General features: G+C 37.8%; 2 long non-coding RNA genes across 3 annotated transcripts; both read right to left on the reverse strand.

Moving 5' to 3' along the window:
- Positions 1 to 9,805: 9,805 nt before the first annotated feature.
- On the reverse strand, positions 9,806 to 15,321 carry LOC119243493 (uncharacterized). Of its 2 annotated transcripts, none has more exons than XR_005124745.2 (3): positions 15,086 to 15,321; positions 10,288 to 10,384; positions 9,806 to 10,049 (listed from the first exon to the last, which is right to left on the reverse strand). It is a non-coding gene; the product is annotated as an uncharacterized LOC119243493 (long non-coding RNA). The 2 variants fall into 2 exon arrangements; XR_005124729.2 differs by having other exon boundaries at positions 10,284 to 10,384.
- A 7,070-nt stretch (positions 15,322 to 22,391) lies between these two features.
- Positions 22,392 to 40,428, reverse strand: LOC119243645 (uncharacterized). The gene is made up of 3 exons (XR_005124799.2): positions 40,278 to 40,428; positions 25,639 to 25,782; positions 22,392 to 22,671 (listed from the first exon to the last, which is right to left on the reverse strand). It is a non-coding gene; the product is annotated as an uncharacterized LOC119243645 (long non-coding RNA).
- Positions 40,429 to 72,089: the final 31,661 nt, after the last annotated feature.

Below are 72,089 nucleotides of genomic sequence, written 5' to 3' on the forward strand. Positions count from 1 at the left end.
AAATAAAAGAATAATCAGTAACTACTATGAAGAGTTGTATGGAAACAAGTTCAACAATCTAGAGGAGATGGACAAATTCCTACAACTCTACAATCACCCAAAGCTAGATAAAGAAGAAATAGAACACCTAAACAGACCAATTACAAGCAGCAAAATTGAAATGGTAATCAAAAACCTCCCCCAAAACAAAAGCCCAGGACCTGATGGATTTACAAACGAATTCTACCAAACATTCAGAGATGAATTGGTGCCTATCCTTCACAAACTCTTCCAAAAAATTGAGAAGGAAGAGACAATACCAAACACGTTCTATGAAGCCACTATTACACTAATACCAAAACCGAATAAGGAAACAAACAAAAGGAAAACTACAGGCAAACCTCCCTAATGAACACTGATTCAAAAATCCTCAATAAAATTTTAGCTATCAGAATCCAACAATGTATCCATAAGATAATTCACCACGACCAAGTAGGATTCATTCCAGGGGCACAAGTATGGTTTAATATCCGAAAATCAATCAACGTTATCCAACACATCAACAAAAAGAAATATAAAAACCATATGATAATATCAATAGATGCTGAGAAAGCTTTCGACAAAGTGCAACACCCATTCATGATAAAAGCCCTTGAAATTCTTGGGATACAAGGAACATACCTCAACATAATAAAGGCCATCTATGACAAGCCAACAGCCAGTATCATTCTCAATGGTGAAAAGCTGAAAGCATTTCCATTAAGATCTGGAAGAAGACAAGGATGTCCAATCTCACCACTGCTTTTCAATATAATACTGGAAGTCCTAGCCAGAGCAATAAGACAAGAGAAAGACATCCAAGGAATCCAAATAGGAAAAGAAGAAGTCAAACTATCACTATTTGCAGATGATATGATACTATATGCAGAGAACCCCAAAAACTCCACAGAAAAACTAATTCAACTCATCAATCAGTTCAGTAAAGTGGCAGGATACAAAATCAACACACAAAATTCAGTAGCCTTCCTATACACAAACAATAAATCAGAAGAAGAAGAAATAAAAAAAAAACCATCCCTTTTTTTATTGAAACAAAAAAAAAATCAAATATTTGGGAATAAATCTAACAAAAGAGGTAAAGGACCTATACAAAGAAAACTATAAAACACTGTTAAAAGAAATAGAAGAAGACACAAAGAAATGGAAAGACATCCCCTGCTCATGGATTAGAAAATAAACATTATTAAAATGGCCATCCTACCAAAAGCAATATACAGATTCAATGCTATTCCAATCAAAATTTCAATGTCATTCTTCAAAGAAATAGAACAATTATTGATGAAATTCATATGGAATCACAGAAAACCCCGAATTGCCAAAGTTCTCCTGAAAAAGAAAGAAGGGAATGGAGGCATCACACTCCCAGACTTCAAACTATACTACAAAGCCATAATCATCAAAACTGCATGGTATTGGAACAAGAACAGACATACAGACCAATGGAATCGAATAGAAAATCCAGAAATAAACCCACAGATTTATGGTCAACTAATCTTTGACAAAGTAGCAAAGACTATGAATTGGAGCAAAGAAAGTTTGTTCAATAAATGGTGCTGGGAAAACTGGGTTGCTACATGCAAAAGAATGAAGCTTGACCACTACCTCACACCATACACAAAAATCAACTCAAAATGGATTAAAGAACTAGACATAAGTCCTGAAACCATAAAATATATAGAAGGAAATATAGGCGAAACACTACGTGATTTGCACATCAAAGACATCTTTACAGATATATCACCCAAAGCAGTGATAGTGAAGGCAAAGATAAACAGCTGGGACGACATCAAATTAAAGAGCTTCTGCACAGCAAAAGAAACAATAACAAAAACAAAGAGAAACACCACTGACTGGGAGAACATTTTTGCACACAACACTAATGATAAAGGACTGATCACAAAAATCTGCAAAGAGCTGATGAGACTCAACAAAAACAAAGTAAATAACCCAGTCAAAAATTGGGCAGAAGAGCTAAAAAGAAACTTCTCTGAAGAGGAAATGCAAATGGCCAACAGGCATATGAAAAAATGTTCAACATCACTTGTAATCAGGGAAATGCAAATCAAAACTACCATGAGATACCATCTTATACCAGTGAGAATGGCACATATTAAAAAAACTAGCAACAAGAAATGTTGGCAAGGTTGTGGAGAAAAAGGAACTCTTCTGCACTGTTGGTGGGAGTGCAAACTGGTCCAACCACTATGGAGAGCTGTGTGGAGATTTCTTGACCTACTAAACATAGAGCTTCCATATGATCCAGCAATTCCACTCCTAGGTATTTACCCAAAGGACACAGAAACATCAATTCCAAAGAGCACCTGCATAACCTATGTTTATAGCAGCACTGTTTACAATAGCTAAGCTTTGGAAACAGCCCAAATGCCCAAAAATAAATGACTGGATCAAGAAGATGTGGTACATATATACCATGGAATATTACTCAGCATTCAAAAAAGATAAACACATGCAATTTGCAGCAACATGGATGGCGCTGGAAGGGATCATGCTCAGCGAAATAAGCCAAAAAGAAAAAGAAAAATACCAGATGGTCTCACTCATAGCAGGAATCTAGAAAACTTAAATAAGGGACCAGGAAAATGATTAACTATAAGAAAGTGAAAATCAAAATCAACAAAAAACTATGAACCAGAGACACTTTTGGGGGGTGGGGGGCGGGAGGGGAGGGATTGTGGTCAGAATGGGGGGGTTCCAATTGTACGTGGAATATAAAAATTTATTATAAAAAATAAAAAAAATAAAGACAATTATACTAAAAAAATAAATAATTTCAATTCTATTATGTGTTACTTCTGTTAATTCTAGTGAGGGTTCTTTTTTTTTAAGATTTATTTATTTATACATGCACTGGATACATCAGAAGTGCGGGAGGGTGAGAGAATTCACCAGAGCCAGAGCGGGGAGCAGAACAGGCAGAAGGACACGGAAGTACACTGCTGGGGGGAGCAGCGGGCGGCAGGAGAGGTCTGCGCGCCTTGTGGGACCCTTGCCGGGCCACTGGGGATCAAACCGGAGCTGTGGAGGCTTCAGGCAACTTCGCAGCACAGTACCCAACCGCTGTGCCACCAGGGGAGGCCCTAGTGAGGGTTCTATTGAGGTTAGTTTATGATGGTCTGTTTGTGTGACCCATTGTCTGATCTCTGACTGCTGTTATTCACATTGTCACTCTCTTCCTCCTACTCTGTGTTAAGTAATTTAAGTGTCTATTGCCTTGATAGTCATTGTTCTGTTGCGGTATTAAAACCCTCTAGAATTTCTTTCATATGTGGCTTGGTATTAAAAAATACTTTTAGTTTTTCCTACTCAGTGAAAATCCTTACTCTTCCTTTTATCTGGAGTGTTACACTGGTTGCATAAAGCATTATGGGCTGGAGGGAAGGAGGAGGGAGAGGGGTAACAACAGGGGAGGGAAGAGCACTAGGGACTATGGGGATAGTTCATAGGTGATTTGGTAGGGGAAGTTTTAAGGGGATTATACCTGAGGGGAGAAATCAAATATTGTGCAAAAATGAGCAATGTAAAATAAATAAAGCCACACACAAAAAAGCATTATGGGCTGGAATTATTTTTCTTAAAGTACTTAAAAATATCTCTTTCCAGTCCCTTTGTGCTTATGATGTTTCTACTGAAAAGTCTGCTGGCAGTCTAACTGGTGTTTCCTTATAGGTTACCCTATTTTCTTTTTTTAAGATTTATTTTATTTATTTATGCATACAAGAACTAGGGTGCAGGCCAGAGTGTGTGTGGTGGGGTGGGGGGAGAGGATTCACGGGAGACAGAGTGGGGAGCAGAACAGGTGGATCCACTGAAATACACTGCTGAGGGAAGAAGTAGGTGAGATAGAAAAGGTCTGCTGCGCCATATCTGGGTTAACCTCTGGCCAGGGATTCAACTCATGCCACAGTGGCTGCTGAAAGCTGTATAGTGCTGAGACTTAGCCCCTTGCACCACCAGGGAGGCCCCAGTTTACACTTTTTCTCTTGAAGTTTTTAACCTTCTGTCCTTGTTGTTGGTTTTCAATAGCTTTATTATAATGCGTCATGATGTCTGTCTGTTATTAATTGGTTTGGAACTCTTTGAGCTTCTTGGATCACAATGTCTGTTTATTTTTTTTCTCAGATTGAAATGATTTTCACTAATTATTTATTCAAATAAATTTTCTTTGCCATTCTCAATCTCTTTCTTGAATTCCCATGTTATGGGTGGCATTTTTATTTGAGTTGTTTCAAAATACTCTTGCATTATTTTCATATTTTTGTCCTTTTCTCTCTACATTTTCTTTCTCTCAAACATCATGCTTTGAGCTCATTAATTCTCTCCATTGCTTCTATTTATCTCCTCTTGAGGTATTCAATTGTATTTTTAAAATCTACTGTAGTGTTTCTTAGCTCTGTTATTTCTAGTTTTAGCTGCCTTGTATTTTCTTTATTTTTATTCTCTTGTTTTATACCCTCCATTGTTCTTTGTCTTCCATAGGCATTGTTATAACTGCTACCTTGAACTCCTCTTCAGTCACGGTCTTGCAGTTCTGCTAGTTTGGGGCTTCTCAGGATATTTTTTGTACTGGCATTTCCAATTGTTCCTCTGTCCTCTCATTTTTCATTTTTTATGGGTTGTAATAGGAATAGATTTTGAGATTGTTGTTTTTGCACCTGTTGAAATAACCTGAAGATTTGTCCCAGTGAGGCTTTGTAGGTATAAAAGCAGGGGTAGTAGGCATCAGAAGATCTTCTCCAGTAAAGTCATGAATTTGAACTTCCTATTGTGCTGTGGGTGCGAAAGCTGTGTGATGGGGATTCAGTGTGATCTCCTCCCCTATACCAGCTTCTCACACTTAGTGGCTCTTAGAGTCTCTTGTCCATTTCCACTCAAGGCTATTTTTAAGCGCTAGATGCAGTGTGCTGGGCATGATTGTAGTTGATAGGGGTCATATGCCAAGAGTTGTTCTCTTTTCTTTTCTAGCACAAAGCCTTATCCTGGGGTGTTTGCACCTGTTATTGGCAGGTGCTTGCATCTAGTGTGTTCAAGCATTTCTTTTTGTTTTAGTCCTGGTGGGAGAGGTGACAGGTGTTTTGAATATCTTAGCCTGGGCTTCCAGTAGCAGCCTCTTCTATGAGGAGACCCAGGTGCTTTGTTCTGCTTTTTCCTGCTGATTCTGGCACCAGGTGTTCTATGCTATACTCAGGTTCAAGTCACTAATCCTTGCTCTGTTCTCCCAATCCAGCAGCTCTCCAACAGTGCATCCTCCATCCTTACTGCCAATTTATGCACATCCTTATCCAGTTCAGGGTGGGTCTCATCGGTCCCTAATATTGGGGTGTGCCCAAGTCAACAACCATAGGCAGAGCACACACTCCTCCATTGTGGGGTCTACTGTCCCATTATAACTATAAATAAAGTTATCTTAAAAATGTTCCTATCCCTTTCTGGCCCATAAGCTGCTTCTAGTGTGTGTTGTGGTCATCCAGTTCCCCCCTCAGGGTTTTATTGGCTTTGTTTTACTGTAACCTAATTGTGAGTATCTGGATGAGGTGAACCCAGTGTCTTTATTTTGTTACCATCTGCCTGACTCCCTGTATTATATTTTCATTTTAATGATAGGGTTTTTTTTTTTTTTTCCACATAGAAGATTTTTAGTTTGGTGTAATTCCATTTGTTTATTTTTGCTAATGTTTCCTTTGTCATCAACATGTAATCCCCAAAAACATGTCTGAAGTCAATGTTATTGAGGGTTTTGCCTATGTTTTCTTCAATTTATTTTATATACTTTCAGGTCTTATATCCAAGTCTATAATCCATTTTGAGTTAAATTTTGTGTTGAATAATGGTCTAGTTTTACTCTTTTATATGTGGTTGTCTAGTTTCCTCAGCACCATTTATTGAAGAGATCTTCCTTCCTCCATTGTGTACTTTTGATTCCTCTTTAGAGTGATTGTCCAAATATGTATGTGTTACTATTCCTTTGTATTGTAATTTGAAGTCTGGAAAGATCAACTCTCCTAGAAATTTTGAAGTTCACAGTGTGGTATTGTCTATGATCACTATGCTGTGCAGCAGCTCTCCAGAACTTATCTACTCATTGCAAAAATGTAGCCTTAATAAATATCTTCCAATGGCCCCGTCTTGGGTAATTGCCATTCTACTCTCTGTTTTTGTTAGCTTGACTTTTTTGGATTCCAAATATCATTGATGACATATAGTATTTCTTTTTTTTGGCTGACATATTTCACTTAGTATAAGGCCCTTTAGATCACTTTATATTGTCACAAATGGCAGGATAACTTCTCATTTCTAAATAAGCTTCCACTGGCTATACACACTATTTTTTTCTATTTGTCCATTAGCAGGCAATTAGGTTGTTTCTGTATCTTGTTTATTGTGAATAATGCTGCAATGAACAGAGCATTGCAGATATCTCTTTGGTATCCTGTTTTCATTTCCTTTGGATAAATACCCAGACGTGGAATTGCTGGATCATATAGTAGTTCTACTTTTTAATTTTTTTAAAAAGATTTATTTATTTATTTATATAAGCACTGGGTACAGTCAGAAGCGTGGGAGGGTGAGAGAATTCACCAGAGCCAGAGCAGGGAATAGAACAGGCAGACTGACAAAGTACACTGCTGAGGGGAACAGCAGGCACGGCAGGAGAGGTCTGCACACCATGTGGGACCCTCACCAGCTGCTGGGGATCGAACCGGCACTGCAGAGGTTGCAGGCAGCTTCACAGCCCAGTGCTCAACTGCTGCGCCACCGGGGGAGGCCCCTCTACTTTTAATGTTTTGAGAAACCTCCCTAACTTTTCCCAAGTTGATTGATCCAATTTACATCTGCAGCAACAGTGTACAAGTATTTCTTTATTTCTACATCCCACTTACATATGCTACCTCTTTTTTATTACTTAAATTTTATTTTTATATCCCCCATACAATTACAACCCCCTTATTTTGACCCCAACCCTCCTTTCCCTGCCACCCACCCCCTATAGAGTGTCTCTGGTTCATAGTTATTTGTCGATTTTGATATTTTCTTTCTTATAGTTATTCTTTTTCCTGGTTTCTTATTTAAGTTTTCTAGATTCCTGCTATGAGTGAGACCATTCGGTATTTTTTTTTTTTATGCTACCTCTTTTTGACAATAGTCTAACCAGTGTGAAATAGTCAACATATGTTTTAATAATACTTTTAATATTCATTTTTCTGACCTATAATCAATCATAGCATGAACTAGCTAAACAAGCATAGAGTTCAACTTTACATCTTATATGAGGCAAAACACTGACAAAAACACTGAGACCTATACCCACATATATAGTATTGTTTGTTCAATCGGGAACATTAGTATGCATCTCTTTACAAGAATTTTTATCTTTATTCCTAAACAAGTCAACATTTGTCATTATTTTACTTAAGTTTCCGTTTCTTTCTTATCTGTTTGATTTATTTAGAAACATGAAGACTTCCTGTTGATTCGTCAGCTCTTGGAGGGCATGCATCACATCCTTTATCTCACCATCCCCCCATGTCCACACCAGCTTTCACAGTTAGAGCTGCTCAATAAATTTTCTAAATACATAAATATGATTGTGTCTGTTTGTTTAGGATAGAGAGTTTAGACTTGATGATCTTAGAATTCTACTCAGGTTCTAATATTCCTAACAGAAAACATTTTAAACCTGTTATTTTATTCATCCATTAAATATTTAACAAACTTATAAAAAGGTTCTTTTAATTTAAGAAATAATATCAGGGCCTCCCTGGTGGCACAGTAGGTTGAGCACAGTGCTGTGAAGCTTTCTGCAGCCTTTGCAGCGCGGGTTCAATTCCCGGCCGGCTAGGGAGATACCCACATGGTGCAGCAGACCTCTCCTGTCTCACCTGCTCCTCCCCTCAGCAGTGCTTTCTATCTGTCTGCCTGTTCTGCTCTCTTCTCTGTCTATGGTGAATCCTCTCACCCTCCCACGCCTCTGGCCTGTACCCCAGCTCTTGAATAAATAAAAAAATCTTTTAAAAAAAAGAAATAATATCAAACATCATGGTCAGGGAGGACTGATTTTGAGAGCACTGGCTGTAGGGTCTGTGCTAACAATAAATCTTGACTCCATTATTACTGCTGATGACAAGGAGAAGTTTGAAATATGCCTACTTTATAGTGTTGCTGCATAGCATAAACAACAACAGCAATAATAGCAAAAAACATGGGTAATGCATTTTGAGTTCTTGCTATAGGCAGGGAACCTACTATACACTATATTATTCATTATATGTGTTGTAAGCCACACACAGTCACCCAATGACCAGAGCCATTATCCCACTTTGCAAGTGAAGCCAGAGAGGCACAGAATCTGTGCAACACCCCAGGTTTGAACAAATGGAGAGTGGAGAATAGAGGAGCAGATCTATGTAGAGAAAAATGAGGCCCTGCACATAGTAAGTGCAAATTAGGCTACAGGTGTGCAGGGAAGTTTTTGAATGCATTTAACAGGAACACATGTGATTGGTGAACATCAGCTCGGAGGAGCAGCTGTCACAGCAGTGGCAGGCAGGTGGCAGCTATAAGGGGCTGGGCAGGATACAAGTCCCAGTGAGCCAGGCAGAGTATCTTCCCTTGAAGGTCTTGCAGACTAATAGGAAAGAAAAACTTCTAGACCTAAATGATGGAATGTAGAAAAAAATCAAAGTGCTATCAGTGCACAAAAGAGTAATCTGTACTAGGGAGGAGGGTTGTTGGCACTGTTATAGGATGTGGCCTTCAGTGGTGCCTGGGAGGTTTTTGACAGATGACCAGGAAGGGCATCTCAGGCTAGGAGACTGTAAGGAAGTAGCAGAGAGTGTGGTGTGAGGATGGAATGATGATCACTTCAGTGGAGTGTGGCTTTTAGGAAATGAATGTGAGGGACCAACTTGCAAAGTTATGCAAGACTGCACTGTGGCAACCCCTGAATGTCATACTAAGGAGTTTGGACTTTATCCTGCAGGTAATGAGGATTTTAGTACCAGTGTGAATAGTATCTTGAGTACTTTCATGGAACGTCCTGCCCTGCCTTTGGCTAGATTGGAGCCACTGTAGCTATTGGCCTAGGATTTGAGCTAAACAAATGGGTGTAGTGTAGAAACTGGCTGCCAGGACGCACAGGCAGACACAGGGCAGGGGAACAGGGAGCATCTGCTCCTCCACGCAATGCTCTCTCCGGCTTCCCCCCAACGCCACAGTTTTAATACCAGAATCATTTGGTAGTGTTTGCCACCTGCTGAAAAATCTCAAAGTCAGGTTGCTGTTCTCTCCTCAATCTCCCCTCCCCTATCACTACTCCACAGGCTACTTGGCTTTGTAGAATCATTTTCAAAAATGTTTGTAATGCCTTACTACTGCCTGTTCCATCTGCTCCTCACTCATGGAGGCCTGGCTCTTTCACAAGGCCTGGAAGTCAGGCACACAGTGCCAGGAAAGGTTAAAAATGCAGCTTCCCTCTTTCTCTCTTGCGGTCTTCTCTATCTTTTCATCTATCCTTCTACAGACTACTAAATCCAGGCTTTCCTTTGAATGAAATCAAACTTATAACTAATTCTCCAGTGAGGAGAATAAAAATCAATGGGCCAGCACAACAGTGCTCATACATACATGCTTCGGAACATGTTACCTCTTGTGCGCGCGCACTCACATACACACACACACACACACACACACACACAAACACGGCCGTTCACGATAATGAAAATGACCATAGATGAAAATTTTGCTAAAATTCTGTGAGAACTTATATTTATAAACTTAATTTTTCTTAATAAATGCTCAGCTGAAATTCATGTAAAGACCATCCTTTCTTAAGAGATGGGGAAAGTCAGTACATTCACAACATGAAGAATCCAAGTCATCTGAGTGAATTGAGGTAGGTATGCAGGTAAGTTTCCAAACTGCGGGAACATTTGGCAGGAACACATTTGCTTGCAAGACTGGAACAACTAACAGCCAATAGTGATAGAATGTTTCTGAAATAGAAATGTTTTATTGAAATTAAAAAATCCTGTTTTGTACCATCCTGTTAAAATCCATTATTATTTTGAAGAGATTAGTCACATTATATCATCTTCAGATGCACATATTTTTTGCCTTGGTGGTAATATAAATTTCATAAAAATTGGCCAAGATTACCATTGCTTCTTTGATACAATAAATATTTTAATATTTCATATTTGCAAATATGAAAAATTTAAAGCAAATACCAACAGTTTCAATCAGCAAAAAGGAAGAACCGTCTTTTGTTTCACAGTTGTAGCAAGCACTCCTCCCAGTGGTCTTTCTCAGAATTTATTTACTGCAGTTTCTGAGGCAAGAGGAAAAAGTAAATCAGTAAATCATAATAGCTGATTCAGTTTATCAGTGGGGAATTAAAATTGCATTCTGCTTTTGTGGAATAAAGTGAAAGAATTTAAAAATTACATAAAACAAGTATTGGTAATAGAAAAATTAGATGCACTTTCTGGTTATTATCTACCGTATACCATGCTATTTATTTGAGAAACAAACAATTCTAATTATAGAATGATTCAGATACATAGATGAATATGTTAACATTTTCTAGGTCTACTGTTGATATTTGAGAACTTGCCTATGAAGGTATTTTGCCAGCTAAATGTTAAATATACCTATGTGGTGACTGTGAGTTATTATTTTGTTGAAAATAGCATACTCTGAATACTTTCTCACTGAGAACAACAGATTGTAAAGCTTTTAAAAATAGCTTGTGTCAAATTATAAAATATTAACAAACAACAATGAACTAAATTCTACAATTAAAGAAAGTATTATTTGTGAATTAATTTCTAGTATGTTTACTCTGCAAGAAACAAAGGAGTTTAGCAGAAGATAACATAATTGCAGTTATCGAAATGACACAGACACTATTATGTTTTAAATCTAGTGCCCAGATTCTGTTTAGCTTTTGCCCAGAACTCTATGTGGGAAATTTTCTCCAAATTCCTATTTATAGAATATATGTAAAGTAAAATCCCAAGCAAAATTATTGATCCTAAAATACAAAATTTACTATTACTGTGTTTATGATAACATTGCTGCACTAACCACCTTCCCCTTTTAGTATCTACAAAATGACTCTTGAGCAAAGGTATGCTTAGTTTTTAACATTACTATAAGGTGAACAATCACAAATTTTATAGAACAGTTTATTTTACAAATACTAAAATGAGACATTAAAGCAAAAAGCTGTGTCCCTCCAGTTCACCAAAATGAAATAGAACTTTCACTGGGGTCCATCCAGCACTTCCTTGTGTTTGTTCTCACAAAGAGATGATTACAGTGTATGACATTGCCCCAAATGTTTGTAATATGAGAAGTTGTAAGACACAGTTTTGACTCAAACTGTTTCTGACTGGTAGTTCAAATTGTGCAAATCACTTTTTAAAATAAAGCTTTTTGTGATTAATGTACCTCTATTCTACAATTCAGTGAGCTCATAATATTATTTATTGCCAACTACAACTCTTTAATTATGAGATACTAGTCTGTACATGTAACATATTGGATCCACATATAGTTTACTAAGCATTGCCACTTTGAAACCTGTTGTCTTATTACCACATTCAAAGAACACACTCTTTTTTCCCAGTGTCTGAACAAATTTATGATTTAATTGGTACAGATGGAATGCTAAATGTAAACTAAACAAGCACTGTAAAACATAACACCATCTTATGGTGGTCTTTATACACCAGCCATAATTTACTCAGATGGCTACAGTTAAATATGAAACTGTTAAGAGCAACTCTTACATCCAGACTAATTTTTCACTATGGCAGCAGGACTATGAGTAGATAGAACGACCAACAGCCATGAAAGGAAAATATTCATGATTTACAGGTAACTGTCATACAAAAATCAAGGGTTCATATGGCAGTACAATTAATGGTTGGTTTGTTTATAACAGATTTTACTTTGAAGGCATTACCCACTGTCCTCTGAAAGCATCAGGTGTAATGTGATTCTTAATTCCCGTACATTTCCATCATGCTCTCACTCCCTTCTTTCTCTCCATCTCAGTGATGTTCAAACTTGTGCTGGGAGGCCTTTCCAAAACCCAGATTGCCATCAAACTATAATGAAATATCACCTACATGTGTTAGATGGCTGTCATCAAAAAGACCGGAGATAACATGTTGTTGTCAAGGATGAAGAGAAAAAAGAACCCATGTACACTGTTGGTGGTAATTGAAATTTTGCAGTCACTATTTGGAGAGCATTCCAAGTACGGAGAGTACTTATTGCAACATTATTTGCAATAGCCAAGATACGGAAACAGACTAAGCGTCCATCAACAGATTAATAGATAAAGAAATTGTAGTATATATACACAATGGCATATTATTCAGCCATTTGTGACAGTATGGATGAGGGTGTTATGCTAAGTGCCACTTATGTGTGGAATTAAAATAAAAATCCTCACCCAAACTTAGAAAATAGAAAATAGACACCAGATTTGTGATACAACATGATGACTATAGCTATCACTACTGCTTGGTAATTTGAAAGTTGCTAAGAGAGTAAACCCCAAAAGTTTTCATCACAAGGAAAAAAAATTGTTTTTACTTTTACTTTTTTTGTATCTATATGAGATGATGGCTGTTTCCTGAATTTACACCTATGTGTCAAGCCATTATACTATATTCCTTAAACTTATATTGTACTTTATGTCTATTTGATCATGATAAAACTGAAAGAAAGAAAACAATGCTTTATATCACCATAGTATTTTAGCAAAGGGGAGAAAATGCATATTTTGTTGGGCTCAACCACAAGACTGTTTCTTTTTTTTAATTTAAATTTTATTTTTATATTCCCCATACAATTACAACCCCCTTATTTTGACCCCAATTCCCCCTTTCGCCGCCTTTTCTTCCTTGAGTCTGAGTACAGAAGACACATTTCTGACAAGTGCCAGAAATGTTGACACTCCTGGATCGGACTGCATTTTAAGCTGCACTGCTGTTCCTAAATCTTACCATTATCAGACCCAAGATAAATCCCACATCACAGCAAAGGAGGCGAGAGAGGTGAGTTTAGCTAGCTCTAGAACTGAGGCTAAGTGGTTAAATTGCTTTCAGTCCCGAAAGGGCACAAAAGAAAAAAAAATATTATCTGAACTTTTCTCTCTGAGGCTTGTACTTATAAGTACTTATTTGTATTTACAAAAGCAGTAATAGAAGGTTTTAAGGTTTTAAGCTGAACTCCAAGTTCAGTTGAGAACTGAAATCACAGATGTGATGCACCTGGAAAAAGCTGAATTGTGGCCCACGGCTCCTATTATAAAACAAGTCTTTTCTAATTGATTTGGATGGATCAAAACTTACTTGGTCCCATTGTCACTGTTGTGATAATATGCTTGCTTCTTTAAATCTTTGGCCTTTCTCTCCTGGATTACTTAGTTCTCTTTGACTTCCAAAGGCCAGAGACTGTAAGACTTTCAAATAATTGTATAAAACAATTGGGATTACAACCCTGTGACACTTGCTATATCTCAAGTTAGCTAGGATAAGAGGCTGCTCCTCTCTGCGTCCCCAAACCTCTGCCCCTATTTATCATGAAATAGTTCCAGGATATGGACCTGCACCCATTATCCCTCAAGAATGTGGACCAGAGTGTAGACAAAGGAGAAAATCATTACCAGTAATCTTAAATTCCTCATCCTTGCTCTGTTGGGTTTATCTTTTCTTTTTTTTTTTTTTCTTCACATTATTTATTTATTTATTTTTGTGGGACCCTTGCCGGCTGCCGGGGAACGAACTGGTGCTGCAGAGGCTGCGGGCAGCCTCGCAGCCCCGCGCTCAACCGCTGCGCCACCAGGGGAGGCCCGGGTTTATCTTTTCTTGCAGACAAAATCAGAAATCTGGGGAAGACCAGCTGAAACCATGATGGAGAGAGAAATAAGACAAGAATTAAGCCACAGCCTCATTACCAGAGAGAAATGGATCCCCACCAGTGCCATGACAGATCCAGTCAAGGCCAAACTTGAGAAAAAAGAGGCATAGATGCAGTTTCTAGAGACCTTTGTCTACTTCTTTGAAATCTTGTGGGACCCTGTAGCCTCCCACTCTCACTAATGTAAGTGCAACTATTCACCATTCTAAAGCCTAAACTCAAGAGAAAAGAGTTGGTAAGAGGAAGTCAGGTTTAAGCAGGAGCCTACAACATCTACTTTCAAATTGCAAGGGAAACTTGTATGATTTATTATGAAACAATTACCACAATAACTTAACTTCACTGCTCGTAGTCACAAAATTTGATTCCTTGTGATGAAAACTGTTAAGAGTTACTCTCTTAGCAACTCTAAATATACGTTGTTTACTACAATCACCATGGACATTGCATCCCAGAACTCATTTGTCTCATAACTGGAAGTTTTTACCTTTTAACTTCACTCATCCACTTCCTGCCCAAACCCACACAGATTGGCAAGTACAAATCTGTTTCCTGCTTCTGTTTTTTTGCCCCATATTCTACATATAAGTAAGATCATACAGATTTTTCTTTGTCTGATTTATTTCACTTAATATAACTCTCTTGAGGTCCACATGGCAGGAGTTCTGTTTTTATGACTGAATAATATCCTATTGTTATCAGAACCCAGCCGCCTTAGCAGCAGGGACTGGCAGCAGCAGTGTTCTCTCACCCTGCTGCTCCACTGTGGCCTCTTTTCCACCTAGGGCCTCTGCACCTGTGTGTGCATGGCTTCTCTATGCACCTATGTGTGTGTGAAAGATTTGGATAAGGCACTCCCGCTTGACTGCCCTGAGACAATGGGGCACATCATGAAGTGGCTGGGGACACCTAGGTAACCGTTGATTGATTGTATGGTCAGGGTCCGAGATGGTCTGGGAGTAGCTGGAAAATTATACCATGCACCTGCATGGGAAGTACTCCCTGTACATGCGGCCCACATATCCTCCCTGCTTCCGATAAAATTGATCACCCTTTGATTCCTCTGAAGTCCTGTTCCCCAAAAGATGATTACCTTTTGTTTCTCCTGGACCCTGCTTCTACTGCCATTGTCATATAATCAATCATGCTAGTTCACTATTACTTAATAAATAGCAAGAGGGCTGTTTCCTGGATAGCAGAGTCTTGCCTTGCAAACCTGCTCCACAACTCATCTCTCAAGCATGCCCTCAGGGACTTGCGCGTCTGTTCCCGACCACAAGACTCCACCACAAGTCAGTTGTGGCAGTTGCTCCTCAGAGACCTTTCATGTAACAGTGTACTTCCTGGACCATGGAATGGACCAATCAGGTGTGAGCTATGAGCTGACTGGTGCTAAATGGCCCAATCAGTCACAGGATTGAAAAATGATCCCATCATACTTGTGGGAGGGCACCCTGATAGAGGATACAAGCCAAGGTCAGAGGGAGCTGAGGATGATGAACAGTTCCAGCTTCATAAGAGGAGACATGACTCCAGCCCCCAAACAGAGAGACAGTTCCAGCCTCTGAAGGAAGAAGAAAAGAAGCATCCAACAGCATAAGAAGACAGAAGGAGAGAAGAGAAGTCGAAGACCTCTGTCAGAGATTGGGCTCAGTCTCTGACATTGCCTGAAAGAAGCAATAAAGGCCCTGGGCCTGGTGTCTCAAAGAGCTATTTGTTGTTGGTATAGCCCAACAACTCACAAAGAGCTGTTAACACTGGGTGTCTCTAACACCACCCCTCAGGGACCAGCAGTGGCCATCACTACTGGCCAGTGCTGTCCAGCACTCCTGGTGATCAGTGGTGACCATCACTGATACTGCCTAGGTGAGATGGCTGACCACTTGTGCCTACAGTAAGCTCTTTGTTTCCCCTTTTTTTTTTTTAAATAATAAATTTTATTTTTATATTCCCCCATACAATTGCAAAAGCCCCATTCTGACCCCAATCCCCCCCCTCCCGCCCCCCACCACCCAAAAAGTGTCTCTGGTTCATAGTTTTTTGTTGATTTTGATTTTCACTTTCTTATATTCATTTTCCTGGTCCCTTATTTAAGTTTTCTAGATTCCTGCTATGAGTGAGACCATCCGGTATTTTTCTTTTTCTTTTTGGCTTATTTCGCTGAGCATGATCCCTTCCAACGCCATCCATGTTGCTGCAAATTGCACGTGTTTATCTTTTTTGAATGCTGAGTAATATTCCATGGTGTATATGTACCACATCTTCTTGATCCAGTCATCTATTTTTGGGCATTTGGGCTGTTTCCAAAGCTTAGCTATTGTAAACAGTGCTGCTATAAACATAGGGGTGCGGGTGCTCTTTGGAATGGATGTTTCTGTGTCCATTGGGTAAATACCTAGGAGTGGAATTGCTGGATCATATGGAAGCTCTATGTTTAGTAGGTCCAGAAATCTCCACACAGCTCTCCACAGTGGTTGGACCAGTTTGCACTCCCACCAACAGTGCAGAAGAGTTCCTTTTTCTCCACACCCTCGCCAACATTTGTTGTTGCTAGTTTTTTTAATATGTGCCATTCTCACTGGTGTGAGATGGTATCTCATGGTAGTTTTGATTTGCATTTCCCTGATTACAAGTGATGTTGAACATTTTTTCATATGTCTGTTGGCCATTTGCATTTCCTCTTTGGAGAAGTTCCTTTTTAGCTCTTCTGCCCATTTTTTGACAGGATTATTTTCTTTGTTGTTGCTGAGTCTCATCAGCTCTTTGCAGATTTTTGTGATCAGTCCTTTATCATTAGTGTTGGGTGCAAAAATGTTCTCCCAGTTGGTGGTGTTTGTAAAATAAACCCCATGGTGTTCCTGGAGCCTGAGGTCTCTTGCAATTGTGCACAAGGATGAGAACATACAGAATGTGACCTGTCCTTTTATCGGGCACTGTCCTTTCATTTAGCCCCTATTGTGCAGAAATTGTATTGTTATAGGCTTTGGTTTTGGGTTTTGACCTTTTGGGGCTTTTTGGTGCCTTTCTTGTCTTAGAGCCTGGGCCTCCTGCCCTCCTGTCCCGTTCGCCCCTATTACACTATTGTGTAGGTGTATACCATCTTTTTATATATTTTTTTAACCAAATATGCAAAGTGGTTAGAATTGCTAAGACAGTGATAGGTATGTAATATTTGTTGATTTTTAAAAAAGATTATTGGATATTTGTTATTTTTTTTAAATTGAGTTAGTATTGATTAACATCATTATTTGTGCTTTAGAGATATAGGATCTCCCTCTTCAGGTATTGTTAGTATGCCATCCCCACCACCACAGCACCCACAGACCATCCCCAAAGTCCTTCATGCTCCCTCCTCACTTCGCTCTCCGCCCTTCCCTCCAGCCTCCAATAACCTCAGTTCCATGATCAGCTTTCGAAGGTTTGTTGTTAGCTGACTTTATCTGACCCTTTGCTATTTCTATACTCCATATATAAGTAATGTCATTCAGTACTTTTTTTCTCCTTCTGACCTATTTTGCTTAGCATAATCCCCTCCAGTGCTAGTGAGGATGTGGAGAAAAAGGAACATTTTTACACTGTTGGTGGTAACGTAGACTGATTCAGCCCCTATAGAAAAGAATGTGGAGGTTTCTGTAAATATTAAAAATGGATCTACCATATGATGCAGAATTCTACTTCTAGGTATCTATCCAAGAAATAGAATAGACAAAAACACTAATTAGAAAGGAAACATGCACTCCCACATTCACTGCAGCAGTTTACATAGCTAAACTATGGAAACAACTTAGGTGCTCAAATACAGATGATGAGTGGATTAGGACAGTATACACTCTTTTATTTATCAATTCACCTTTCCACAGACATGTTAAGTTGTTTCCATGTCTTGGCTATTGCAAATAATGCTGCAATGAACATTAGTTGCAGCTATCTCTGTTAGATTCTGATTTCATTTCCTTTGTCTGTATACTGAGAAGAATTGCTGAACGATGTGGTATTTCTATTTTTAATTGTTGAGGAGCCACTTGTTTTTAATTGTTATTAAGCAAGTAAAAATTTGCACATGTAAAGCCCAAAATGCAGAACTAGTCTTACCTATGTCCATCCATCCATCTATCCATCCATTTGTCCATGATTTAATTCAACAGTTACACATTGTGTGCTTCCCAAAGGCCATCATTTCTCTGAGGCCCTGAGAATGTTGTCAGGAGCCTTGCGACCAATTTCTTAACTGTGGTAGCCTCAGTTTCTTCAATTGTAAAATGTGAGTAGTTATGTTAAGAGGGTGCTGCCTACACTCAATCATTAGATATGTTTACTCTTTAAAGAATTCAAGTGTCCAGCTGAGTACCCCAAGTGCTTGGTGTAGGGCATGGAGTGCTGCCAAGACTCATACTGGAAGGATCTCCCTCAGAACTTTCTGGGTGTCTTCTTAAGAGAGTGTGACAATGGAATATTGCTCAGCAATCAAAAAAGATAAACTCACTCAATTTGCAGCAACATGGATGGAACTGGAAGGGATCATGCTCAACGAAATAAGCCAGAAAGAAAAAGAAAAATACTGGATGGTCTCACTGATAGCAGGAATTTAGAAAACCTAAATAAGGGACCAGGAAAAAGACTAGAATAAAATAAAAATCAAAATCAACAAGGAACTATAAACCAGAGACACACTACAGGGAGGAGAGGAGGGAGTAGAATAAAAATGGGGGGTGGTGGGAATTGTGTGGGGATTATAACGAAGATGAAAATGCATACATTGTGCAAAAATGAAAAATGATGTAAAATATATAAAATAAAATTAAAAAAAGAATGTGAGGTTTGGAATTTGGTGGTTGGTTATAGATTCAGAATTCCATACTTACATGGTGAACTTGAACAAATTCTGCCTGTTCAACATTCTTCTTTGAAAAACAGGTATAATAATACCCACAGAGAGACAATGTAAGAGTAAAGACCTCCTGCAGTCATGGAGAATAGGCACTTAGACATCAGGTTATTTTGGAGGAATGTGAAAATCCCTTTTGCCTCCAAGAGTTCCCCCCACTGACCTTAATATGCTTCAAAAGTATGTAATCCTCTCTATTTAGACACTAAAACAGGCTGAGAAATGACTCCAACTATCTGTATGGGGAAGATGTTTGATCAGTTAATCATCAGAAACATAAGAGTTTCCTCATATGTTGTAAGAGATTCCAGAGCACCAAGTCTCCAGAGGTAGGAAGAATGCTGGGTGTTCTGAATGTGCCCTGGGGATGGAGAGGACAGGGCCAGGCTGGGACTTGGTCACCTCAAGGAAGCCTGGACCAGGGTCACCTCAAAGCTCTGCGAATGGACACTAAGGACCCAAACTGCTGAGAAAGAGAGAGGAGCTCTGCAAGGGATATTGGCCTGGTGCTCTTTATGCTGAGGGCACTGGCACACAACAAGGAGGCAGCACAACAAGGAGGACCACTCTGAGGTAAGACCATGGGATGATATAAGACTGATGATGCTAGAGAGAGGCCAGAGAAAGATTGCAAAGATTTGCAGAGGCCAGCAAATTAGCAAACCATGTCATCATTATTCAGGTAAGTCACTTAGAGCCTTAAGCTTGCTTTTTTCCAAAAAGAGGTAGGGATGATCATTGCTAATGGAATAGAACCTGAATTTTAATGATTGAGAGTTCTTATTAAAAAAAAAAAAAAGAAAAAATCAGCTTAAAAGGTAGTCTGATTAGTAGTCCTCGACCTTTATAGAACCAGCAGAATTAGCAGAGGTTCCATAGAAGGTTCAGTATATAGTGGCCTGTATTGAGAGGGTTCTATGGTCAATACAAGTTGCAACTCGTTAAGTGCACTGTTCTTTTGATAGTACATATTGGAACATTAAAAGCACTAAGAAGTCCTGTAGTGAATAAATTTGCTTAACTCTATTTAAGTTGGTGTTTTCCAAATCCATAATCCACTTAGCCATATCCCAGAATCTGAGAAACATGACTAGATGCCAGCATTCTGCTCGCACATGTTGGAGTCTGCCATAGTGGACCCTTCTTTTGCAAGTATGCACAGGGCAGGTTAACTTCCAGTTCTAGCACATGAAAAGATAATTTTTACAGGCCTTTAATGTTCTCTCAGGGAACTAGGTTCACAGGCACATGGGGCAGGGAGGCTGGCATGCAAGGAGGCAAGCACAGGCAGTGCAGACAGTGGTGCTGGCCCCTGCAAATCTTTGCAATCTTTCTCTAGCCTCTCTCTAGCGTCATATCTTTCTCTAGCCTCTCTCTAGCGTCATCAGTCTTGTATCATCCCAGGTCTTGCCTCAGAGTGGTCCTCCTTGTTGTGCTGCCTTTATCTTTCACCTCTTGGCACAGGTGTGAACACTTACATATGTGCACACCTGTGCTCTCTAGCCCGGATGTCCATAATTACAGGCATGCCCCTCAGACCCAGGCATCTACTCTAGCAGCTGGGGGGCTGGAAAAAAGCCTGATATATTCATTTACCCTAAACCATGTAGCCTAGAGTAGGCACCAAAGCCTTGGACTTGCCTTGCCATCAGAAATATGGATTCACTCATTCATTCAATCAATTTATGTAGAGGGCCTATTTTACGTCAAACATTGTTCTAGGCATTAGAAATGTGTCTGACAGCACGCAAAATTGTTGCTGTCTCAAGTTTCCATTGCAATGAAGAAGCAGATGGCAAAAGTGCCAATGTCCAAAAAAGCAGGGAGTGATTCTTGACTCTGAAGAGAAAGGAAACTCAATCATGGAAGGCGTTCTTCTCTACTGGTTGGAGAAAACCCACTGGTATTAGGTGGGAGTTAAGCAGAGTGGGCCAGGAGTGAGTCAGGAAGATGTGTGGGGAGGAGACTTCCAGGTAGAGGGGAGTGAAGTGTCACCTCTCCTGCTTTAGGAATAATCAGGAAGGAAGTGACTGAGCTGGAGAAAGTAAAACTGGTGGCTGAAGCCAAAGACTGTTACAAATGGTGCCCCTTGGATGGGGGTGCTGGTGAGGATGATCATCCCAGGGGAAATGTGGAAAGAAGTGTTGGTGGGAGAGTCTCTGATAAGATATATAAGGGACTGCAAAAGCAGCCCCAGGATTTCAGTGTTTGGGATTTCAGATCTTCAGCGATTCTGGGGGCGGCCATTTCTGGCCCCACAATGCTGATCTTCCAGAAGGCTGTTGATGGCCTCTGGGGGACATGGGGAGGCTTCCAGCAGCTAACCTTGGAGAAGAAAAGTTCAGAGACTTTGCAGGTAGCCAAGTGACTGAAACTGTTCCCAGTTTGGCTGCGGTTATGTCCTGAAAAGGAAGGCGAAGACCTGGAGTCAGGTGCTTCGTTGAGGTACATAAATGTGGCTATATATTGGGTCATTCAGCCACTGCAGCTGCTGTTTTGAGTGTCGCTTGTCTGGTGCTGTGCTGGGGCATCTTGGCAGCTCCATGAGCATCTCCTATTGTGTCTTCTGTTGTCTTTATGAGTTGGATCCCAGCCTATAGTCTGGCTTCCACATGCTCTAGGTCCTCAGTGGCAGGAAGATGCCATCTTGGGATCCTTTGTGTTTAGGACTTTAAAACACTGGACACTGTTTCAGGTGAGGTAAATGGCCACTTGTGGCTTCAGAAACTCTTTGCTTTCCCTGGTTTGTTAAGTAAATCCCATTATTTTTCTCTGAACTCTTGCAATTGTGTGTGTGAGTGAAGAACTCAGATGGTGACCGGCAAACTATATGGGCAGTGTCCTTGGGCAGTTTTATTGCCCCTTGCTGCCCTGTATCAGAAGGACTGGAGGAAGTTAGCTAGAGGTCAGGGACAAGACTCAGACAGAGCCTTGATGGTCCTGGTCCCGAGTGGATCTGAAGGGTATGTGAAGCGCGGGTGCTGGAGATGCAAGGTAGACAGCACAGAGGTCAGCGCGCAACCAGCCATGGTCAGGAGGCTCTGCTCTAACCCAGGCAAAAGGCCATGGAGGCTGAGATCATCATAATGGATATGGTGAAAAGGAATTGAATTCTACAGCGTTTCTAAGGTAAACCGAGAGTTTTCTGATTCTTTAGGTGTGGAATCAAGATCATGGGTGTTATTATCTACATGAGGCTTGATGAGCAAACAGATGATGTGAATTAGCTGGTTTCTCAGGACCGCCCTGGATTCCTCAGATATTAACCGAAGCTTCTCCAACTACCCTCCCTCCTCAGTGAAACGAAGCTCAAAATAACAGCGCCGGAAGAGATTAGACAGTGCAAGTCCAGGACCTACCAGGGCTCAGCGTCCATAACCTTTTATTATCCATAGTTTTTAGAAATGAAAATAACTGCTTCTTAAATAATTAACCACAATTTTAAAACAAGCATGTCAAGCAAATACATATAATCAAAGAACGGGAGATTGGGAAAAGGAAAAAGTTTGGTTTTTTAAAACTTAAGTTTATTCTATGAAACGAGAATAAGGATGCTCAAGGAGCTGAGAGAAAGTGGGGAGGGCACCCACATTAACACATCCAGTGAAACTTGTTGGAGTCTGTGAGCAAATGGGCAGCACCAGGTGTGCATAATTAATCTTTTGTTCCAGTTCCTGAGTCCAGCGCAGGAGTCAGCTCTTTAGAAACACTCACTGACTGTGGAAGCTGTGGCGGCCAGGTGCCCTCAGTCTGAAGTAATTAAAAATCCCTCACTCGGCAGCAGAAACCCCCTCCTTGAAAAACAATGGCAAGCTGTTAGAAAAGAAATGCTAGGAAAGGGAAATAAAGCATCTTAGCGAGGTAGGTTTTTCAGTTTTTATGAATACATAAGTTACATCCTATGATGACAGAACCTCTTTTGCCTGGTGCGGTGGTGGGTGGCCAGTTCTCCTGAGAGGCAGCACCAGGCCGCGGAGCGCAGGGCGGAAGGCAGGGGGCAAGCGGGAGGCACCTCACCCGGAGGAAGACGCGCCTCTGCGGCCGCCATTTACGCTGCACGAGTGTGTGGGCACACGCACTGCTTGGCAATCTTTCTTGGACAATGAGGTTTTACAAGTCTGGCAAACATTCAGATGTGAACTTTACCTAAGTAAATAAAGCCATCTGTCCAGTCCAAAGTTTTCTTTTGTTGGGTATTGAAGTGGCTTCCTAGGAAAATGGCCAAGTGTTCAATTGTTCCAGGAGAAACAAGAAATACTGCTTTCTTTTCCTTTTTTTTTTTAACTTTAAGGAAAAGAACCACTTTAAAAATGGAAGAGTAATGGAAATCTACAAAACTAAATTTCAACAGAGTGAAAATTATTATTTTAAAGGAAAATGTTTGGACTTTTTTTTTTTTAATTTCTTGAGTTTTTAAAGTGTGATGCAACCAAAAGTAACGATGAAAAATAATTTGTTATCAGATATGTACAGAGTAGCCATGCTATATATAACTTATCACTCTAAAACTTTACAAGTCAGTAGAACTACACTTAACATGTCTATGGTAATTTGCTGCATTTTACATCAAAAATTTAAAATTCCTCTCCTTGAAATAATGCATTTTAAGATTATTTGTCAACTTGTGAAGTGACTGACTTTATTTTTCAACAATCTTTATTTTTATAATTACCACATCACCACCATCGAGAGTGTGTATCATTATAGATTTAGTAAGACCATAAATCAAATGTAGGAAACTGTGGTAAACTACTCAAATGAAAAGCAAGACAGTTTTCATTTTCAAATTGAAATAGTTTTCCATAAATTTGAATTCAAAATTAAAAGGAACTTTTTTTTTTTAACTCAGGAATATTCAAGCTTCAACGTGGTTACTAAACTAATTCCCTTTGGAAATTAACTGATGTTGATAATACAAGTCTTGAAATAAAATGACAAAAATTATTATCAACAAAAGTACTTTTGAAAAGATTAAGGTATAGTTTGTTGGATTTAGATATTAGGTATCTAACATCTTTATCAAATGAAAGTGACAAATAGACCATTTGGTAATTTGTCTAAAATTTAAATTTTGTCAGTTTGGACAAAGAAAGAAAATACTCACTTGAAAAGAAAAACTATCAAAAAAAAAAAACTATCAAAAAAGAAAAACTACTGAGAAAGGTGTTTTTTGATGAATCAAACACATCTAGAAATCTTCCACATAGAAAACTTTAGTCTGTTAATTATTTTATATGCTGGATTTGATGCAGAAGTATTTGGACAGAATGCTACCTGGTCAAAAAAAAACATGTGTGTATGTGTGTGTGTGTGTATGTGTGTGTGTGTGTATAACTTATGTCCTTTAACAAATTACTGCTTATGCATCTTTCTTGATTGCAATGCTTTATAGAGAATTGGGGAATTTGAAAGAAATAAATATTACAGTGAGATAAATCGGCTTTGTGCCTTAGGAAATCGATATCACCTTACTACACATAATCATTGAAAGACAATACTTGTAAGAGATATTGTAGTGTCATAGCCTTGGGTATTATTCAGAAGTGACACAATAGATACTATTAAAGAAAAATTAAACATTAGAAGGATCATTTTGAATCCATTCATTATCAATTTTTAAAAAGCCATTCATAAATTTTGACTCTCTAATAGTAACAAATTATTTGATGTGACGGATTTGTATGTTCAAATGGATTTTAATATATTAACATATCTGGATTTTATGGTTAAGAACCATTAATTTAGACAAGTCATTTATTCTTTATTTGCCTGTTTCCCTTTCTGTATAGTGAGTTTCTTTCTTTCTTTTTTTTTTTTCAGTGTGTGAAAGAGGAGATTTCACTACTGCCTATGAGGGACTCACTATTGAATGTTGATTATTGAATATTCTTCTGTTTGCCATCTGGATTTTCAGCTGCAATTTGGACTGTTTTTATTTTTTTGCTCAGATAATATTCATGTAAGAATGATAAAGAGTGTGCTTATGGACTAAAATAACTGAAATATTCTTGAAGATCACCTGGTATATCCATCTCTCTCTAGTTTACATTTTATAACCTGTTCAGAAGTAGTCTGTTTACCTTAGGGGTTTCCATCACTTTGCTTTATTTACTCCATTATTTTAAAGACAAAACAAATGTTTTACATATGTATTAAGCACATTTATCTCTTTTATAAGGCATTTACAAACTATGAATAATGTGTTTCCTGTTTTCAAAGGCACACATAGAAGAAAGTCTGAAAGCATTGGAAAGGGTGACCTGCGAGCACATTGTGTCCAGAGATGGGGGCTGAGGGTGGGGTGCAGCTAGGAGGGGATGGAGATGGATGGGTGGGATAATTTATAGTGAAAGATGCGCCTAGGAATGTGAACTGGATAGCCTTATGGAATGGATTTACCATATGTTTAAAAAATGTGGATCTTACTGTATAGGTGAGTAACTTGCTTTGATAGTTATTACCTCTAGCAGCAGGAGGGATAAATGTGAAGGGGCTAGCAGGTTAATTAACAGATTCTTGAAAAGTTTAACCAAGAGATTATGAATACTTGAGAATGGAGAGGAGGAAACAAATTTGAGAGAAATTTATTTAATGGATGAAATTTTTGGGATTTGATGATCAGTAAAAGAAGAATTGGATCGTTTGGGAGTTTATCCTGGACACATGATGATGTCATCAACTACAACAGGTAAAATGGGAACTCTGGGATGAGGGTGGCACATTCATGTGAAAATCATCAAAAAGTACATTCATTATCATACCTCATATAGAAGTTTTAAGTACTACAAGTCAGAAGCAATGGGGCTTAACAACCTTATCCAAGTTGCAGTTAACACTGAACCACTTCCTCCATCGTATTTCACTTCTTCATCTAGATGAGCAGTTTAAAAATCTTGAAACTCTGTCTGCCTCATGGATAGAAATTTGAGTCAGGTCCTGCAAGAGTAATTAACCTATACAGCAGCTTTTACTGACAAAATGCAAATAATCTTTATCTTGTCTATTATTGGATAGAATTTGTTCAACTTTTAGTATTTATGCCCGTTAAATCACATTGAGAGCGTTATTCTAAAAGTTGTTTCTAAGTTTAATACATGGAGGTTTTATATAGGCAGCCAAATAGTCTACACTGTGTTCTGAAATAATTATGAAGTGAGACTTGACATTCATGTGAGATCATCCATTTTACAGTTACCTTGAGCTTCCCCTGCAGGCCTTCTCTCGGGGAGGAGACAATATTGAGATTCCATCATCTTTTAACAATTTGGGAAGTGCATAAAATTGATTTTATTTCATTAGCTAAGCAAGTTAATGGTTATTTTATCACATATCAAAAAACTCCTGCAGCACAGTAGATCAGATATATTACTTCATGTTTAACTTGCTTGCATTAATTTAGTGTTGCTAATTTTTACATTTAATTGAAAACTTTCAAAAATTGAAAACTTTCAAAATGTCTCTATCAAAGTAGTCATTATCTAGAATTTTCTTGAGCTAAATAAAAGAATAATGAAAGTTCATTTTGACTATTGCATTTAATATTAATTTTCTTGCTTGTCATGGAATTCTCATTTCTAACCATGTAGCTGAAAGGAGAACTTTGTTCATGCATGTAAACCAATGCAAAGTTGCTCATGCAAATAAATGTTTTTGAAATGGCTAGTATATTATTCTGACTGATTTGAATGCTATTTTGGATTTTTTTCCTGTTTTGTTTCATTAATGCCCTGGGTTTCAAGTAGATTAGCAACAGTCAAATACATTTAAAGATTTTTTTTCCCCTTGACTCAAAATTAACCAGTTCACTGAAAAATTCTTATTTGATAGATAATTCTAAGGTAATTCAAGTAGCATGTAGAAATTCAAGTCAAGTTTCAGAATTCATAAAATGTCTATGCACTCATTTGAATCTTTGCCAAAAAAATGCTGTAAAAGATGATCTTCATGTTCGGTTACTTTTCTACTTTGTTATTGTTACTGGGAACAGAGATAAGGTTTTTTTTTTTTTTTTTTTTTTTTTTAAGAAAGAGACTAACCAAGATGTTTTGAAAGAGAGCTCTATCTTTTTATGATTGTTCACTTTATTTCTATAGCAACAGGATGCTGGAGTTTGTTTTTCAAATATATTTGGTTACAGGTATTAATACTATTCAGAGCTAGTACCAAACTGCTAGTACCATGAACACCTGTTCTGATCTTTAATGATAATAACTTTCTATTTCTACTCCACTAATAGGAAAATATCAAATTATAAATAAGTAGAGGAAAATATGGTAAATAAATCTTGCTTCTGGTTCAAAGGTGAATGACTACATGATCAAAACCAATGATTCATCTTTTTCTATTATCATTTTCCTAAGAATTATATATTTTAATATTATAAACTTGTTCAACATTGACAACTATTTCCAATATCATAGAATATAATGAGAAGATACCGGACTAAAAGTCTATGGTTTGGCTTTTAAGGAACTTCCACTTTATTTGGTTGCTGTTATCATATTCAAATCAGAATATCAAAGAACTGTTTCTGAAAAATAAATTTAACATAGTTTTCATTATCTTTCTGGAAGAAGTATTAGATTTTTTAACATAACTGATTAATAAATTCCATTACAGATGCCAATAAATATTTGCCCTTTAGTGCCATCATTTACGCTTACAGTTGGGACCGAATTTAAAAAAAACAAAATACTGTGCTTAAAAAAACAAAAGGTAAAAGAAGACTCATCTTTAGCATTTTCCCCCTAAGAAACCCCTTGTACATTTTTATAAACTTGGGTTATAGCTAATATTGATTATTTTAAAAGCTAATTTATGAGCAAGAATAAGTCTGAAGCTTGTATATAACAAAATAACTTTTTAAGATTTTATATTCTCAATTATTCAATTAACTATATAACAGTATTGGTCCTCTTTTTTAAGATGAGAGAGCAGGGGTTTCTCTTTTTATTCAAAACTTGTCCAACTAGTTTGAGAAATACCAATACCAGAGACTGGTTATAATAATTGGGTATGGGTTTTATTTGTTTTTGATTTTACGTTTCCATGAATATAAACTTCTAAAAGTAGATTTTTCTTACCTAGTTCATTTAGGTCCCAGATATATAGTCAGTAATATGTGTGTGGAATGTACTAGTACATTCTTTAATAGTAGTTAAATAATTAAAGGTAATGAAAATACTTTGTGGCACCAAACACTGCTTTATAAATGAGTCATTTCCTATATTTTCCTCATGGGCTCTACCAGCTCCTTCTCCCCCCTCCCCTCCTCCCCCCCTCTTCCCCTCTACCCTCTCTAAAATTCTACTCTGGGCTGGAGACACTTGGGTACAGGGGTTCTTAATAACATTTCACCTCTTGAATTTTCCTCTACTGTTTACACTATTGAATCATAATTTGATGAATTAGGTGAAACTAATGGCAAAGATATCAAAGAGCAGTTAAAATAGTCACCTCTATAACAGTTGATTCTAATATTTGTAGTAATTAAAAGAAATAGTCACAGAAAAGAAATTCGACTTTTCACCAAAATATGTTATTTAATTTCTGGTTAAGCCTTACACAAAGAGAACTAAATGCAAACCAACTGCTTATAATGAATAAATCTCTGTACATTAGCATGAAAGTTTTGAATATGAACAAACAAGGAAAAAGGAGAAGTTGCTGCAGGACCCAAGTTGGAGTCACATGGTTTCAAAGTTTGTGGAAAGTTTTTTCCCTTTTTTTTTTTTTGTTTGTGTGTATGTGTGTTCTGTATATGTGTCAAGATTTCAGATGTAAGTTCTTCAAAGCTGTCAGACTACATCTCTTCTGTTGGTTTGGAGCTGATTTTCGACCTTCTTTAACAGGTAAGATTTAAAACAATTTAAAGAAATTATAGACTGACTTTTTTTTATTCAGAATTCAAATGGATGTGTTGCTGTGGTTTCATTGCTAAGAATTCTCCTTTATCTGCCTTTCACTTTCTTTTTAACACTAATTGATTGGGACAGTTAAAAGTTTTACTACCTGTATAAAAAATGATCTTCCTTATTAATGAAGATTAATTATGTTTGATTGGGGAGACTGTTTTATTTTTGACTTTTTTAAGGGAACTGAATATACACTACCTTGTCAAAAGCCTCGGTAATATTTACACTTGTTAACTAAAGATAGATAGAAATTGCTAGATGTGTCCATGAAAGCAGGTATTCCTGCTGAAATACCCCAAGAGGGAAGGGAATGGGAGAGTATTCCCCAAATTTTTCTACTTTTAAAATTATATAGTATATATTTTTTCTAAACCCCAGTGAGTCATACCACTCTCATGGAACTCCTCTGTTACTCATTGCCACAGCTGCCACAAGGCTTCCTGAAACCTCAGCATGCCACCTCCAGCTGTCCTCCCGGGAGCCTCCTGGGAGGCTTAAGTTCTTCCTTCAATACTTGCATGAAATTAACAAAAATGATTTTCCTGGTTGTACATTTCTTCACTTATGTTCTTGGAATCATCACATATATTTCATGGATTTGTGTTCTGGTGCTTTATCTAAATTTAAGAAACTCATGGGATAAATATTGTTTTCTTTAATATTTTTCCCTTCTTTACCTATCTTGAAATGATGTAGTGTTGCATGGATAACACATGTTCAAAGCATTATTACTAAATGAATGGTATTAAGTGTTTCCATTTGTAAAAAATAATTGTTTACTGTACAAAAGTTCTCTGATGTTATAAATTCTATTAATTTCTTGATTCTGATGGTATAATATGTACCATGATCCATGTATGGTTTGTAACAAAAATATCTTCTGTCTTCTACAGAAGAAGTTATTTTTCCCTTAAAAATAACCCACAAAACTAATTGGTAAATACTGAAGTGTGATCATTAGCAACCACAATAAGCAAATCTACTCTCTCTTTGTCATAGAGATAGAGATAGATGGGTTTTGAATGTTTGCACGTTTGTGCCGACATTTATTTGGTTAGAGTCTGATGAGTCATCAAAAAGTCATATTTCATTAATATATGTGCCTCCTGATTGGGAAGAAATTCTAAAATATTCTTTGCTAAAACATTCATTCCTTCTTTAAAATAAGGCCTTTATTTGTGTAATCGTAGTTACTTCAAAGTACATGAAATTTATCTTTATGGTTATAAAACAAAATATAGGAGCTAATTTGTGTTAAAAACAGCAATCTCAATTAAAAATAGATATGGTTAAAATGGGATGTTATTAGAACATGTAAGAACTTTAGAGCCCACGATTGGAACCATTTTAAAGAAAAGCACTGACAATTCAAATTGTTTAATATAAAGTCTTGGTTTCTGTTTGACCTCACAGATGAGGCCTGCTCCTAGGAAAGATAAAAGATACCTTCTACCTGGGCCATGAGAAGGATAGGAGTAGAGGTAGATTGGGCCTCCCTGACGGCACAAGGAGTTGAGCACAGCACTGTGAAGCTATCTGCAGTCTCTGCAGCATGAGTTTGATTGAGTTAGCCCGCTGCTCCTATTGGCAGTGTATTTCAGTCAGTCTGCCTATTCTGGTTCCCCACTCTGTCTCTGGTGAATCCTCTCACACACCCCCTCCCCCCATCCCGCACCTCTGGCCTGTCTCCTAGTTCTTGTATGCATAAATAAATAAATCTTAAAAAAAAAAGAGATTAATATCTATGCTTTGCAGTTTGTCTGTTCTTAGACTCTTATCAGAAATTTGACAAAGAGTGTCTCCCTATTGGCCGAAGGGGTTAAGACACAACCTCTGAAGCTATCCACAGCCACTGCAGAACGAGTTCAATCCCCAGTGAGGGAGCTGACCCATCTGGCACAGCAGACCTCCCCTGTCTTGCCTGCTGCTCCCCTCAGCAGTGTATTTCAGTTAGTTTGCCTGTTTTTCTCTCTGCTCTGTCTCTGGTGACTCCTCTCACCCCCCATACCTCTAGCCTGTACCCCAGTTCTTGTATACATAAATAAAGAAATCTTTAAAAAATAGATATGATCCATTTGCCTGGGAGATATAACATATTTATTAGAAAACATGCAGATAGAAGTTTTGGGAAGGGAAAATGAGGAAGAAAGTTTTATGATTTCAGAGTGCTTATCTAAGTGTAGTAGTTACTGGGCCACTACAAATTTGACTCTGAGCTTCTTTCTGAAACTGAAAACAGTGAAATGGCTATTCCAGGTTGTCAGAATGGGGGCACAAAATGCTGCAGGATTGTGGAGGAGCAACATCTTGTAAGTAGAACTACTTGTAATAAAGTAGAACTAGTTGTAAGTTGTTCTACTTTATTTCTCATCTTTATTCCTATTATTTTGCTTGTTTCTTTGCAATGGCTACGCCTCTACTAAAATGGTGAATAAAAGTAGAAAGTATAGACATTCTTGCTCTGTTCCTGATCTTAGGAAGAAAGTGTTCAATATTTCATCATTAAGTATATTGCTGTAGACTCCTTTTAAATGTCCTTCATTAGGTTTAGAAAATTTCCTTCCATCCTAGTTTGCTTGGTAGTTTTTAAAAATTATAAATGGACTTTTTGGGTCAAATGATTTTTCTGTGTCTATTAAAATGATGGTACAGTTTTCAATTTTATTTTATTCATGTTATGGATTGCATTGATTCTCAAATGTTAAATCAACTTTGATTAACTGCAATTATCCCTATCCTGGGTTCAGTTTGCTAAATTTGTTAAGTATATTTGAACCTATTTTCATGAAAGATAGGGGTCTATAATTTTCTTTTGTAATAGCTAATATAGAGTAAGTTGGGAATATCTCTTCTCCTATGTATTCAACAGGGTTTGGATTAAATGGGTTTAAAATTCACCAGTCACATCATTTGAACATGGAGTTTTCTTTGTAGGAAGGACTTCTTAATTTTTTTTTTAAGTAATTATAAGTCTATTTTGATTTTCTTTCATTTTGTGGCAATTTTAGTGGATGTGTTTTTGAAAGAAGTTTTCTATTTCATTTAGATGTTCATATTATCTTTACAGGATCTGTATCAACAACCTATTTCTCATTGCTGTTGATTTGTGTTTTTTCTTTTTCTTTCCAAAAACACTGTCTTTGGCTTTAATTTCTCCTATTTCTAAATTGCTTTTAAATATCTATTAATTTCTGCTCTTAACTAGTTCCTTCTTCCTATTTGTATTAGACTTACTTTTCTTTTTTAATTCATAACGTGAAAGCTTAGTTACTTATTTTAAAATGTTTTTCTTTGTAAGGTAAATATTTAAAGCTACAAATTACTCCAAACATGTTCTTAGCCACATCTTAAAATTTTTATGTATTTTTATTCTGACTCAAAATCTAATTTTCCTTTGATCAATAGTTCATTTAGTAGTGAGATATTTAGTTTTCAAATAAGGATTCTCCAATTATCTTTTTGATTTTTAATTTTATTTTGTATAAAAAAATTATTTCCTTTGGAACTCTAGGCCTTTCAAATCTTTTTAAAACTTATTTTACTCTCTGTATAGTCCATTTTATTTAATGGACTATGTGCACCTGAAGAGAATGTACAACCTGCAATTGTGCCATCAATATCAATCAGGGAATGATCATTTATATACTTAACATTTTGCCTACTTGCTTTATCAATTTGTAGGACAAGAGTATCAAAATCTTTACATGGAGTTGTAGCATTGACTATCTCCTTTTACTCAATGCACTTTTAAACTATATGTGGCAATGTTTTCTATTTCTTTGTTACTTCTTTCTTTTCTTTTGGAATTTTGAATATTTTTTGGGAACTGATTTTAATTTGTCTATTGGGCTTTTGTATACTGCTTATTTATATTTCTTTTAAGTGGTTATTGTAGGGATGTATTTTAACTTTCTGAATCTATGCAGAAATTTTATAACCATGTAAGATTATGTAGCACCCCTACTACTGTATATTTCCATAATATAAAATACTAAATTCTTTGATCTTTCTCAACACGAAGAGATGATTAAAGAGTGGAAGGAAATGCTAAATAAGCTGGCAGACTCAGGAAAGTACTGGAGCTTAAAAGAAGAGAAAACATTACACCAATGAATGCTACCTATAAGTAGTAGAATTCAGGATACTTTTGATCAAGCAGTTATGGTCCTGAGCAAAAGATAAACAAAATGAAATGAATAATAATGCAAATTTTAAAAATTGGACACAAATTGAATTCTGGAAAGTAAAACAGTAATAATATCTATGTGATTAATATTCCTGAAGACAAGATTTAAATATATATATATGTATGATATTCAACTACATAAGACACCACTCTTTTTTTTTTTTTTTTGCATTATTTACCTTGACTTACAACACTGTATAGTTTCATACCTCTTCAGATGTATGTCACTTCACCACACCCACCACCATAGTCTTCCACCTTAGACCACTGGGAACTCAATTTTCTCCCCTATTCTGGTATCCTCAATTCTACAGTCAGATTTCAAGGGTTTGTTCTGGTTTGGTTTTGTCTGTTCCTTTGTTTTGCTTCTCTATATTCCACATTTGAGTGAAATCATCCAGTATTTGTCTTCTTCTTATTTTATGTAGCATAACCCTCTCCAGTTACATCCATGTTGTTACAAATGGCAACATTTCATCTTTTTTTATAACTTTACAGTGGCAAAACCTAGCTGGTGGAATCAACCGTATTTGCATTGTGTGTGTGTGTGTGTGTTTATTACATCTTCTTAATCCTTGGACATTTAGGCTGTTCCCATAATTGCCTATTGTAAATAGTGCTGTGATGAATGCAAGAGTGCACATATTCCTTCAAATTAGTGTTTTCCATTTTTGGGTTGATACCAAAGAGTGGAACTACTGGATTGTGTGGTAGATCTATTTTTTTTTAGGTTAAAATTATTTTTTCTATTGTGTATTCTTGTTTTATAAATTATTTTATTTTATATAATTCTTATATCATTTCATTTTTGCATAATACATGCATTTTCATTTTGGTTATATTTCCCATACAATTCCCACCTACCTCTTCTGATCTGTTTTTAATATTTTGAGAAAATATTAATGCTGTTTTCCACAGGGGCGGACCAGTCTGAATTCCCACCAGTAGTTTAGGAGGATTTTTTTTCCTGCATTCTCACCAACACTTGTTTCTGATATTTTTATAGGGGTCTTTCTCATAGGTGTGAAGTGGTATCTCACTGTAGATTTAATTTGCATTTCCCAGGTGATAAATGATTATGATCATTTTTTTTTCAGATGCCTATTACGCATCTGCACAAGATACTAAAGAGATTTTTTTTTTAAGATTTATTTATTTTATACAAGCACTGGGGTACGGGCCAGAGGCGCGGGAGGGTGAGAAAATTCACCAGAGCCAGAGCGGGGAGCAGAACAGGCAGGAGAGGTCTGCGCGCCATGTGGGACCCTCCTCCGTTGGCCAGGGAGCAGCCAGGGATCGAACTGGTGCCGCAGAGGCTGTGGGCAGCTTCGCAACCCAGCGCTCAACCGCTGTGCCACCGGGGAGGCCCGATACTAAAGAGATTTTAAATGCACTTGAATATTGAAGGTAAAATGACAATGTCTATCACTTGCAAGCTAGCGCTTGCTAGCCATGGATCTGGTCAAGTTACTGAATTCTCTGTGCCTCATTTTCTCCTTCTTTAAATAGGGAATAATAGCAGTACTTATATTGAAAGGTTTAGAAGCCAATTAGTTAATATAAGTAAAATACGTAGTATCTGAAGAAAAGTAGTACTTTGATAGGCAAACTCTTCTTCTCCACTTTCTCTTCCTACTTTTTACCTTCTCATTTTATAAATTATTACTATTAATATTTAACAGGCTTCTAGAAGTTTAGGCCAAGTAAAGACATAAGCTATAAAAAGAAAGGAAGAAAGAAAACGGTCATTATTTGCCTCTAAATTGAGTTACTTGGAAAAATCAAGAAAAAAATTTGTGCCAGATTGCCACATATAAGTGAATACACAAAATCAGTAATGATCATATGTAACACTCAGTCATCTAGAAAAATAATTAAAATGTTATCAAAATAAATTATTGAGTTTATAGAAAATTTCAAACAAAATGAATCATGTTATGTAGAAAATTGAAAACCGTTAAAAACATTTTACAAAGACTTGAAAATAATATTTAGCTTACTCATAGATAGGAATACTAAAAATGTTAATTTTTTTGAGATTTATTTATTTATGCATACAAGAGCTGGTGTATAGGCCAGAGGTGTGGGGGAGGGGGGGTGAGAGGATTCACCAGAGACAGAGTGGGGAACGGAACAAGCGGATTGACTGAAATACACTGCTGAGGGGAGCAGAGGACGAGCAGGAGAGGTCTGCTGTTCCATGTGTGCAGCTCCCTGGACGGGGCTCAAACTCGTGCTGCAGTGGCAGCGGATAGCTTCATATGTTGTGCCTTAACCCCTTGCGCCACCAGGAAGGCCATAAAAATGTTAATTTTTCCAGGTTGTTGTATACATTCAATTTAGAATCAGTTAAAATTCCAGCAGATATTTTTGGACAATGGGAAAATCTGACCTAAAATTCATATGAAACAATGAGCACACTTGAAGTCTAGATGATTTTGAAAAGCTGGAGCAAGTATTCAGAGTTATGCTCCACTTTGAAAAGCTATACCAACAAAAGGTACAATTTTCTATGGAAGTCAATGAAAAATCTTGTGGTGAAGAAAAGAAAACCATGCTAGTGCACGTTGATTTGTGTAGCAGAAGCAACACAAATCTTGAGGGATTGTATTTGATGATACATGGAAAATTGGCACACTGATTGGGTAAAAACATTAAATTTCACTTCACTTTGTGTGTAAAGGTGAGCTGCAGGTGAATTAAAATCCTAAATGTATAAGTTAAAATTATAAAAATAACAGGAAGTGAGGGGGAAATCTTTGAGAAGTTAGAGTAGGAATAATAAAAAGGGGACCATAGTAAAAAGTCTAAGTGGGAAAACAGATGGATTTTATTATATCAAAAATAAAGATTTTCCATGCTATGAGGAACATCAAAGACAAAATAAATGATGAAGTAATTGAAGATATTTGCAGTGTCCATTGTCAGCAAGCAAACAATCAATAGCTGGAATACTATAAATTAGAGAGAAAAGTACAATAAATCCAATAGAAATTGGGCAAAGTGTTTATGTGGACATTTTGCGGAAGGAGAAAGCTGAATGGTTAATAAATCTGTAACAAGATGTTTAACACCCTAGTAAATGGCAAAGTAAAAAGGCAAAGTAAAACAACAGCGATTTATGATTTTAAGCCTACATTTCAGCTTAGAAAACTGACTAATATTAGGTGCTGATGAAGACATGAGTAATTGTCATGCCGTTCTGGGCAGCAATCTGACAATGTCTAAATAATATGAAGAATGAACCTAGTTTTATGAACCAGGAAGTCTATTTTTTTTTTTTTTTGTGGGACCCTCGCCAGTGGCTGGGGATCAAACTGGCACTGCCGAGGCTGCCGGGAGCCTCGCAATCCAGCGCTCAACCACTGTGCCACCAGGGGAGGCCAGGAAGTCTATTCTTGGTTATATATCTAGGGAAAAATTTGTGTAAATCAACGAAGAGATGTTTACAGAAACATTTATTGACTTATAGTGACTTTTATCTTACTTGTAAGAGATATGGATTACTTATAAGCAATCTATATCTCTTATAAGTTAGAGAAATAGAGAAATAAAACCTGCAACACATGTGTAGACTTTGTGCAGCAGCCATAGATAACAAACAATGATTAAATGTAGCAATGGATAAATCTCAAATTATTGCTGAGCATAAACTAGTAAGAAACATGATGAGGCATTTCATGGTGTTATTTATTGCAGGTCAAAATAAGCATAGTGTAAAGCACTACATACACATACACACATACGCACACATGGAGAATTTATTGAGAGTACATGTAAAATAAACATAGGAGAGTAGGAGTCTTTGGAAAGAGTTATGATAATAAAGGAGAAAAGGTAGAAACTATTAAAATACAAAAAGAGAGCCCTCATGTGAACAAAGATTTAGCAAAGAAATAAAGGAATATTATCTTCCAGGTCTGTGCACCTGAATCTGTAAAGAAGCACAAATAAAAACATAGCAAAATAGAAAACCTAAAAACACAGTAAAGAAGAACTTTCTCTCTTTTTTTTTTTTTTCCTAATTAGGTCTATTGTGGTAATGTTGGTTTACAGCACTGTATTTGTTTCAGGGCTTATAGATCCTCTACAAATGTATGTTTTCATACCATGGCCACTACTGAAGTCCCAATAATCTTCCACTATGTTCTGCTTGTCTCCCTGCCTCCCGAGCCCCTACCTTACTCCACTCATATTCTGGTTGCCTCAGTTTTGCAGTCAGATGCCAAGGGTTTTTTATTGGTTAGATTTTGTCTGACCCTCTGTTTTCTTTCTCTATAGTCCATATGTTGGTGAGACCATCGGTATTTGTATTCTCCTGACTATTTTGCTTAACATTAACCTATTTCCATCCATATTGTTGCAAATGGCAACATTTCATCTTTTAAATAACCGAGTCCTCTGTCCTTGTGCATTTAGCTTCTTTCCAAACTTTGCTATTGTAAATAGGGATGCAAAGAATATACGAGTGTATATATCCCTTCAAATTAGTGTTTTTGCATTCTTTGTGTAGATACCTATGAGGGAATTGCTGGGTCACATGGTAGATCTATTATTAACATTTGGGGAAACGTTCATACTGTTTTTCATAGGGCTGCAATTCCCACCAATAGCTTTCAGGGATTCCTTTTTGTTCATACCTTCACTAACACTTCTTATTTCTGGACTTTTTGATAAAGGCCATTCTCACAGGTGTGAGATGGTATCTCATTGCAGTTTTGATTTGCATTTCCCTGTTGATAAGTGATGATAAGCATTTCTTTTTTTAATATTTTATTTTATATAATTCTTACATCATTTTTCATCTTTGCACAATGTGTGCATTTTCATTATGGTTATATTCCCCATACAATTGCACCCCCCCCTTATCATGTGCCCTTTGCTATCTGTATGTCTTCATTGGAGAACTGCTTATTTAGTTTTTCTTTACATTTTTTGATTGGTTTATAAATTTTGTCGGATTGTCTGAGTTCTTTGTAGATCTTGTATATGAGCTCCTTATCAAATGTATGCTATGAAAATATTATCTCCTATTCAGTAGGGTGTCTTTTTGCTTTACTGACAGTCTCTTTCACTGTACAGAAGCTTTTTAGTTTGATTTGTTCCCATTTGTTTATATTTGCTTTGGTTTTTATTGCCTTTGGAGAATAAGCTCCAATACATCTCTAAAGTCAGTGTCATGGGGTGTTTTAATTCCTGCAATATACTTTATAGTTTTACATCTTATATCCATGTCTTTAATCCATTTTGAGTTATTATTTGTTTAATTTGTGAGATGGTGATCTAGTTTTATTCTTTTGTATGTGGCTAGCTAGTTTTCCCAACACCACTGTGGAAGATACTCTCCTTTCTCCAGTGTAAACTTTTCTTTTAAATATAATCGTTTTTTTAAGGATTTATTTATTTATTTATGCATACAAGAACTGGGGTACAGGCCAGAGGTGCTGGGGGTGAGAGGGATTCACCAGAGACAGAGTGGGGAACAGAATAGGCAGACTGACTGAAACACAGTGTTGAGGGGTGCAGCGGGTGAGCCAGGAGAGGTTTACTGTGCCAATGTGAGTAGCTCCCTGGCTAGCCAGGGATTGACTTGTGTTGCAGAGGCTGTGGAGGCTGTGGATAGCTTCACAGTGCTGTGTTTAACTCCTTGCGCCACTAGGGAGGCCCTCTGAGGTGTAAACTTTTAGTTCCTTTGTCATAGATTTACTGTTTATAGATGTGCAGGTTATTTCTGGGCTTTCAATTCTATTCCATTGGTTGGTGTAACTGTTTTGTACTAGCACCATATTATTTTGATTACTATAGCTTTGTCATGTAGTTTGAAGTCTGGGAATATGATATCAGCACTCTATCTCTTTTTTGTCAAGATTGTTTTGGATATTCAGGATCTCTTGTAATTCCATGTGAATTTCAGTATGGTTTGTTCTGTTTTTTTAAGAATGCCATGTAACTTCAGTAGGGATTGGATTGAATCTGTGTATTAATTTGGGTAGGATGGCCACCTTAACAATGTTAATTCTTCCAATCTGTGAACAGGGGATATCTTTCCACTTTGTTCTATCTTTTCTGTCTTTCCTTTTTTTTTTTTTTTAAAGATTTATTTATTTATGCATACAAAAACTGAGGTGTAAGCCAGAGGTATGGGGGGTGAGAAGATTCACCAGAGACAGAGTGGGGAACAGAACAGGTGGATCCACTGAAATACACTGCTGAGGGGAGCAGCGGGTAAGTCAGGAGAGGTCTGCTGTGCCATGTGGGTTAGCTCCCTGGCTGGCTGGGATTGAACTCATGCTTCAGAGGCTGCAGAGGCTGTGGATAGCCTCAGAGCACTGTGCTTGACCACTTGCACCACCAGGGAGGCCATCTTCTATTTGTTTTAACAGTGTCTTATAGTTTTCATTGTACAGATCCTTAATCTCCTTTAAGTTTACTCCTAGGTATTTAATTCTTTTTGATGCAATTATGTGTGTTGTTTGCTTGATTTTTTTTCTCTTCTGTTTACCACAGAAATACAACTTCTCTCACTCTTTATCACAGAAATACAACTGATTTTTACAAATTGATTTTTATACTCTACTGCTTTACTAACTTTATTTATTATTTCAATAGTTTTTTAGTGGAGTTGTTAGGGTTTTCTTTGTATATTGTCATGTCATTTGTAAATAGTTATAGTTTTACTTATTTTTTCCCAATTTGGATTACTTTTATTGTTTACTCTTGCTTGATTGCTTTAAATGAAATTTTTAGAACAATGTTGAATAGCAGTGGTGAAAGTGATCATACTTTTCTATATCAACTCTTAGAGAAAGAGCTTTCAGTATTTCACCATAGAGTATGATGTTGGCTATGGTTTTGTTATAATATACCTTCATTATATTGAGAAATATTCCATATGTTTTTTGTTTTTGAAATTTTTTTATCATAAAATATTTTGAATCTTAACAAATGTTTTCCCTACATCTGTTGATAAAATCATATGATTTTAATCTTTCTTTTTGTTGATGTGATGAATTATATTGATTGATTTTCAGATGTTAAACCATCCCTGTGACCCTGGAATACATCCCACTTGATCATGATATATGATCCTTTTGATGTATTGTTGAATTCAGTTTGCTAAGATTTTGTTGAGGATTTTTAGATCTGCGTTCATCAGAAAAATAGATCTGTAATTTTCTTTTTTGTGTGTGATGTCTTTGGTAGGTTTTGGTATCAGAGTGATATTGACCTCATAAAATGTGTTTGGAAATCTTCTCTCTATATTTTTGGAAGCGTTTGAGAAGGATAGATATTAACTCACCTTTGAAGATTTAGAAGAACTTACTACTATCTGGTCTGGGCTTTTGTTTTTTGGGGAGAATTTGATTGCTTCAATTTTCTTTCTTCTTATTGGGCTTTCAGGTTTTTGTCTCCTTACAGATTCAGTCTTAGAGGGTTCTAGATTTCTAAGAATTCCCCCATGTCATAAAGTTTATTCAGGGGCCTCCCTGGTGGTGCAAGGGCTTAAACAACACATTATGAAGTAATCCACAGCCTCTGCAGCATGAGTTTGATCCCCAGCCAGCCAGGGAGCAATCCACATGGCACAGCAGACCTCTCCTGTCTCACCTGCTGCTCCCCTCAACAGTGTGTTTCAGTCAGTCTGCCTGTTCTGTTCCCCATTTTGTCTCTGGTGAGTCCTTTCACCCCCTGCATCTCGGGCATGTACCCCAGGTCTTGTATGCATAAATAAATAAATCTTTAAAAAAATAAAGGTTATTCAATTTCCTGGCATATAGATCTTGGTGATACTTGTTTATGAATCTCAGCATTTCTGAAATATCTGTTGTCATTTCTTAATCTTTTTATAATATTTTGTCCCTTTTTTAATAATATAATTTTCTTAAGGAATACTGAGTCTACAACTTAGAATAGCACCCTGAGTTCCAGAAGAAAAAGGACGAAAGTCTTCTCTAACAATATACAGGTAATGTTACTGGGCTGCAAGAATATAGGCAAAATCCTGTGGATCCACCCCCAGTCCCCCCCAAAAAAAATAGAAGGGAAAACCTCTACGTTTCTTTGCAGCAACTTTTTTTTTAAGATTTATTTATTTATGCATACAAGAGCTGGGGTACAGGCCAGAGATGTGCAGGGTGAGAGGATTCACCAGAGACAGAGTGGGGAACAGAACAGGCAGATTGACCAAAGTGCACTGCTGAGGGGAGCAGCGGGCAAGACAGGAGAGGTCTGCTGCGCCATGTGGGTTGCTCCCTGGCTGGCTGGGAATTGAACTGGTGCTGCAGAGGCTGCGGATTGCTTCATAGTGCGATGCTTAATCCCTTGCGCCACCAGGGAGGCCCCTCTTTACAACAACTTTTAATATGAGAATATAGTGAAGAAATGTGACAGTATACTTTTGGAAAGAATTTTATGCAAAGCTTAGTTTGAGTATAATTCAAGTAATTCAAAAGACAGACAAACATTTCAGTTACTCGAAACTCCAGGAAATTACTACCAGCTCATTGTAAAGAAACTGTTTGATGAAAACTTCCAGCCAAACAAGAGCTAGAAAGAAAAAACATTTAAATTAGAACTAAGGCTAAATATTGACAGGAACTCTAGAAACAGTATTAAATATAAACATCATACACCTCCACACTGTAGAAGCATTAATAAAACCCAAGAAAAGCTGGCTGGGAACAGGAAGGACTAGGAACAGTCCTTGTAAACAAGACACAAAAGATAATATTTAAAGCTCATTAATCAGATTACAGAGTTAAGTATACAACTATTTAGCAGCAATAAGGAGTTATTCAGTTATGATGGTCTCACCTATGTCTACAGGAGGTATACATGTCATTATTAACTTTTTCTCTTAAAAATAAAAACAATAATATAAAATAATGGTTTATTTAATCACAATTAGAAAGAAGGGTTCATATATATAAGGAACTGTAATATGCAAATTCATTGATCTTTCATTACCAGGAGGCAACAGAAATAATCTAATACTAGGAAATCAAGAAAGAAGCTTAAATATTTCTTTTTGAAAGTTAAAGCAGTGACCACCAGAAGAACTAAAATCAGACTCAGTGAACAAGCATGTGGAAGAAAAGGAAGTTGTGGTTAGACAGCAGAATTTCAAAAACAGTGGTTGCAGAGATGTCTACTTTTCTGGCCTATATAATGGGGATAATAGGAAATTTAACCTTCTCAGTGTCTATGAAGAAATAGTGATTATTTCTTAAGGTGAGTGCTTCTGAGTCTACTTGTAAACAGTAACATCCTCTTTGACAATGGGACTTCTAAGTAACAGAACAGATTCCAGTCCCTGAGCTTTTAGTGCTTCCAAGTAGTGAAACAATTCAATTTTAAGACAGGTATTTGAAGAATAATGATGGTTTCTTTTAGAACAATGGGATGAGATAAAATGAAAAGTCTATAGGAGACAACGAGGTGAATAAATAAAGTTCCTATAATGCTTATGGATTTGGATACACATTCTAGCTCATTAAAGTGTTGCTCAGATTGACTCTTCAACTGTCTAGAACACCAGACCTGTGAGTTTTTATTTTTATTTATTTATTTATTTTTAAAGATTTATTTATTTATACAATAACTGGGTACAGGTCAGAGGCACGGGAGGGTGAGAGGATTCACCAGAGACAGAGCGGGAAGCAGAACAGGCAGATGACGGAAAACACTGCTGAGGGGAGCAGCGGGTGAGACAAGAGAGGTCTGCCATGCCATGTCATTATCTCCCTGGCCAGCCAGGAATTGAACCTGCACTGCAGAGGCTGAGGACAGCTTCACATAGCAACCCTCAACCCGCTGCACCAAGGGGTAGGCCCCTGTGAGTTTTTAATGGTACATTGAATGAACTTGTGAATTAAAATTCCTTTGAGAGAATTATTTTTAATTACTTTGGGATTAAAGTTTCCACATCAAATATAGAATGTATAAACATCATATAGAGTGTCCAGTTAAATATGAATCCCTGACAAAAATAACTTTTTTAGTTTAAGTATGTTCCATGAGATATTTGGAATAAACTTGTATTATAAAAAATTGATTATCTGAAAATCAAACTTCATTGAATGTCCTGTATTTCATTTGCTAACTATGCCAATGCTGCCAGAGGAGACAAAAAAGAAGAAAATCCTCTCTTGGAACCATAGGAAATATTTTCTGAAACTGATCAAAATTTTCACCTGCTTTGGGAATATACCTGCTTATTAATGAGTGAGATTTGTACTACATAAACATGAAGTTGTTCTGTTTAATCTTGGGCACCTCCTGATAACTTCATCTTCTCAGTTGGATAAAGTCACATATATGGTGATAGAAGGGGTCTTTTTTTACAATTTTACAATTTGACTTTGTCCTCTGCAAAATTAATCCAATTATGACTTCAAGTTTCTGCTCTTTGGCCCATTGACTGTGTTTTGTAACCAGTAGAACAAGTGAATCAACCCAGGTTCTCTCTTCTCTTTAAGGAAGTGCTATTTCCATTTTTTTCCTTTTGTCAAGGGGGCATGTGATAATAAGGGAAGGAGCAAAGCTGAGTCAATAATAGAGACAATGATAAAAATACTTGACTAAAATCCTTCTTTGAGAATAAAGTAGTTTTTTGTTGTTGTTTTTCTGGTTGGAAGGGGGATGTTGCTAGTTTTGAAATGATCCTGACATATTTCAACAACTGTCCTCTCCCTTGTAACTTTTTTCTGGCATCTGGTTAGTTGTGATTCCTAATGTTTTATATTTTAAGATTCATGATGTATGATTTGTTTTGAGCTTTTTTAGATAATTAAATCTTTGAGGGAATCAGTTAAGTGAAAAAATTGCTTTCCTTTTCTCCTGTTGTCACTGAAAAAAATATTAATATCTTCTTCACAAGATATTTTAAGGATTAAATTATGTAATATTTATTGAATTGCTTTGTGAATATAAATAAATTGAAGATTGTTCTGCTAGTTGGATAAAAATTTATAAGATTTTGTTCAAATTCTACTGAAGACTAATTCAATCATAATTTTTTTTTAAGATTTAATTTCTTTATACAAGCACTGGTTACAGTCAGAAGCGCGGGAGGGTGAGAGAATTCACCAGAGTCAGAGCGGAGAGAAGAGCAGGCAGAAGGACCGAAGTACACTGCTGAAGGGAGCAGTGGGCGGCAGGAGAGGTCTGCGCGGCATGTGGGACCCTCACCCGGTGGCTGGGGATCGAACCGGCGCTGCAGAGGCTGCGGGCAGCTTCGCAGACCAGCACTCTACCGCTGCGCCACCTGGGAGGCCCTCAATCATAATTCTTATAGGCAGAGTTTTATCACATATTTGTAACCCTAAAATAAATAATTATGAATTCATTTAGCTATTTTCATGATCAGCATTTCTAATGATCATTGTGAATTGCAGTAAAACAGTACTTACTATATTACTTAGGATTGAAAGAAAGGTTTTTTTGTATGTCCGGGACAAACTAATCTGGGATTTAAAATTCAGATTTTTATTTTTACTTTAAGGGAGTAAAAGGGAGTTGGATGGATTCACTGCATATAAACATGTACCCCTGAATAGTTATATATAAATCAAATTTGGTAAGCAAAATGCTATTAATTTAAAATGTCTCCGTCTTCATTATGACTGATATTAATTGTCAGGAGGCTAGTTGACTTGTAGGTACACCAGGGACAGAAATAACTTAGGTACTTGTAAGAGATAAGAAAACTAAAAACTCCACTAAAAGCATTGGTGTATTAGTCCCTTTGTTGGTTCTGGACCAAGATATCATTGAAAGGAACTGCTAAATAAGAAAGAATCTGTATGTGTGAAGAAAGTGAAATAATAACAAGATTCTTAAAGTTAACTTTCTCCAGTTATCTGAAAGTAATTGTATATGTTAACAACTTCCTACTATTATCACATAAATATTTACCAACCATACAGCAATTTCCCAACTCTTCTTCCATAATGTAACTAGGACATTATTTTTAAACAAATACTGGTACGTCATTCCACTGCTCACACTCTTTCCGTTTACAACACTTCCTATGGCAGGGAACTGGAGATTCTGAGAACAGACCCTGCCCATCTTTAGCTTTAAGCCTCCTGTACCGTGGTGACGAGGGTGGGCTGAACTAGCTCAGACACTAGCAGCTGTTCTCAATTTCCTAACAGCTACAGAGAGTCTCACAAATGACGTCTGCTGAACAAATGCGATGGTCAATTCTCAGGCCTTCATCATTTTATCTGGAGGTCCTTCTGCCCACTGCACTCTACTTCAGTCACCCTCACTTTCTCCGTCCTTTCCTTCAGATCTTTATTCTTATGTCACAATCTTCTGAGGTCATCTCTGCAATGGTATCTACACTGCAACTTCCTGCCCCTTCCTACACACCCCTATATATACTCTATTCCCCTTCTTAGGTATACACTTCTCACACTAATATTTTACTTATTTATCTTGCTGAAGGATGTCTAACCCTCTAGAATGAAGCACTGTGAGAACAGGAATTTTTATCTGTTTTATTCTCTGTTCTCTATTTCCTAGAACAGTGCCCAGCCCAATACATAATTTATGGAATGAATTAAAGAAAGAGCAGCATTTGGTTGTTACTAGATATGTCACTAAACAAGGCCATATTCTCTAAGTTTCTCAGAGTATTTCTGTTTTTATTTTTTCCTGCATAGGAGAACTGGGGTGCAGGCCAGAGGTGTGGGGTGTGAGAAGATTCACCAGAGACAGAGTGGGGAGCCCAACAGGTGAATTTACTGAAGTACACTGCTGAGGGGTGCAGCAGGTGAGACAGGAGAGGTCTGCTGTGCCATGTAGGTTAACATCCTGACTGGGGATTGAACTCAGACAGTAGCAGTGACAGTGCTGAGACTTAACCCCTTGGTCACCAGGGAGGTCCCAAAATATTTCTGTTTGAAGTCACAGGGTCACATAGGAAAGTAGACTGGACAGGAGGGTTAAAAATCTCAGGACCTATTAAACATGCCAGTTTTCTGATCGGTTGCTTTAATTTAATATTTGTAAGCATGTTCTCAGGAACAAAATCACTGGATAAGTTCCTGAAGTCTATATTTTCACGATGCATTGTCAAGTTAAGAGACTGAGACGTCTACAATGAAAAATAACTTATTTTTGTTGTTGTTGTTGTATTTTCCTGGAGTGAATTGCATTTATTTTTTGAGTCTTCTCTAGTGATCTGAACCCAAGTCAGTTTTTCTTTCTTTGATTTCCAAAGCAGTGACTGGCCCTACTAGCAGCCTCTCTCTGCCTTCATGCTCAGTATTTTTATCATCTTGCAGTTACCCTCTGCTGTTGATTCTCAACTATTTTGTGCCCACAGCACATGTCCAAGTATTACATATTTGGCTCAATTGCCTAAAATAGACAATAAACTTATTTTAAACCTTGCTATATTGACAGTCTAATCGTTCCTCCAAGGAAACATTGTCACTTCATATCACTCTTTTTACCATTCATATGCATAAAATTCTGTTGTGCTCTATACAACCTCAAGTAACCATTCAGACATAAATCCACATTAAAAATGAATGTATACTCAGTGGTAAAAATAAGCCAGCTTTATACACTGATCAAATTATGTGGCATATAAGTGAAGGGGACAAGCTTCCCTGGTGCTTGGTGTTCAAAGACAACCATTGTTCTAGAATGATACCCAACTCTAGTGACCTTGACTTAATGCAAATTTCTTAAGGGCAAGGATAATTTATATACTTAATTCCTGACAATTCTTAACACAGTTTTTTTTTTTTTTAAGAGAATAGTCCTTTTTTTTTTTTTAAGATTTATTTATTTATTTTATACAAGCACTGGGTACAGTCAGAAGCATGGGAGAGTGAGAGAATCCACCAGAGCCAGAGCGGGGAGCAGAACAGGCAGACTGATGAAATACACTGCTGAGGGGAGCAGCGGGTGTGCCACGAGAGGGTGTGCCATGTGGGACCCTTGCCGGCTGGCCAGGAATCAAACCGGTGCTGCAGAAGCTGCAGACAGCTTCACGGACCAGTGCTCAACCACTGCGCCACTGGCGAGGCCCAGTTAACACAGTTCTTAATGTAGCATAATAATTTACTTTAAAAGAAACAAATTTTGTATTTATTTTCATGACTGATAAAAGGAATGCCCATTTTTCCATCATCAAGGTGAGAAATAAAACATTATAATGACAACTGGACCCTACTTTGCCCTTCCTCATTGAAATATAACCTCTGTCATGAATTTGGTGCTCATCATCCTCACATATGCTTTTACTGTAGCTGGGGATATCCCCAAGCAACACATGGCATTGTATCTCAGGTTTTAAAATATTGTACATAGTGCATGTTGTAAAATGATGTCTTAATATATCCTACAACTCTGTTCTGTTCAATATAATCTTTGAGATTTGCTCATGTTTATAGATATAGTTTTCATTTACCAATTTAATGGTTATATTGTATGAATATACCACATTGGGGACATTTTGGCTGACTTCAAGTCTTTACCAAAACATACAACGCTGTGGTCAATGTCTTCATTTGGTGTCTGTGTACATGTGTGAAAGCTTCTATAGGCATAGAGATTTAGTAGTGAGATTTCTGTGTTTTAGGTTATATGCATCAACTTAATGAGATATGGATAAAATATTTTTTTCACATTTCTTTTAAATCTTTCCATTTATTTATTTATTTAAAAAATAACTTATTTCGCGCTAACATTTCCCACATGTAGATCATAGATCCTCACCCCCCCCCCACTCCCCCACGGCATAAAAATCCTTAGAACAAATATATGTGGAAAGTACTTCGGGTGAAAAATATTCTTTCCTATAAGAATTTATTATGATGGAAATGACTTGATACTACATATGAGCACACAGGAGAACTACTAGTTATTGTGAGAAGTACCACTCTAATGTCTGGATGAAGAATTTGGATTAATATTTAGCTATCGATTTGTTAAAGTCATCCTAACAGGGCCTCCTTGGTGGCAAAAGGGGTTAAGTCTCAGCACTATGAAACTATCTGCCCCTGTCAGGGTGCTGCCCATATGGCACAGCAGACCTCTCTTGACTTGCCCGCTGCTCCCCTCAGCTGTGTATTTCAGTCAGTCTGTCTGTTCTGTTCCCCACTCTGTCTGGATTTTTCCTCAGGACACGTCCTCCACAACTAATTAAAATAATTACAGCCTCATTTTTTTCTTTAAGCAAATATTTACTGAACAATTTCTCCATGGTAGATAGGTTTTTAGTACTAGGGTAGTATAGGAGAAAAACAAAGTCTCTCCATTCATGGGGCTTTCCTTCTAGTAGGGTAAGAGGAAGAAGAGGGCACATCGCACCTCGGGTGGTGGTGGGCACCACGAGGAAAACAGAGCACAGGCTGGTGCTACCTGCCCTGTGAGATTGCTCTTGAGGTGAAACACAGAGTGATGTAGATATCCAGGGACAGTAATTTCCAGAAAAAGTGCAAGAGGGGGCAGCTTTTGTAGTTTTAGGTACAGTGCGAGGGAAGACCTCACGGGCAGTGGGGCATCAACCTGAAGATGTGAGGAGGAAAGATGAGGGAGAAAGCACGTGTGCTCTGCTGTGGAAGCTGGTGGTGCTAAGCCAGGAGACGTGGTTGCAGAATTTAGTGACAGGAGCACCTCCTCTCTGACAATTTTCTCCCTGCATAGGAGGGCATCACACTATGCAGGTGGAGATGAGAGGCTTCCCTAAAGGGAGCAGGGCAAGGGCGGGTGTGGAGGGGCCGGATGGACTTTGAAGTTAGCTAGAACATCTGACTCATTGGACAGGGAGATTTAAAGGATTTAACAGAAAGGGATGATAAGGCCCGAGAAGGACATCAAGATTTGGGAGAATCCCAGGGTCTTATGAATATCAGTGATCAGTAAATTAGTAAGTTACAGTAAGTTACAGAAAGTATAGTTAAGAAGTTGGTGGATGACAGTAAGCTGATCACCTGTGTTCCAAATGCCCCTGAAACAAGATTTAATAAGGTTTGACATAAAATCAGAGAGTCTCTTTTATTTTAAACTAAAGCAAATTTTAATTACCTTCTCTATAGAAATATTACTTTCTCCTCACCAAATATTCATTTTCTCTTTCAGGAAAAGGAATGGGAAGTGTTACTGATTAAGCTATTTTGGAATATATAAAATACATTTTCAATGACTTTTGAATTGCAACTTTAATTGACAGTAGATTTACTAAGTCAGTGGATATTAACTGCTTTCACACATCAGGGGATCACTTTTGCTTTTTTAATATATAAGAATGGAGAGGTAAGGCAAAAATGGACTCTGTCAGCCTGTTGTCATTATTGCTTTTCCAAAGCCAAAATGACACAGAATACTTTTGCACCTGGGAATAATTTTTTATGTGAAATCTAGTTCTGAAATAAACAAGAGGGGTAGTTTGCTTCCATTCTGAAATATTTAGTAAAGGTTAAGTTATCAGTGATTCAAGCCAAGCCATATTATACATGGTTATCCAATTGATAGAAATGGTCTCCATTAAAATTTTTTCTGTGGGTTGCTAATTGCTGTTTTCAGCCTACAATTTCTTGCAGATGATTTGTTTGAAACCATGATTGTGGCTTCTGCTAAATCCTTTGAAATTTAGGCCTTTAATCCTATGTTTTACAAATTGTTTTAAAAGTACTGATCTAATTAAGCAAATTGATGAAAATATCACTTGCCAAGACCAAATTCTTCTTGTCTAATGGACACTCTTTGTTCACATCATAACTTAAACTTGAGGATTCTGATGTGCATAGTCAAGTATGCCTCAATAATCCATTAACATCAGTGTTCAAGAAATTGAACTACATCTAGGTTTCACAGTGCAGGGATGGGCCAGACATTTCAACTTGAAAATGTTGTTTAAAAAGTCGTTTGTCTTTTGAGTCACTGGAGAGCTTTTTGTGTTTATGAACAAAGAGGGTCCAGTGACTTCTATTAATAGTTAAAATTATATACTGAAAATTTGTGACAGGATGCACTTTTTTTTTAAAAAAGATTTATTTATTTATTTATTTATACAAGCACTGGGTACAGTCAGAAGTGTGGGAGGGTGAGAGAATTCACCAGAGCCAGAGCGGGAGCAGAACAGGCAGACTGACTGAAATACACTGCTGAGGGGAGCGGCGGGTGAGACAGGAGAGGTCTGTGCGCCATGTGGGATTTTCGCTGGTGGGCGGCCGGGGATCAAACAGGCTCTGCAGAGGCTGCAGGCAGCTTCACAGCCCAGTGCTCAACTGCTGCGCCACCAGGGGAGGCCCACAGGATGCACTTTTTATCCACTCAGTGTATTTTCATTTAGTTGTATTTGTCATCTCTACAAATTCTATAGAGGTCTTTTTTTATATCTTTCTTTTTGCAACTAAGCTATGATCATGTTTTCCTGTAGATTCTTGAATATAAGAAACACTTATAATAGTTATTTTAATATTGCTATCTGCTAATTCCATCATCTCTGACATTTCTGAGTCTGTTCTTAACTAATTTATTTTTTAGTTATGGATTACATTTCCCTCTTTCTTTTACGCCTGTATTTTTTTCCCCACTTTTTTGAAGTATAGTTGTGTATATTTAAAGTATATAGTGTGATGTTTTGACATGTATACATTGTGGTGGGAATACTTGATATCTACTCTCAGCAACTTTTAAGTTTACAATATATTATTAATAGTAGTCACAGTGCTAGTCTTCAGATTGTGCTCCTCTTATAACTGAATGTACCATTTGGTCAACACCTCCCCATTTCCTCCAACCCCTAGCCTCTATTAACTATCATACTAATCTTTTTACTCCTAACATTTTTAGATTCCATATATAAGCAAGGTTATGAAGTATTTTTCTTTCTGTGTCTGGCTTATTTCACTTAGTGTAATGTCCTCCACTTTCACCCATGTTGACGCATGGCAGGATTTTTCTTTTTTAAGGCTCAATAATATTCCAACATGCTTGTGTATACACACATACAGTTGACATTTGAACAACTGTTCAAAGTTTGAATTGTGTGCATTCACATGAACACAATTTTTTGGTGTGCAAATATTTTCGCTCATTCTATTGTTTTTTTTTTTTTTTTTTTTGTTCATGGTTTCCTTTGCTGTGTAGAAACATTTTACTTTGCTGCAGTCCCACTTGTTAAATTTTGTGTTTTGTTGCTTGTACTTTTGGTGTTAAATTCACTGACAAGAACAATCTCAAAGAGCTTTTATTCTAAGAGTTTTAGGTTTTCAGATTTTATGCTTAATCTTTCATTTATTTTGAGTTGAATTTTGTGTATGGTATAAAAACAATTGTGAAATTTCTTTGTTTTGTAAAAGAATATCCAGTTTTTCCAACACTATTTATTGAAGACTGTATTTTTCCCATTGTGTATTCTTGACACTTTTGTCAATGACTAGTTGACCTGAACTGACTGTGGGCTTATTTCTAAGATCTCCATTCTGTGTTATATGTATTCTATTTTTTCAGGCCAGTACCGTATTTTTTTTTTTAAACTAGAGTTTTGTTATATATTTTGAAATCAGGAAATGTGGTACTATTAAATATATTCTTCTTGGTAAAGACAGCTTTTGCTATTACAGGTATTTTGTGAATCCATGCAAATTTTAAGATTTTTTTTTTCTATTTCTATACAAAATTCTGTTGAAATTCTGTTAGGATGCATTGAATCTATACTTCATTTTAGATTGTGTGAACATTTTAGCAGTATTAATTTTCCCAATCCATGAATGTGGATAGCTTTTCATTTATTAATGTTTTTAATTATTTTCATCAATGCTTTATAGTATTCATTGTATAGAGCTTTCACTTTATTGGTTAAATTTATTCCAAAGTATTTTATTCTATTGGACACTATACTAAATATAACTGTTTTTAATTTCCTGTTCAGGTAGTTCTTTGTTAGTGTATAGAAAAGTGATTTTTTATAAATTGATTCTTTATCATGTTTACTGTTTATTAGCACAGTTTTTTGTGGAGTTTTAAGGAATTTTATATACATAATCATGTCATGATATCATCATCTTGTATATCATTTTATATACAATATCATATCATTATCATATCACCATGTCAACAGAGGTGATGATTTTACTTTTCCTTTTCAATTTGATGTCTTTTATATAGTTTTCATGTCTAATTGCTCTGTCTAGATTCCCAGTGCCATGTTGAATAAAAGTGGTGATGGTGAGCATCCTTATCTTTTCTCTGATCTTAGGGAAAAGCTATCAACTTTTCACTGATGAGTATTTGTAAACTTTTGGGTATGCCTGATAAATTTTAATTGGATGTTAACCATTATTGATCATTGTGAATGATGTTGGATCCCAGGTTTTTTTACATTTATTATTTATTTATTTATTTATTTTAAAGATTTCTTTATTTTTATATAAGAACCAGGGTACAGGCCAGATGCACAGGAGGGTGAGGAGATTCACCAGAGACAGAGTGGGGAGCAGAACAGGCAGACTGATGAAATACACTGCTGAGGGGAGCAGCGGGCGAGACAGGAGAGGTCTGCCTCGCCATATGGGATTCTCACAGGCCGGCTGGGATCAAATCTGCACTGCAGAGACTACAGACAGCTTCACAGTGCAGTGCTCAACTGCCTGCGCCACCAGGGAGGCCCGGTTTTGTTACATTTAAATGATACTGGAATTTCTTCTGGAATGCAGTCACTTGTAACAAGTTGAATTTTTTCATGTCCTATTTTTAAATTTTGGAATTTAAAATTTGGTAGGGAAAATATGGAACAACCTTTTGTCTAGAGTTCCTTCAGTTCCATTACTAAGAAATGTTCTCTGAGAATTTTACCCAGATTTTAAAAATCTTTCTTCTGGCTGGTAGAATTTCAAATTAGTCCCTGTCTCCTACTTCCTACTCATTTGTTGCCCTAGTCATTTATTGCTCAGGTAGTTTCCCCTCATGCATTTGCAGATCAGTATTCAGCTGAACATTTGAGGGGAGTTTATTTAAGTCTATAGAGATGAGGCTTTCTCTCTGTGCAGCTCCCTACTCTCCATGGTGTCACCTTGTGAATTGTAGGCACTGCCAGGTCTTGCACAATGGCTTGTGTCACTTCTCTCAGCAATCACAGTCCTACCCACCTAGTGTCTATTCCCTGAACATTGCTGTTTGATGTGTTTTGGTTGGTTTACTGGCTGTCTAAGGTGGGAGGGCAACTTTGATTCCTATTGCTCAATCATGGTGAAAAATTGAAGTTATATGCTTCACATCTGATTATCTCCTTTACATGTCAAAGTGATGAACTGGGAATTAACTAAATAATTTTTTTACTGAGTACATGCCAACATCCAGAGAAACTGAAGAAGAATCAAAATTTGTGCTTATTTCTCTAAAATGTACTCAAGTGATCTGGGAAAGAATGGAATAAATGTCATAAAAAGATGTGGACATTATATTATAGGAGGAAGGGAGTAGGACTAAGGAGAAGACAAGCATGAGAATATAAAAGAATGAGGAGGGATTGTGGTCTGGTGCAGAAGGTAGGTGTACATGGGAGGTGGTAGCAGTGGTAGGGAGCCAGTCAGAGGCCAAGGCAGGTGAGGACAGGCAAGCGATCTGCAAAGCGAAGTAGGTGGGAAGAGACTTGATTGGAGCCCAGATTAGTATGTTTTTATTTTGTATTATAACATTATGGTCAAGGAAGATACTCACTTTAGTGTTAGTGACTTCTATCTACAGTCATAACAAAAAAATGTTTATATTCTGGAACTCCCTGGTGGCCCAAGGGGTTAAGGCGCAACCTATGAAGCTATCTGCAGCTACTGCAGCATGAGTTTGATGCCCAATCAGGGAACTACCCACATGGTGCAGCAGACTTCTCCTAATTTACCCGTTGTTCCCCTCAGCAGTGTATTTCAGTCAATTTGCCTGTTCTGTTCCCCACTCTGTCTCTGGTGAATTCTCTTAACCCCCCCCCCCCACACACACACCTCTGGTCTATACTTCAGTTCTTGTATACATAAATAAATAAATCTTAAAAAAATGTTTATATTCTCTTTTTTGGAATTTGTGGTAAGCTCAATAAAAAGGCTCCCCAGATATCTCCACACTATAATCTCTGGAACTGTCAATGTTAGTTTACACAGCAAAAGATCCTGTGTAAAATTAAGGATCTTGATTATTTAAAATTAAGGATCTTAAGATGGGGCATTTTTCTGGGGTTATTGTAGTGGATCTGATATACTAACAAGGGGCCTTATAAGAGGGAGGAAAAGGACTAGAATCACTGGAGACATGATGATGGAAACAGAAATTGGAGTAATGCACTTTGAAGATGGGAGAAAGGGCCACATGCCAAGGACTCTGGAGGGCCACTAGGAGCTGAAAAAGGCAAGGGAAGGTATTCTCCCCTCAGAACCGCCAAAGAAAGCTCCCCTGCTGCCACCTTGATGTTAATCAAATGAAGCTGAATTTGAATTGTAGAGAACAAAATTGTTTTTCTTAAACTATTAATTCTTGTTCAATGGTTTTTTTTTTTGTTATAGCAATAATTTTTATAGCAGATAGGAAGCTAATACAGATTATATATTTAATATAACAAATTAAAGTGTTTCTTTTATAAATTTTTCTTACTATCTAAGTGGAAATGGAAGAAGAGAATTGGGTAATGAACAAGTTCAGATGCTTATTGTTTATTTCAGTGATTTATTTGGAGTCTACTTTGAGTTTCTACATAGGATTTTATAGGGCACCAAGAGAGATCAACGATTTACTGATAAATGAGCCCACCTCTTATCTCTGTGAATTTGAACACTATTCAAAACTCAGATACAGTATTATGATATTTTAAAATCAATACTCATCATCACCTGTAAGGTACTTAGACACAGGCAAATATTAATGATATAATTAGGAAATAATAGTTGCTGGCTATTCAGAGGGCTTAACAAGATTATTTATTTAATCATCACAACAACACTGTGGATGGATACTTCTATTTTCTTCACTTTTTTGATGTAGAAAATGAAGGTTAAAAGTTGAGTACCTCATCAATTGCCATCCAAATGGCAAATGCTACAGCTGCAGTTTGCACATAGATTTCCTGCCTCCAGAACCAAATGAAACAGCAACCAAAGAGCCATCTGGTGGCAATGCCGTTTGTCTATAGACTTTACAGACAAGCTTTATGTGATGATAAATAATCTCTTCTTTTCATAAGGGCATTAATTCCATCATGGAAGGGATCTAGTATAATCTTAAATACTTCCCAAAGTCTGTACCATTGATTAAGGCTTCAACATAACCAATTTGGGGGAATGCAAAAATTTAGTCCACAGTATTCTTTTCCTGGACCTCCCAAATGTGTCTTTCTCATATGACAATAGCATTCATTCCATCCCAATAGCCCCAAAATTCTTGTTTCAGCATCAAGTCTAAAGTCTAAAATTCAAAGTATTTTCTAAATCTTATCCAAATTAGATATGGAGGAGACCCAAGTATATTCATCCTGAGGCAAAATTCCTCTCCAACTGTAAAACCAGTGAAACCTGACAAATTCAGTGCTTCCAAATTATAATATGGAGACAGGCATAGGAGAAGCATTGCTAGCTCAAAAAGGAGAAACTGAAAGGAAGGAAGGAAGGGGTGATGGATCTCAAGTAAGTTGAAAACTTAGGTAAATTTCATGAGCTCTTATGGTTCAAGAATTATTCTTTTTAGATTTATGTAGTATTTTCTAGATCTTCTGTAGTGGTGGTGCTGTTTTGGTCTCTTATTCTTCTTGTAAGGGCATAAAATCATAAAGAAAACCCTCATGACATAATCTAGCCATGATCATCTTCCAAAGGTCCCACCTCCAAATATAATATCACTCTATATAGGGGTTTAACATACAAATTGGTGGAGGGAGGGAGACACAATTGTTGTGTCCAGAGAACAAATATCTTGCTTTAAAAAGTATTAAGATATGTTATATATACATAAAGGAATTCTATTCAGCAATCAAAAAAGACAAACTCATGCCATACGCAGCAATGTGGATGGAGCTAGAAGGAATTATGTTAAGTGAAATAAGCCAAAGGGAAAAAGAAAAATATCAGGTGGTTTCACTTACACAAGAATATAGGGGAACCAAATAAGCATCAGTGTAAAAAAAATAATAACAATGCAAAACACAACAAAGCAAAAACAGACAATTATAAATCAGAGATATCCTTCAGGGGAGGAGGAGGGAGAGGGATCAGAGGGAGGGAAAGAGGAGCACAGGGGACTGTGGTGATTGTGCACTGGTGCCTTGGGGAAGGAAATTCTGTGAGGACTCAATCTGAGGGGGTAAGGGGAAGCAAATATTGTTTAAAAATAAAATAAAATTAAATAAAAAAATAAATAAAAATCATTGTGTTATAGTTATATTGAGAAGAAATATGTGCTTCGGCCATAGTTTCTGGTTAATAAATAAATTAATAAGTAAATGAATAAATATAAAACATAATATAGCATTCTTTTCAAAGTTTGTCCTCCTACCTCACTAAATAATTATATAACCATTAGCTAAGCCATTTTTTTCTATTCATAATAGTAACAATAAAAATATAGTTTGAATGTTCCTTTGGGCGAGCTATATTTTCAGGTTTCTTACATTTATTAACTCGTTTAAACAGATAATATTATTACTCTGCTTTATGGAGAAAAGACTGAAGTGTAGAAAGAGGCTAAAAGTAACATACCCCAAATAGCCTAGCCGAGGAGTCCAGCTCCAGCTTCTGCCAGTCTGATTCCAGAGCTAGATCTTTGTTGATTATGCAAACTTAGTAGAAAAAATTGACCAGAGGTCTTTCCTTCTAGAAGTCCCGAATTTAAAATAATTTTTGTGCTTTAGTGCAAAGTAAGCGTGCAGTGTTCAAATATTCCCCAATAGTGCCGAGTGGCAATTCCTCATGTTTTGAGTGATTTTATCATTTGTGAACTACAGCGATCACTCTATTTTTGATATAACCAGGACTTTCACATGTCATTAGCGGAACACTGCATTTTGTGTCAATTGTCCATTATGGCATAATCTCCACCTTGGCTTGTGGAATCATTTTAAAATTTTTTTACAAAGCATTAGTTAAGGAAAGTGCTTTTAAAAATCATGCTCAACAAACCAAGGCATTAAAAAATAATAATTTCCTCAACTTCAGAGAGGTCCAGTATATTAAATACAAGGCTGACAATTAATGCCCATTGTTTAAATAGTGCCGAAATGATTATAGGCTCCCATGAAGGAGAAATTTGAAGTGGCCACATTTGGTACCAGGTGTCTGAGTAAAGGGTGTTATTTATCTTGAGATGTAATTGGGGCCAGCTATGCAATAAAGAGGCTTAAACTTTATGCCTCAGCTATTATCACTGGGCCAGCCCCAACCCCTTTCATCAAACTCTGGCTCCATTACCATTACTAACAATCCTTTTCTCCCTGGGAGTTATCAATAAGATTATAGCTATTGTCAGAATCTGTTAGCCAGAAATTACTGACTCAGCATTTGAAGTTCAACAGCTGCAGGATTATGTCATTCAGCAAGACACTTTACTCTGTGTGTGAGTGAGAATTACAGTAATATGTAAATTTATGTATGTTAAATTATGTACTACGGATTTGTGAGGAATTGTTCAGCTGTTTTGAAGGTAGAAATCACTTTACTGATAGAAACTATGCAATCTGACTGCCATCTCCTGTTAAAAATTGCTGTGTAAAGAAAAGAGCTGGGTAGTTTAAAACCTAGAAGTCATAAATAGCATTGCTATATTAAAAATATATACTGCTTTTCTATTTATGAATATAAGACTTATACACATAAGACACATACAGATTATAAATGCTGGCCAATAATTAGAGATCTAAAACTTTGGATAATTATTAAATCTGAGTGAAATTTTAAAGAAAATAATATGTAGTGTCAATATTTTTTCATTTATTCTCGGTGGCATTTTATCATTTTTAGTATTCTAACATAATATGGAAATACTGAATTATTTATTAAGTATCTGTTTAGAGTATGGAATATATTTGCAATGTTATGTGTTATTTTACTAGATGGGTAATTTAAAATCATTACTTAAACTCTTATGGTTCTGAATTCCTGGTATGGAAAACTCTGCAGCTAAGAGTATTTTAATGACCCTCACTTTAAACTAAGTCTTCACCATCTGTTCTTCCTTTTATTCTAATGCTAAAAGAAATTAATTTAAATGCACCATAAAAGAGCTATTTTATGTTTTTTAAATCCCTGTGTGTAGTTTAACTCTTAGTCTAAATGTACATTAGTGATCTCCAAAAACATCTGGAGGAAAACAGCTGTCTTTCGACTTCTATTTGGAGTATTTCCCAAGGAAGATAACTCATCCTAAAAGTACATGTATAGACACAAATGTCCCCTCTTCTCGTGCCCTTTTTAAATAATGTGATCACTATTAAACTAATTAAGGAAGGGGACTCTTTAATATAGTGCTGCCATAGTTTTATAAATAAATTGAATTTTATATTCTGGTAAACTTTTCTTCCCTTCAATACTTTATAATATGTTAGTCCTTAACAATTTTATTGAGGGCCTCCCCTGGTGGCCCAGGCAGTTGAGCACAGTGCTGTGAAGCTGTCTGCAGCCTCTGCAGTGCGAGTTTGATCCCGGCTGGCCGGTGAGGGTCCCACATGGCGCGGCAGACCTCTCCTGTCTTGCCCGCTGCCCCTCTCAGCAGTGTATTTCAGTCAGTCTGCCTGTTCTGTTCCCCACTCTGTCTCTAGTGAATCCTCTCACCCTCCTACACATCTGGCCTGTACCCCGGTTCTTGTATAAATAAATAAATAAATCTTTAAAAAAAATTTGATTGACTATTTTCTTATTTAGCCAAACCTTATAAAACACCATTTACAGAGAGAATAGAACTGACAGATACTGATTCTCAAAGACAAGCACAGCATTAACTTTCAAATGTTCAGGAAATAACAAGGGAAGCAGGATCCATGCAAATTCACAGCTCAGTTCTTGACAGCCTTTGGGAAGTAGCAGCAAGAGCTAGTAAGGAGAGAGGTTTCCAGGATGGTAATAGCTAGAACTTTTTGGTGCGGTAACTCATGCCAAATGTACTTTTTAGTTTCTTTTTTTTTTTTTCCCTGTTCTATATTATCACAAACTAAGGTAGGCTGTAAATGACATTAAATGTACGACACTATACTTGCACAAACGACATTATGGTAAATTTAACTTTTTTATGATCGCTTTGGGGAGACTAGGCATCTGTACTTGATGCTGTTACCTTGAGAACTCCAGCATGGTGTGCAGAGGTGTCTGCGGGATGCATTCTCTGTCATAGTAAAGACACCTCACACGGCTTGCTGTACCAGGAGCTGTGCCCTCTGTCAGACTTGCTACATGGCACCAACATTGTCTACATTTGCATCTGTGGGTAAAGCAGCTCTGTTTTCAAGTTCTCCAATTACAGGATGACTGCCTGTCTAGGTGTCAGGGCTTGGCACCAATTCTTTCCTACAACATGCCAAGGCATTAAGTGACAGGCATTCCAGGTAATGACTGTGACTTTGGGTACAATTGTGCCACTACCTCTACTTATGTTCTTGTATTTCTCTCTAGAATTCTTGGGAAATAGTCTGGTCTAAAAGAAAGAGACTGTGACTAATAGATCAGGAAAGCTAAGTGACGTCATAATTACAGGAGCTGGAAGAGAAGGCATGGAGGGGTAGAATTGTTTTTCCTGAAGATTACTGAATTCTAGAAGAAAAAGTATCAATTGATGTGACATGTATAAAAATATAGTTTTTAACTGAGCTATTGAATGTCTAAATAGTATTAGTATAAAATGAATAGTAAGGAATATGATGTTGTGTTCAGTAAGTAGAACCATGCATGCTAAGACAAATACAGAAGGGGGAATACAAACAAAAATTTGGAGAAAGAGGGCCCACAACATTTAGGAAAAATAGAAAAATACATAGAGAGTGGTGAGAAAGAACAGGGGTAGAGTCATAAATGAGAAAGACAGGGAGGCCACCATTCCAGCAAGGACTGGTTGAATTTTCTCATATTCAAGTTGAACATTATAACCAATTGTTCACCTGGACTATGGCTTCAGATTATTATCACTCTTAACTAGGACTTTTTGCCTTTTGTCAATTAACTGTGTTTACAGATACTAAGTTGCTTTAAATCCTGAATTTTTATAATAGGCACTGAAACTTCAAATACCTTCAGAATCCAGAAAGGAAGTATAAATGAATTAAAGTCTCTCTGTGAGACAGAACAAAACAAAGAGGAAAAAAAACAACAGCAAAATATATCCAACAGCCAGAAACAAAATAATATTGTCTTTATTTTTACTGAAATGTGACTTACACACTATAGGGGCAGAAAGGGCTCGGTGCAGGTTTTCTGATCCAGCAGATGGTTAAGAAGGGTCTTGGAGCCCTTGGTCGCTTTCTCAGGCTTTTATTGAGATTTGCATGTAGTGTGGCAAACAGGTACACAGCACACAGCGGTGCCTGGGGGGCCAGGAGGCCCCAGGCAAGTCTTCACTCTGAGTTTTTCTGGCTTCTTTCTCTTCTGGCTTTCTTTCCCCCACTCTCTCTCCTGCCTCTCCTGCTTCTTCTTCTCTTGGTGGCTCTATCAATACTCCTCCTATGGCCCACAGAAGTAGCAAAGAGATAGTTTGCAACAATGTAACAACTGCAGGTGCCCCATCAGGCGGGGCAATCCTAATGGTGGGAGGGCAGGAAAACCTGAAAAACTATTTACCCTACATAAACAAACCCAAGCACAGATGCTCACATTGCACCAAAAAAACAAAAACCAAAAAAACAACAACAAAAAAACAAACAGGAAGAAAAAAGTTGCTTTTTGGTTAAGATATGTAATGATGTTAAGATATGTAATGATGTAAGACATTATGGCAGGTCTTGCATTTTTTTATTGTAATATGAATACAGAATTCAACCTTCTTTAATTTGGAGGGATTTAGATTAATCCAATTTTAAAATGAAAAAACTGTTCACAGAGGCAGATATTTATGGCAGCCTTTATAAATAGAATCTTTGATTACTGATTTTTTTCCTGGAATACTCACTATTCTGAGATTGGTGAAAAATTCTGACACTCAGCTTCATCATATTTGTATCTTAATACTGTACTAAAGTTTGGAGTTCCCACTTCTAACTTTTACTCACAGTTTCAACTTTATTGGAGAATGGGAAAGTTAACCTATTGGTTCAATAATCCTAGGTATGAACTTGTTAAAATAAATATATATATGTATGTATATGAACATGTAGCATTTTGTAATACTTCTTGTTTGTTCTTAAGAGCTGGGAAGTTTTTTAGTTCTGCCTGGTAATAGCAATTGGCAAACTGTGTCTCCCTCTAGTGATACAAATCACAGTTCTTAAAAAAAAAATACAGTAAAAATGTAATTCTCTGAATATTCTTTTTTTTTTTTTTTAAGATTTATTTATTTATTTATTTATGCAATTACTGGGTACAGTCAGAAGCGCAGGAGGGTGAGAGAATTCACCAGAGCCAGAGCGGGGAGCAGAGCAGGCAGAGGGACCGAAGCACACTGCTGAGGGGAGCAGCGGGCGGCAGGAGAGGTCTGCGCGCCATGTGGGACCCTCCTCTGGAGGCCGGGGAGTAGCCGGGGATCGAACTGGCGCTGCAGAGGCTGCGGGCAGCTCAACCGCTACGCCACCAGGGAGGCCCTCTCTGAATATTCTTTCATCTGGGAAAAAGCATGTTGTTAAAAATAAAGTAAGCATACTTTAAAGTTTTCCTGGAGTTTGACTGCCATAGAAGGAAATTAGGAGACCATGGTCTTTCATTATGGTTTTGAGGTAGGTGTTTATTCTATATGATTATGGTCATATAATCATCTATGTAATCATATAATCATATGATCATTTTAAGTTTTTGTTGTACATGGCTCTCTCCAAACATATTTTCTCATTAAATACAATCATACTGGATTAGGGATCTTCTTAATGGCCTCATTTTAAACTTAATCACTTCTTAACTTATTTATTTTTAAAGATTTACTTATTTATGCATACAAAAACTGGAGTACAGGGCCTCCCTGGTGGCTCAAGGGTTTAAGACACAACCTATGAAGCTATACGCAGCCACTGCAACATGAGTTCGATCCCTGGCCAGGGAGCTACCCACATGGCGCAGCTGACCTCTCCGGTCTTGCCTGTTGCTCCCCTCAGCAGTGTATTTCAGTAGATCTGCCTATTCTGTTCCCCACTCTGTCACTGGTGAATCCTCTCACCCTCTACACCTCTGGCCTGTACTCCTGTTCTTGTATGTATAAGTAAATAAATCTTTAAAAAAAAGAACTGTAGTATAGACCCAGAGGTGTGGGTGTAAAAGGATTCACCAGAGACAGAACGGGGGACAGAACAGGCAGATGTACTGAAATACACTGCTGAAGGGAGCAGTTGGAGAGATAGGAGAGGTCTACAGCACAATGTGGGTCAGCTCCCTGGCCAAGGATCATAGTGCTGCATCTTAACCCCTTGCACCACCAGGGAGGCCCCTTAATCACCTCTTCAAAGACCCTGTCTCCAAAGGCAGTCACATTTCAAGGTACAGAGGATTAGATCTTGAGTCTAAACATTTGGGAACCAGGGATGGGGAGACACAAATTCATAATATAGCCATAGGGAATATTGCTTTCAAAATGACTAATAAGCAAAGTATATTGATATCCCCTTACTGGTTTTAGGATACCTAATACCTATGCCTGTGTACTATGTTGAGGACTTTTCACTAACTAATAATCTGTCATTAGTCAGGTACAATAATAATGCCCAGTTTGCAGATAGGTGAAGCCTATTAAGTCAGAAAGCAGCCCTGGGAAGTGAGGGCAGTCAGTTCCTCCCAACCTCACCTGGGCCAGCAGACTATTTCAGGAATTCCTGGACACCTACAAGGTGCTGCCCTGCACTTATACTCAAACTCCTTTAAGTTTACTTAACCCCTTCATTAAAATGCAGGTTCCTGGCCTCAAGCACTTTTGGGAGTCCGGAAGTGGGGAGGAATCTGCATTTTAAGAGGAAACCTCAAGGGAATTTTATGTCTCTGAAAGTGGGAGGATTCCTAGAATTATTTTGTAAATTTTATGAAACTTTGCTTCCTTAATTTCCTGATTGCAAAATCTAACAACCTTCACTGTCTTATGGGTGGGGGTTATTTGGGGGTGACATTAATTTATTTAACCAATATTCACCAAGAGCTGTTGCTAGATTCTGTGGGCTTACAAGAATAAAGCAGATGCAAAATGTCAAAGACCCTACAATATTATGTTGATGTTATTACGTTTTAAAATATTCTTTCAAATAAGGTATTTTGTACTATATTCTATTTTTAAAGGTTCTATTTTTCATATGTGAATGATTCCCTTATTTTTATTCAGGAATGTCTTTATAAATAATATATTTTAGTTAACTCTTAATTTTCTGGTAGAAAGGTGAATAACATGTATTATTATCTATAAATAATTGAGACTATGTTTTTGAGCAAAGAATAGTAAAAAAAAAAATGTATGCCAGCTGCTGCTATTAGTCAAAGCTTTGTATTGCTCTTGGGTTTTTATGAATGTATTGAAGTGTGCAGGTGCATGTGTATTTGTGATCCAGATAAAAATGCCAAACCTATCATTAAAACAGTTCTTTAAAAACACATCATTCATTTCATGATGTGTGAAAATAATTTCACTAGTTTCTAATCTCCTTCCTCTGAAAATTTGGTGGGAGGAAAGAGCTGCCTTTTGCTCTTCACCCCTGGACTCTTTTCCTTTGGAGGTAATGCTGGGACACAGAGGTTAGCGGGCAGGTCTTGGACATGGGATGGGTTCATTCAGACAAGCCATTGGCGATGACTCACAGTGGGTCCTGTGGGTGTCCATGTGATGCAGACTGTGTTCCAGAATCTAGCATCTTCCTGAAGACCCACCTCCCATTTTGTCTTCCCTTGCTCTCCACCTTTAACTCTACACTTAAGATGAAGTCAAACTTCATGTGCGGAGACATCAGCCAGATAATAAGTGACAAAGGCAGAAGGGAGCCGGGCTTATTTGTCTTTAGCTCTTCATACATAAATTCTCTAATTCTACATTGAGTTCAAAGTGTTGGTGGGGTGGAGTCTGGTAGAAAATGTGAGCATTTTTCCTTCTTTTCCTAACTCAGAGACTACAGAGATTTGGAGTGAGTCCTGCCCCAATACAGAGTCAATAGGGGGAGCATAATGTCTGGAGAAAGTGCAGGGCCGTGGTAGGTGCATGGCATGGCACAGGGAACACTTTTTGTATAGGGAGAAAATTGTTAGTGCTTATTGTTTTTAATTTTGTATCTTTTAATTTTTTTTCTTTTAGAGTGGGTCTAGTACAGTCATACACATTGTTCCAGGGCAGCCCCATAGTGAAAGGGGACAAAACCCAAAAGTAGACACTTAGCAAGAAATGAAGGGGAAATAAAAAAAAAGGCTTATTTACAAAGGCAGCTAGAAAAGGGGAACAGACAGTGAGAGGGAGAGAGTGGTCAAATACCTTCCATCCTGCTAACAAGGAGTGCTAGGGTGCAAGCTGGGGCCACAGAAGCAAGAGAACCCAAGCCTGCATGTGTTCAGTTCTATGTCAAGCCTGGCGGCTTGCCTCGGCTCCACACTCCTACTCCAAAGTCCTGACTGGGTCCTTTCAGAATGTTCTTCCTTGGGGTAACAGGAAAGAATACTGTCCTAGCTAGTTCTTGCTAGTTTTTTTTTTTTTTTGTTGTTGTTGTTGTTGTTGTTGCTTTAGTTTTGTTTTGCTATCTTAGATAAAATGTAATTTTTCCAGTGTAAAGTTTTCATATCCATTCAGAATTCCCCATGCAATTTGCTCAATAGCATTTTATGCTCCATTTCCCAAAAGTTACCCTAACATTCTATGTGTTCCATGTCTGTTTTGGTCAATAGACTACAAGCTATATAAATAGGGAATTTGTTTTTTTCACCAGAGTGTCACCAGGACCCAGCAAACTGCCTTGCACATAATATGCTATGTAAATATTGGCTTATTTATTGATTGATGTCTTTGAAAGCCCAGTTGGTAGTAGCCAGGCTGCCTCTGACTCCACTCTGTTTATGAGTGACCCAAGGAGCTACATTAATTTAACTTACCTGTTTTTCAAGCTAAACCTGAAATTGATATTTGATTCTGGACTGTTCTAAGAGGATCCTAAATAAGCATGCTTTTCAAATTCATAGAGGAGAAGTTTGTAAACTGTGTTCTAGGACTTGAGGGATTCTTTGGATATGGTTTATCCTTTTCATTTTAGAGTGGGTCTAGTACAGTTATACACATTGTTCCAGGGCAGCCCCATAGGGAAAGGGGTGATGGGGCGGGGTGAGTTCTTATACCTGTGCCTAAGAATATGAGACAAAACCCAAAAGTAGACACTTAGCAAGAAATGAAGGGGGAATAAAAAAAAAGGCTTATTTACAAAGGCAGCTAGAGAAAGGGAACAGACAGTGAGAGGGAGAGAGTGGTCAAATACCACTCTCCACATCCTTTGACTTTAACAAACATGTGGACAGCATTTACTGAGTTACAGGCACAGTTCTAAGCACTTTACTGAAATTACTTCAATTCCCATGATACTGCTAAGTGGGAATGTAGGATATTTATCACTTGGGGAAACTGAGGCACAAACCAAGCAAGCTCCTTGATCAATATAGATTGCAAATGGAGAGCAGGGCTGGAAACCAGTAATCAGCCTCCAAAGGGATGCTCTTAATATCTACAGTATAATACTACACTTAAAAAAAAAACACTTATTTGGGCCTCCCCGGTGGCGCAGCAGTTGAGCGCTGGGTTGTGAAGCTGCCCGCAGCCTCTGCAGCGCTGGTTCGATCCCCGGCTGCTCCCCGGCCACCAGAGGTGGGTCCCACATGGTGCGCAGACCTCTCCTGCCGCCCGCTGCTCCCCTCAGCAGTGTGCTTCGGTCCCTCTGCCTGCTCTGCTCCCCGCTCTGGCTCTGGTGAATTCTCTCACCCTCCCGCACTTCTGACTGTACCCAGTGCTTGTATGTATAAATAAATAAATAAATAAATCTTTTAATAAAAACCACTTATTTTATTTATTTATGTGTATAAGAGCTGGGGTGTAGGCCAGAGGTGGAGGGAAGGGGCAAAGAATTCACCAGAGACAGAGCAAGGAGAACAGGCAGATTGACTGAAATACACTGCTGAGGGGAGCAGCAGGCGAGACAGGTGAGGTCTGCTGTGCCATGTGGGTAGCTTTCTGGCCAGGGATCGAATTTGTACTGCAGTGGCTGCCTATAGCTTCATAGTGCTGAGACTTAACCCCTTGCGCCACCAGAGAGGCCCCTAATACTGCACTCTTTACATGACAACTTGGTACTTAAATGTATTGGGGTGGTGAGCAGTATAGTTCAGCATTAAACTTAAAAATTGCCATGCTCTAGCACACCTGACTCAAGCTCTCAAGTAGTTTTCAGTGTCTGTGTTTTACTTTAGTGGTTCCAACCCTGAGCTGTGACTTTGTCCGCACTTTTTGGGTTGGTCTGTATATATGTACAAAGCACTACACACAAGCAAGCTTGATTTGAGAAGGAAGAAGGCCAACAAAGCCTCCAGGAGCATCACTGTCTGTGGTGTTGGTCTTGGTCTTTGGTTCCAGTTACCCACTTAGTCTGCCCAGCAGCCTCGGAATGCAGTTTTTTCTCCCCTTCTTACACCAAGGACAGCATTGCTGCCACTTCCCTTCGCAATCAACTTTTCATCAATATGTCATCTTCCAAACAGAAAAGCATGGAGTCCATCAAAAGCAATGTTAAATTGTTCTTGATGTCTGCTAGTCTTGAAGAGAACAAGCACGTCCATAAGTGTCGCTCCTGTCAGCTCTGCAAATCCCAGCTCTAAAGTCTGAAAATTTATGTTTTCATAATGCTTAGCGCCTTACCTGGATGTGTACTCACACTTAGTGTCACGCAAGTCCAGGCTTTACACAAGTTTATGGCATTGAGGAATAAGGCATTTTGTTTTCTGGATGCATCCAGCCAAGTCTGTCTGCCCTAAATGGAGCAGGAGTTTCATGTGAAGATAGGAAATAAGGGTTTTTTTTTTTTAATAGTAGCATCAAATTGCATGTGCAAAGCACTAACACACAAACCTATCGTAGAATTATAGAGCAGCTCCGAAGGCTTAAGAAAAAAAATCTATTGTGGTTTTCCAGTACGTGTTCTGTTCACAGAACACCCCATAGGATACATGTCACGTGGTAGCCTGCAGGGTTTCATAAATAGAAAAATGGAGGTGTCGGGGGTCTCAGTCATTTTTGCAGCGCTGGCAGCTGATAGGGGGTGTGCCGGCAAGAACAGAGCGCGCACCATCTGGGTCCGGGAGGACGCGCCTGGAGAGACGCGCCGGCTCTGCGCTCCACAGCAATGCGGTCTTACTCCATTTTGCAGCTTCCCACTTCCCATCTGTACTCACCCACTGATTTCTCAAAGAATAATAATAATAAAAAAGTTTGGCACACAATTCAAGGAAACACGAATCAGGAATATATGGGCACCCCAGCCCTCGGTTTATCCAGTGGTGGAGACACATGGCCACCGCGGCCTGGCTGCCTTGTCGCACCCATTCTTGAAGCTGCGACCGGCCTGACCCGCTGGGGCTGTGCGTTTTGCCACACGGTGGGTATCAGATGCCTAGCTGTACTTTGCAAATTGCCAGGAAAATGTTTTCTTTTTCCTTTCATCTTTGCCAGTGCTGCCTTCAGATTCCAAAAGGCATCTTCAGAAAGCTGGTAATTAAAGCTATGGAACCCGAGCATGAGTAATCATTACCTATTTTGCTTGGGTGCTGTCCTTTAGAGAAAACGATGTGCTTGCCAGTAATTATTAGGTTGTCACCTTGTCATATTATTCTTCCTGGAATCTCAATTTGAGGATAAACGTTAGACAAATCTTAGCTGTTCAATCCACTGATTCAAATAAATTTAGTAATCTGGAAAACAACAACAAATGAAAAAACCCTAAGTGGCAGTTATTTCTGAATAGAACACAACTATATGACTGCTTTAAGGATAGTTTAAAAATGGATACTTAGTAAAATGGCAGTTTATCTGTTAATAAACACTCTGAAGCAGCCAGGAATTCAAATTCTCACAGCATATTTTGTGGAATGATGTCTAGATTCTGCCATCTTGTTAAAATGCTCCTACATTGCTCATAGTAATAGCTTTTTATTGACTGATGAGTGAGTCTTTATTGCTTATGGATGAATTGCTGCAAATCCAACTTCACCAAGGCATACATAGTTCTAAACAATAAGTACTTGCTGATGGAATGTTTTGTTAGCGTGCTGAGGAAGTACACATTTGATGGATGAACAACTGAGATTGGCATTTGAACTGACAGGTTTCTTCATTTGGACCTTTTTTCCTTTGGTGAGGAAACAAGAGTATTCTAAGTACAGACTCATAGCGGGTGTCTTCAGGAAGAAGGTCCCGGTGATTGCTCCTTCCTAGCTTCTGTTCCTGGGTGTTGCCTCAGTGGAAATTCATCAGCTCCCATTGTCAAGTTTATTTAACCCTGAGACCATTATATGAAAAAAAACTCTCCAGTATAATCCAGGAACATTAATGGTGTGAAGGGGAGTCCTTAAAGAATGGATAACAATTTTCAGTAACAAAGAGAATAGATAGTACTTCATTGGCCCCAAATTCAGATCTTTCACACTATGTACTCCCTCTCCACACATACTCATTCTTAATTTGAGAAAAGACTTCACCATTTCTGTTCCTGAATTTTCTTAAGCAACCACTTTTTTGGTTCTGGACCCATATTTCAAAAAGGTCAGAACCCCATCTTTCCAGATGTGCCCCTTGATTACCCGTGTTCATTTAGCAGATGAAGAAAAATTAGTTCAAAATTATATGTAGGGAAAAATCTTCTCAACTGAAAATGTGAAACAGTAGAAGTTAGCTCTTGCAAGTTTGTTTTGGGTAAGCAGCAAGCATATTTCCCTTGGTTGGTTCAGCAACAACATTTCTGTCCCGTCTTCTAGTTAGGGATGAATAGCAGATTGTGGTTTCCAAAACTGAGACCGCATATGCTGCACCCAAACTTGCTCAGTTTGGGAAGCTCACAAGTACACTTGCCTTTGATTTTTTTTCTTTCCATGAGTTTCTCCTTTGGCCAAAGAGAAATTGCCTCTGTGTCATTCAAAATACTTTAACTTCTTTGCCACCCAGAATAGAGAAGTAGCTGGGGAAGACCTCATCAGCTTTTACCAACACGCAGTGTGAGGGGTGGGGGCGGTAGTGACTGGAAGGTCATGGAATTTTGGTGTCTATTTTCCTAGAAAACAAGTAAAAAAAAAAAAAACTCACAAAAAGAGAGAATGCTGATCAACATTCTGAAGGGTCTTGAGCTTCTCAGATGAGCTTGTCAGGGTGTTCTGTGATCAGCCTTCCTTTGATTACTGACAATCAAAATTTACATGAAACTCAGCTGTGTCTTCTATACATGATATAGTATTATCCATAGATAGCTTTCTCTGAAATATAGGGGAAGAGAGAAAGTTAATACAAGGGAAAAAATGGTAAGAATGACTAGAGCAAAAAGTTTTTGAGAAAATGTATTTATCTGGATTTCTCTACGAAGACCAGGGCGAACCAGCTAAGAGCCAACTAAGAAAAGGTAGGACACCTGTTGTCTGCCATGGATCAGGTGCTGTGGGGAAACCTCAAGAAACATAAAATTCAGGGTCTCAGTCTTCCTGGGGCTTCTAGTCTAGCTGAGGAGTTTATCATATATTGCTTAAGTGATCAATATATTGAAACAACACTACTCTGGATAGAAACAAAATACAACTTAAGTTTTTTCCCTTTGTTCTTGCAGACTTTCTTCAGTGGGACCAATATCCTTCACACTGGATAAATCACTGACTGGTCCCATTGGCTCTTCTGCTCATTCTCAGAAAGACACAAAATATATAAGAAATCCCCTAGTCAACCGAGTTACAGAAACTTTCTCCTCAATGCAGCACTTAAAATGTGTGGCCCGATATAAAAAATTGACCTGGACTTAGTTACACCTTCTTCTGTCCTTTCACTCGTGCTCTTTCCCCATTTCACTGACCTCTGCTGAGGTGGCAGTGTGTGTGTGTGTGTGTGTGTGTGTGTGTTGAGGGGCATACAAGAAGAAGATGTAGACATATCAGTCCTTTCTTACTTAGCTGATTGGCTGTCTTGTTTTCTGTCCTGGCAGGTGGCTAGAGTCAATTTTCTCTATGATGGACTATGTAGAACATTTGGAAAGTTCCTGGAAAAAACTTGGCATTCCCTTGGTCCTGGGATACATGCATTTCATTTCCTCTGGTCCTCTCAAGATGCCCTTTTCTCAACCCTGATTGTCTTCTTGTCCAGGTCTCATCCTCCTGGGGAGCTCTGTTGTACAAACTTTTTCCTGTTCATCCCAGGGACACACATCTGCCCTGGGAATTCTCATTGATCTCCTCACTTCGGACTTCAACTCAGCAGATATAATCTTTGCCCAGAGCATCCATGCACTCCAGCTCTGTTCTCAAATTTGTGTGTCAGTTCCTCCTCTAGTCATGGACAGATTCCAGGATACACCACAGGACATAGTTGGTTTGAATTTTCTGGCATTAGGTCATATTATCCAACTGCAGGCCACTCTCTACCCAGACTTGTGATTAGAAAATAGCATCCACACCCCCCTACCCCTGACTGGTAGTGGGGACCACAGTATGATGCTGAGGGACTCTCTGATCCCCTCTTCTTATTCTCTTTAATTTTTTTCTATATTCTTGATACTATGGAGGGCCCAGAGCAATATGCCAAATTCCTGGACTATTTTCTCTGCACACCAGTGCAATGGTTGGGTTGGGGAGCTTGAGAGCTGAGTATTGGTGCCTCTGATGGACTGAGCGAGAAGAGTCATGTACTAAAACACTTTCCTAAAATTGCCTAATGTACCAGTTAATGTAGGAACACTTCACATGGATTAATGTAGGAACACTTCACATGGATTATTTTACTTATTCCTCAAAACTAATGAGACAGCTATAATCATTGTGACCAGAAAACAACAAAGAAACTGAACTCCAACTGTTTTAAATAATTTGCCCCAAAACTAAATAATTCAAACCCAGGCTTGTGGACCAGATTTTGTATTTGAAGGAGCACTTAAAATAACTGGTCCAATGCAATCATTCACTGTTGGTGGGAATGTAAACTGGTCCAAACACTATGGAAAACAGTATGAAGAGTCCTAAAAAATATTTAAAAATAGACCTGACATATAATCCAATAATTCCACTCAGAGGTGTCTATCTGAGTACAAAAACACTAATTTGAAGGAATATGGACAATGAGTTCCTATGTACACTGTTGCACAATTTACACTACCATGCTATGAAAACAACCTACATGCCCAAAGACAGATGAGTGGATTAAGAAGACATAATGGAATACTACTTACTCATAAAAAGGATGAAATCTTGCCTTATATTACTTGGAGGTGATTATGCTGCATGAAATAGGTCGGAAGGCAGACAAATACCAGATGATGTGACTCATTTGTAGAATATAAAGAAACAAAACAAAGGAACAGACAAAATTAAAATAAAACACCCTTGAAATCTGACTGTAGAATTGAGATTACCAGAGGGGTAGGACACTGTAGGTAGGAAAAGGAGAAGGGGGCCTAGGGACTATAGTGGTGCTTTGGTGGTGGAAATGAAGTAGTAATAAACATTTGAGGTGTGACCCTATACCTCTGAATGATAGTGTTGTAAAACAATGTAGTCACCACAAAAAAATAATACAATTTAAAAATTGATATTGACTTAGCTATACTTCAGGTGTCTCTAAATTACACAGGGGAGAAGATAGTCTCCTAAGAGAAATTTGGAATAAGCAAAGAAACTTGGGGTGCGAAAGGAAAGAGACCTCCACTTTCTTTACTCCCACTTATCCGTGCAATCTCCGCACACTGTGTACAACAGACCCTTGTAGGAAGTGGGGGGCCGTGCCACTCGGAGCCAGCGCCGCAGCAAGCACCAGA

Source organism: Talpa occidentalis, unplaced genomic scaffold (genome assembly GCF_014898055.3).
Source record: "Talpa occidentalis isolate TD23 unplaced genomic scaffold, MPIMG_talOcc4v2.1, whole genome shotgun sequence".
Taxonomy (NCBI): domain Eukaryota; kingdom Metazoa; phylum Chordata; class Mammalia; order Eulipotyphla; family Talpidae; genus Talpa; species Talpa occidentalis.